Source organism: Rhinatrema bivittatum, unplaced genomic scaffold, assembly GCF_901001135.1.
Source record: "Rhinatrema bivittatum unplaced genomic scaffold, aRhiBiv1.1, whole genome shotgun sequence".
Taxonomy (NCBI): domain Eukaryota; kingdom Metazoa; phylum Chordata; class Amphibia; order Gymnophiona; family Rhinatrematidae; genus Rhinatrema; species Rhinatrema bivittatum.
This window is the reverse complement of record NW_021821078.1, coordinates 9,117-81,205: the sequence shown is the minus strand read 5'-3', so window position 1 is coordinate 81,205 and position 72,089 is coordinate 9,117. Positions and strand designations below refer to the sequence as shown.

The following is a 72,089-nucleotide window of genomic DNA, read 5'->3' as shown; positions in this document are numbered from 1 at the left end:
GCATAAAACATTTGGGTACCACTGTGCTGATCAAAGTCTCACACAACAGCATTACAAGATATTTATTTACAGCCTAAGTGTGATTTACAGCATGTGTAAATAAATGTACTGTATTTATATAGCGCTTTTCCATCTGCATCAGGCGCTCAATAATAATAATCCCTCACATTCACCCCGATGTGAGGGTGCTGCCATACAACGTACTCACTACACACCCGGAGCAACTAGGGGACTAAAGACCTTGCCCAAGAGCCTCTGGTCTCAAGCCCAACGTTTAACCACTAGACCAGCACCTCCCCTACCTGATATGTGTAGTATTTAGAAAGCCAGATCTCTCCTCTTCCATTTAGGATGTCTCACATTTACCATCTGGAAACCGAGGGAAGGCCTCCATCATCAAAACCGACATTACTGCTGTTACAGAAGCGGTTTTGTCTTCATTGGATATAATACAACATGCGAGGTCTATTAGAAAAGTATCCAACCTTATTTAAAAAAAAAAACATATGGATTTGAATCACGTGTGCTTGCGTGAGCCAACCTTGAACCTTCATGCACATGCGTGATTTTTTTCATGCCTGTCGGTTGCGTCATTCGCCTGTGAGCAGCCTTTGAGTGAGGAGTGGTCCAGCCCTCTCGGCGATGTTTCATTGTCAGGGAATGGCTGAGAGACTGCTAGCCCTTTGCTTGATCAAATTTTTTTTAGAAACTGTGAGGCACATCCATGTGGACACCATTTGAGAAATTCAGGTGGTTTTTGGTGAAAATTTTATGGGCTTCAAAGACATTAAGGGATGTTACTGTCGCCTTTAAGGACGGCCCACAGCAGCGTGGGGCGCGCCGCGCTCCAGCTGCCATCGACAGGCTGAGTGACCATTTCATTTCTAAACGGATCGCTCTGTGGATCCGTGACCATCGTGTACAATTTCTCTGGTTATCACAAGAGCTGGACATCAACTATTTTCCTGCAGATTTCACTTTTAACAAGAGATTTTGTCAATGTCATTTTGTCATGTCAAATCATCCATGACAACATGGATGATTTGTCTTATTGATGGATGCTCACTCCAATCATAATGAAGTGCTTTGAAAGGACACACTTAACTTAAAATGTCTGAATGTTTTTGTTTCCAAAGGTTTGTGGACGAGAAGTGGCAGCCCACTGGTATCGCCGAACTCCTGGAAGTCATGGAAGAGTATGGAGTGCTATTTTCAGAAACAAAAATGAAATATGTTAATGATTTTTTTAAATGTAATTATTATATCAGATTCAGTGATTCGCTGTAATTTTGCTGTTACATCTATTTATCCTTTGATCAACACACAGAGGAACAAATGAAGCTCACAGCTCATGGCTCTAATTGCTTCCCAGCCATTTATTCAAGCTAAACATGTTTTTTTAAAAATCAGACACCCTGATTTGTTTTTTTTTTTTTTTGTTTTTTTTTTGTATCCCACAGGATCATAAAGGACGTTGCGCCTCCACTGATTGAAGAAGACCTGGTTTTCTTCTGGAGAGTTTTTGTGCCCCTCCACAAACCAAACACACTCCATCTGTACCATGAACAGGTAATATGTACAGAAACTGTCCACCATCTCTCTGCTCCCCTGAAGCTTTACCTTCATGTTTGCATGTAAATTCAAATGGTTTGACACTCAGTGTTCCTCTTTCTGCACTTTGCAGCTGGTCAGGTGTATTGTCCAATTTTTGGTGATGGAAGCAACTCTAACTGGGCCGGTATGTCAAATAATTTACAGCAGAATAGATTATGTTCTTAAGGATGCACCAGTCAGATTTCATTTAGAGAATGTCTTCTGTTTTCTACACATTGAAAAAGATGCTCATGAATTAACATGGTTGTCTTACTTTTCTGTCCCAACAGCTGGTGCTCTATCTGTTGAAGCACTGGCCAAAGACGTGCACTTGTAAAGAGCTGCTGTTCATCAACGAGCTGGAGGAAATTCTTCAGTACATCTATACCTCTGAATGCAAGTTGGTTCAGGAGCCTCTCTTCAAGCAGCTGGGCCGATGCATCTCCGGCTCAAATCATGTGGTAACTGATGACAGATCATCAACTTTGCCTTTGGAACTTATGACTGTTCCCTATCAGGGAGCTCTTTCAGTTTTAGTGTCAGTGTATGTGTTGTCTTGACTGAGACATCTGTTCTTTTTAGGTGGCAAAGGCAGCGCTGCAGTTCTGCATAAAGAAGCATATCACACGTTTTATCAGTGACAATGCAGAGGAGATCCTGCCCATTGTGCTGCCTGCCCTGTACCAGTGTTCAAACAGCCAGCTATATGAGTAAGATACTGGACTGAAGCCGTGCAAATATCCTGACATTTAATTTTCTCATATTTACTCAAATAATTTTATTGATTTTTTAATGGATTCAAACAGTTCTACTCTATGGATTTCTTTACTCCTGTTTGATGCTGAGGTCAACTGACACTCACCTGTCTTTGTTATGGACTGAGTTTTATTTGTGTGGGTTCACAGGTCTGTCAAGCACATCCTGACTGATTATCTGCCACAGCTGCTCATGATGAATCCTGAGCTCTTTGCACACTGCATAGAGCAGATCCTGACTACAAGACGGAAGTATGTGTTCAATATCTGTAATTACATCATGCAATTTAGTTAAGTTTTAGGCAGCAGCTCAGTTTTTATTGCGGTGGTGCAGAACAAAACAGTGACGTCACATTTGACACCTTTTTTTCAACAGAGAGCAGCTGAGGTCCAAAGCAAGTGAAAAGATGTGGATGAAGATCGAGGCACTCGCTAAGTCCAAAACACAGGTGAGCAGTGTGTAAAATGACATAAATACATCTGAATGTAATATAATGTGTGCTGTGTGCATGTTTTTAACCGTGTATTCATAATGTTGCTTCTATGTTGAAAGGATGGAGGATGAAGACCATCCCCGAGGCTGTGATTCATCACATCCAGCACACAGAGCACAAAATAAAAGCAAAATAAATTAAATTTTGCACACCAACTTATTGTTTTTCATTATTTTGAAGATGTGTGTTCTCCAATCATTCTGCCCGAGAAAAAGAACAATTCAAATAAATTCCTGACGGCCCAATATTATCATGACATTCATGCATGTTCCTCAAATTCGGGTCCTTTACCAGAGGCCTGGGAGTTTGAGGGTTTGGTGCAGTATCTTAGCTGTTTCTACAACTGCACTCTTCTGGACACACACCTCTGATGTTGTACCTGAAATCTGTTGGAGCCACTCTTCCATTTTGGGGGTTACAGCTGCGAGTGTTCCTACGAGGTCTGTCCATAAAGTATCGTACCTTTTTATTTTTTTCAAAAACTATATGGATTTCATTCATATGTTTTTACGTCAGACATGCTTGAACCCTCGTGCGCATGCGTGAGTTTTTCCACTCCTGTCGGTGACGTCATTCGCCTGTGAGCACGCCTTGTGGAAGGAGTGGTCCCGCCCCCTCGTCGGATTTTCATTGTCTGGAAATGGCGGAATGAAAAGGACTTTTTTTCCATCAGAATTTTTTCAGAAGCTGTTAGTGACTGGCACCTGGAAACCATTCGAAAAATTTATCTGGCTTTCGGTGAAAATTTTACGGCACACAGAGACACACACACCGACAGCACCTTCTGTAAACTCCGCATTTTAAACAGCTTTGAAGAAGATGGTCACTGTTTTAATCGGCCGTTTTATCCAAATGCAGGATGGATCGCTCCTCAGTCTCCATGTTATTGTCCTGCCTTAAGACGAGAGCGAAACAGTGAGCGAGGCTGCAGCACAATGACGTCAGATTCTGAGTCGTTTTATGCTTTGTGAATAAAATAAATAATTCGCTGTAATCTCAAATATGAAAAATAATCACGAATATGAAAAATTACCGCGATTGGCGAATACTGTAATAATTATTTGTGACTGCCCTACTCATGTGAAGGCACATGCTGCCTGTGCCCCTCCTCCCGTAGCTGCTCTCTTTCTACGCGGGGGGAGCCACAGCCGCAACCGTAACTGGATGTTCGGGGAGCTGTGTGAAACAAACATGCATGAAAAAAAAAAGAACGGCTCCCGCGCAGCCTCGACTCGGCTCCCTTCGTTCATATTAAAGAGCCGTTCAAAAGAATCGGCTCGTTCGTGAACGTCACAACACTAGACAGAAACGTTGTACATCACCACAGAAACCAGCCTCCAAATCTGTTACGTGCCATTGTCTAGGGCACTGGCAACATAACTGACAGATACAAAAAAGGGGGGGGGGGAAAGGAGCGAGTGGAAGGTACTCAGAAAGTTATAACAACACTTTATTATTAACAAACATAACAAAAAGAAAGAAAAATACAACAAAAGGTTAATGACAGAAAAACACGCTGCAGCAGAAGAAACCCAGACGCTCTCAACCTTCTTCTTCTTCGTGTTTAACGGCAGCAACCAGCTTCTATGGAGCATTACCGCCACCAACTGGACAGCAGTGTTGGTCAGGAGGCTAACATCCCCAAAAACAAATAAAAAAAAAACAAAAACACAGCCGTCGACCCAAATCCTGTGTAGTAATCCTGTATTGCTCTCAACCTTGTGGCACGCTGGACTTTTATACTCCCAGCTGGGCGGATCTGAGAAGTGGAGGCAAGGTAAAATCAACATACGCAACACGGGAACTCACACAATTTAATTTACATGCAGTGTGATGCAAATTAAACTGAGTCCCTGTCTGTGATTGGCTGATGGTTTCACGTGCAGAAACAAAGCTGTGTGTTGTCATCGGACCTTTTCTGCATGAACGACACACTGAAATTGTCTCGTCTTTTCCAGCCCCGACGCTTTTCTTATGCGCACAGAATCGCGTATTTGACACACGTTCTGTGCATCTAAACACTGTTTTTTAGCTGTTCTTTGAGCTCAAAGCTGTGTAAAAAAAAAAACAACCAAAAAAAAAAAAAAAAAAAAACAGAAAACAATTTAACAATAACATAAAAAACAAAAAAACTGAATTTACTATTAACTCAGAACATTGAATCTGCTCAAAAAGGAGTGGGAGGAAGAAAACTTATTTAATCCCACCCCTTTATTCAAATTTAACATAAAGTGCATAGCTGCTTCCCGTCAATTAGATAGAAAATTAAGAAAATAATACATTTAAATACTTGTAAATTCCCACAATAGATACCAACAGCAGCAAGAAACAATACCAGTATAATAAACAAGCGACAAGCACATACCAACAACGGTAAGAAATCAACGATACCAGTTATGGCAAAGAAAACAAACATATGATGCTCATACCAACAATGGTAAGAAAACAACAATACCAATTACGGTAAGAAAGCAAACATATAAAAAACATACCAACAATGATAAGAGACAACAATACCAATTATGATGAAGAACCAAACATATGAAAGAAAGAAACATATAATGCACAAACCAACAATTGTGATACAGAGTCATGAGCCATGAATGTAAAATGGCTTTTATTGTTAAGTCTCAATCATTCTATACCGATCCCAGACCCTCTGTTTATAATGTGACTTGAATTCATGAATGCTTTGGCATTGCTTGAGTCTGACGTCCAAACCATTCCATAACTTTGCTCCACAGACAGACACACAAAAAATTTTCCGAGTGGTTCTAACTTTTAATAATGTGAATTTGGCAAAACCTCTAAGATTATGAACACACTCTTTAACTGAGAAGAACTTTAGAATGTTACTTGGCAGTGATTTGTTAAATACCTTAAATAAAATCTGTAATGTAGAATATTTTACAAGATCATGAAATTTAAGCAATTTTGATTGCATAAAAAGATTATTGCTATGTTCTAAAAATCCAACTTTATGTATGATCCTTATTGCTCGTTTTTGTAGTATAAATAGTGGTTGTGTTGAACATTGATAGTTGTTACCCCACACTTCAACACAATATGTTAAGTATGGGAGAACTAAAGAACAGTATAATGTACGGAGTGCATTATGATCAAGAAATTGCTTTACCTTATTCATAATAGAGAGGCTTTTTGAAATTTTCATTTTTATGTGTCTGATGTGGGCTTTCCATGTTAATTTACTGTCTATTATTACTCCTAAAAATTTGTTTTCAGCTGAGTTTTCAATTTGGACACTGTCTATACATATTTGTAATTTAGATTTAACCTTATAATTACCAAATATCATTGCTTTTGTTTTATTTAAATTTAATGATAATTTGTTACTGTCCATCCATTTTTTATTTTACTTAGTTCGTCATTTACAGTATTTATAAGTTCATTGTAATTATCACTACTGTAGAATATATTTGTATCATCAGCGAATAATATTAGTTTCAATGATCTAGATGCATTAAAATGTCATTAATATACATATTAAACAATTTGGGACCCAACACTGCCCCCTGGGGGACACCACAAGCAATGCCAAGACATTCAGATTTGTAATTTCCCATTTCCACGTATTGGACCCTATCTGTAAGATAACTTTTTATCCAATTTCCTGCAACTCCTCTGATACCATAATTCTCTAATTTGTTGATTAAAATTGAATGGTTAATTGTATCAAATGCTTTTTTAAGATCAATGAATATTCCAACAGCATATCTTTTTCTGTCCAATGCATTAGTAATTTCTTCTATTGCCTCAATAACAGCCATTGAAGTGGTTCTTTTCTTTCTAAAACCATATTGACCTTCGTTTATTAACTGATATTTTTCTATGAATTTTTCCAAACGAGAGTCAAACAATTTTTCTAGGATTTTTGAAAACTGTGGGAGTAAAGAAATTGGTCTATAATTGGTAAAAATATGTTTGTTGTCATTTTTGTACAGTGGTATAACTTTTGCAATTTTCATTTTTTCCGGAACACATCCAGTTTGGAATGACAAATTACAGATATAGGTCAGAGGTTTTGAAATGTTGTTGATGACTTTTTTGACTAATACCATGTCTATATCGTGACAGTCTGTAGACAGTTGTTTCTGCATTTATTAACAATGTCTTTTATTTCCTGTTCATTTGTTGCTGAAAGAAAAATTGAATTTATGTTTCTTTTTATAGTTTCATTAGACTGCTGAATTCCTGGATTTGGGATTTCAGCTGCCAAATCAGGGCCAACATGTACAAAAAATTTATTAAAACCATTCACTATATTATTCATGTTGTAATCATGAACATTTTTATCAATAAAATAATCTGGATATCTTGTATTGGAAGATCCTGGTTTAATTAGGTTGTTCAAAATGTTCCAAGTTTCTTTGATGTTGTTTTATTTTTTTGTAGAATTTCATCATAGTACAACTTTTTACTTATTCGGATGACTTCTGTTAATTTGTTTTTATATACTTTATATCTTATTTCAGCTTCTTTTGTTTTTGAATTAATAAATTTTTTATAAAGGCTGTTTTTTTTTTGCAGGCTTTTAATATTCCTTTAGTTAGCCAAGGACATTTATTGTATCTTTTATTTTTATAGTATTCTTTAAGGGGACAATTTTTTTATACAACGTGCAGAAAATATCTATAAAATTGCTATATGCACCATCTACATCTGACTCACTGTAGACTGTACTCCAGTCTTGTATACTTAAACTGCTGTTGAAGGCATTTATTGTTTCTTCTGTTCTTATTGTTTATGGACTACTTCTCTGTCATGATTAGTTTTTTTAAGGTCACAGTCATAAACAATAAAAACAGGTAAGTGATCAGTGATATCACATATGAACAGGCCACTTGTAACTTGATTTTCAATAATATTTGTAAAGATATTATCGATTATTGTGGCACTGTGAGATGTTATTCTACTTGGTTTTGTAATTGCTGGATAAAGGGACATACTATACATTGTGTCAGAAAAAGCATCTATTGATTTCAGTTTTTCAGGATTCAAAAGATCTATATTAAAATCCCCACAGACAAATATATTTTTAGTACTTATTTCCGAGAACATTTTTTCCATTTGTTCATTAAAAATGTCAATACTTGAACCAGGTGACCGATATACACAACTTACAATAATATTTTTCCTCTTTTTGTTGTCTATTTCGACTGTCAGACATTCCATTACTCCATCTATTGTTACTGACATACTTTCTACAACCGTAAACTGAATTGTTTTATGAATATATAATGCAACACCACCTCCTGTTTTGTATTTCCTGTTTACATAATGCAACTCATAATCTTCTAAATCAAAATCAATACCTTTTTCCTTTTGTAACCAGGATTCTGATATGGCAATAATACTAAATGGTGATATAAACTGTTGCAAATATTCCTTTATAGAGTTAAAATTAGTGTACAAACTTCGGCTGTTGAAATGTATGATTGACAATTTGTCGTCCGAAGTCGTAACATTTGTATACTGGTCTTATGTATAGTAATCACAGTTCATATTTATTGAAACAAGAAGGTTGTTGACCGGGTCAGTTTCATTTTCCTGATCTTGTGTGTTGTGCTCAGTATATTTAAATGTTTCCAGTTCCTTTTGTTTAAATTGTAAGATTCTCTGTAACAAATCTGTATCTTTGTTGTTCTTTGGTGTAAATATGTTTGTTGTAATGTTCATGGTGGTGTATAGAGTCTCACATTGTTACCTTTATCTTTCAGTTATATTTGTCAAGCTCTTCTATATTTCTCACCACCATAACTTTGCTTCTTCTGGTGTACCATTCAGTTTGATGAGAATCCTACAATTTGTTACCCACGTTTGCTGAATTCTTTGCTGTTTCTTTAGGTTTCTTGCTTTCTTGGCTATATCGGCATTCTTTTTGGTTAAGTGATCATTCATGAATACATTTGTTCCTTTTAGTTTGAATCTTTGCTTCAAGAGTGCCCTTTTGTTTCTTCTGTTGGCAAATCTTACGATGACGGTTGGCCTCTCTCCGGTTTGTCTCAGAGTGTGACACGCCTCAATGTGCTCCAGGTCCAACTCTATCCCTCTACTCTGGAGGTTAGGATGCCACCTGTTGCTCCACAGAGAGCGTCTCCTGCTCACTGGGCTCCTCACCACCACCAACAACCGCACGCGCGTACGAGCGCGGCTTAATTTGGATTCCTGAGATGACCACATCGTTCATACGAGAATGTTGCTCCAGTTCCTCCACTCGCTGCTCCAGCTCTGTGATGCGCCGGTTTTTCTCCTCATTCTGGAGGCGCAGCTGTTTAACCCTCCTCCAAAAGTTCCAAGAGCTGTGTCTGCTGCGTTTTGACAGCAGACACATCCTCAGCCAGAGAGTCAAGTGACTCTTTCAAGTCTCCGTAGTTCAATTTGGACGGCATCTTGTTAATAACTCCAACCTTACTTCAAGACAATTCCTCTTGTATTTCCTCACAGGTTTGGCATCCTGCTCAGTCCTGTCTCTGCCGGGGTTTTTATGGCTGTTAGTGCGCTTCAGTCACTTTTCCCAGCCGGTATTAACTTTGGACACTTGACTTGGCTAACTAGCGTGTAGCCCCGTTAGCTCTCAGTTAACCTCAGCTCCCACTCCTTCCTCTTAAACTTCAGTTATCTTTGTAATTTTATTACTGATAAATTTAGAATTAATTTAGATGAGATTTACTCATTATCCCAGAGGAATATATCGCAATTATCTGGGAACTACTTTTTGCGCAGAGGAATTCATCAAGCATGTCGGCTGCGGGCCAACTAACTAAGCTAAGCTAGTGGAGCTCGTGAGAGTGTGGTCAATAATGGCTGAGGGTGAGAGGAAGTCACGTACGGATGACAGTGCTGAAATAGGTAAATTTAAACTAACATACGAAAGTATTGATGTGGATTCTGATACAGAATTACTCAATGCAGTTGACGAGATGGAGAAATCTGTGTCTGCTCACAGAATTTCCAGTTTTGGCACGAAGATGTTATTGCTTCAGTTGATGGCTTACAATGGGCCTCGATGGTAAACCTAAAAGTAAACCGTGCAAGCGATGGAATTAGATTTGAATTGGAATAACTCCCTTGTGTCTGATGATGTGTGGACGTTCGTGCTGTTATGGGTTGCTGCGGAGCCACGTCACTTCCGGCAAGGTGGTGAATCTGATGGTGAGAATAAGCGACTTCTGCATTACTAGTACGCATGCGTGGCAGTTGGTGGCTATCGGGACAAACAAAGCCATGTGCACAGCTGTCAGTTCCGGAAGCCTATTGCATTTACAAGATAAAAAAAAAACAAAAAAACATTTGACCGCTGATCCCAATGTCGTAATTATGAGATCTTTTCTCATAATTACAAGATAAGGCTATTTTTATGTTTTTTTAATTTATTGTTGTGTGTGTGTGTGTGTGTGTGTGGGTGTGTGTGTGTGTGTGTGTGTTTGTGTGTGGGTGTGTGTAATCACTTCCATACAATGTGCTTCCATACTTCCAGTCCCTCTGTAAAGACAAGTTTTAGAATTCCCAACTCATAATCGAAAATCGGCCAATTGTAACCTTCGACACAGCACTGTGATTGACACCACGGCGCACTCAAGTGTGGATTTCCCCTTAAACTGTTCCTGGATGAATGAAAACTCCTCCAGCGAGGCGGGGCACTGGGCTGGGCATCAGCTGGCAGTTGCCGCTGATCCGCTGGGCGGATCTGAGAAGTGGAGGCAAGGCAAAAATCAACATTCGTAACACGGGGACTCACACAGTTTAATTTGCACGCAGTGTGGACTGCGCCACACTGCGTGCAAATTAAAACTGTGTGAGTCCCTGTCTGTGATTAGTTGATGGTTTCATGTGCAGAACAAAGCTGTGTGTTGTCATCGGACCTTTCTGCATGAACGGCACACTGAAAAATTTTCTCGTCTTTTCCAGCCCCGACGCTTGTCTCATGCGCACAGAATCGCGTATTTGACATGTTCTGTGCATCTAAACACTGTTTTTTTTACACAGCTTTGAGCAGGGTGAAATTATTAGACCGTTTCACACCTAATGTATTACTCCACATCTGGCTTTCCCCTTAAACTGTTGGGAAGGTGTCGTAGCACGGACCCACAACAGGGGGCGCAAATGAACGGACAATGAATAAGCCAAAAGTAACAATTTAATGTTGTGACAACACACAACTAAATACACAAAATTTGTAAAGTCAATTAACACCAGGTGACGTGTGGTCTGTGGAACCATCCTGGGTATAGACCCAATTCACCAGGCTTTTTTCAACTAAAACCCTGCTTGATCTTACAAATTTTGGCCTCTATGGAAAGCTCACAGTCTGGGTTTTTAATTTGGTGTCTTGTAAGGAGCTGAAGAAGACATGTGGAGGGGACAGGGCTGCAGATTTCAAACCCTTTGACCTGAGGACACCTGAAACAGTTTGAAAAATTGAGCACACATACTGGCTGATTTTAGGAACACTGTTTGTGCCACAATTACAAGCTTATTGTTGCTGGAAAGGGCAAAATGTAAGCTTTCATTTGACGTAAAATACTTGAATATTGACGCAGCTCTCGGGACCTGGGTCAGATTTGGACAAGCGCACATTTCATGGCCTGTGGAACCATCCTGGATATAGACCCATTAACCAGGCTTTTTTTCAACTAAAACCCTGCTTGATCTTACCATTTTTGGCCTCTATGGAAAGCTCACAGTCTGAGCTTTAATTGGTGTCTTGCAAGGAGCTGAAGAAGACATGTTGAGGGGACAGGGCTGCAGATTTCAAACCCTTTGACCTGAGACGCCTGAAACAGTTTGAAAATTGAGCCACATGTACTGGCTGCTTTTAGGAACACTGTTTGTGCCACCAATTACAAGCTTGTTGTTGCTGGAAAGGGCAGAATGTAAGCTTTCATTTGATGTAAAATACTTGAATATTGACGCAGCTTTCAGGGACCTGGTTCAGATTTGGACAAGCGCACATTTCATCGCCTGTGTATCCATCATGGCACTAGACCCATTTAACCCAGGCTTTTTTTTTCAACTAAAACCCTGCTTGATCTTACCATTCGTGGTGTCTATGTAAAGCCACAGTCTAGGTTTTAATTTGGTGTCTTCCAAGAGCTGAAGAAGACACTTGGAGGGGACAGGGCTGCCGAATTCAAATCCTTTGACCTACGACCTCTGAAATAGTTTGAAAATTGACCCACACTTACTGGCTGATTTTAGACACAGTGTTTGTGCCACAAATACAAGCTTATTGTTGCTGGAAAGGGCAGAATTTAAACTTTACATGTGATTTGTAAAATACTTGAATATTGAAGCAGCTTTAAGGGACCTGGGTCAGATTTGGACAAGTGCACATTTCATGGCCGTGGAACCATCCTGGAAATAGACCCATTTAACCAGGCTTTTTTTCAACTAAAACCTGCTTGATCTTACCAGTTTTGGCCTCTATGGAAAGCTCACAGTCTGGGCTTTATTTGGTGTCTTGCAAGGAGCTGAAGAGACATGTTGAGGGGACAGGGCTGCGATTTCAAACCCTTTGACCTGAGACGCCTGAAACAGTTTGAAAATTGATCACACTTACTGGCTGATTTTAGGAACACTGTTTGCGCTACAATTCCAAGCTTATTGTTGCTGGAAAGTGTTATGTGTCGACACTGGGTTGAGGAGCGGACCTGCGTCAGACGGAACCCAGCGCTAAAAATAACCAGAAAGCGGTTCCAATAACAAAACAATTGAATTTATTTTCACCCGCTGGTGCACAACAAGTGTAAAACTGAAATAGCGTCCTTCTGGTGGAGTGAAGCTGGCACGCTCTCCCAGCGCCCAAAAGGATCGAAGCCCGGCGCTCCTGGACCCACTAACACCGCCAAACACCCCCCAGGTGGACACGACAAACCTGACTCTCTTGAAGCATAGAAGAGGTGAGGTAAGTCAGCAGTTAAACCTAATATCCTTCAAAGACACACACTATCAGCAACACATTCAGGTCTGTATTTTTAACTTTATGCAAATGAGCAGCTTCTCACAACAGGTGGAGGATCACTGTCCGCACGCCACAGCAGTGAGAAGCAAGCTGCACAATTCTCATCACAATTCAAGTATACTGCGTAACAAAATACCAAGTACTATCAACAATTAGTCAAACACTTAATCACCTTTGATGTGTGCTGACAGCATGTGTCCCTCACCCTTCCTTGCTTCACGGGCTCGATGTGTCAAACCCAGGCGCGGTCCTCAGCGTCTCACAAACGAACATCACAAGGTCGAGTTCCCGGCAGTTCTGCTTGAATCACACATGACTTAAATTGCAGAACGCCATCCAATTATCTGCTTCAGCTGAAAGTCTTTAAGGTTGCATGTGAGCACCATTCACAGGTGCTGCACATGAATGTTGATGAGGGTGAAGGATTCTTCAGCCAGCACCTTCTCCACAGACAAATCAGTTCTCATGCCACCTGGAGAGCAAAGAAAAGAAAAGAACACCAAAATATCCAGCCACACCCCCAACACACAACAGGAAAGGGCAGAATTTACGTTTTCATGTGACGTAAAATACTTGAAATTTCAATTTTTTCAATTTCAATTTATTTTCATTTATATAGCGCCAAATCACAACAGAGTTGCCTCAAAGCGCTTCACACAGGTAAGGTCTAACCTTACCAACCCCCAGAGCAACAGTGGTAAGGAAAAACTCCCTCTGAGGAAGAAACCTCAAGCAGACCAGACTCAAAGGGGTGACCCTCTGCTTGGGCCATGCTACAAACATAAATTACAGAACAATTCACAGAACAATTCACGGACGAATATACAAGAAATGCTATTGGCGCACAGGACAGGAGGATCGCCAACACGAATACAACTCCCATCTCTGGATGGAGCTGCACCTTAAACAGAGAGAAAAAACAGAATCAGGCATCAGAAAGACAAAAAATACTGTATAATTTGCCAGCATTAAACAACAAGAAAAACAGAGAAATACTAAGGTGATCGCCGGCCACTAGCCCTAAACTTCACTAAAAGACCCAGAATTTAGGTAAAGTTGAGGCCGCAGCCCGCTCCAATTACTAATAAATGAATTAAAAGAGTAAAAAGCGTAAAACAAAACTGTACCAGTATGCTAGCCATATGAAAGGGAAAATAAGTGCGTCTTAAGTCTGGACTTGAAAATCTCCACAGAATCTGACTGTTTTATTGATGCAGGGAGATCATTCCACAGAACAGGGGCACGATAAGAGAAAGCTCTGTGACCCGCAGACTTCTTATTCACCTTAGGGACACAAAGTAGTCCTGCACCCTGAGAACGTAAAGCCCGGGCCGGTACGTAAGGTTTAATTAGGTCAGCTAGGTAGGGAGGTGCCAGTCCATGAATAATTTTATAGGTTAGTAGCAGAACCTTAAAATCTGATCTCACTGGGACAGGAAGCCAGTGAAGGGATGCCAAAATGGGTGTAATGTGGTCGAACTTTCTGCTTCGTGTCAAAAGTCTGGCTGCAGCATTTTGAACCAATTGGAGACCCCTAATGCTAGATTACAAGCTTATTGTTGTTGGAAAGGGCAGAATTTATGCTTTCATGTGACGTAAAATACTTGAATATTGACACAGCTTTATGGGACCTGGGTCAGCTTTGGCAAGCACACATTTCATGGCCTGTGGAACCATCCTGGATATAGACCCATTTAACCAGGCTTTTTTTCATCTAAAACCCTGCTTGATCTTACCATTTTTGGCCTCTATGGAAAGGTCACAGTCAGGGTTTTAATTTGGTGTCTTCCAAAGTGCTGAAGAAGACACGTGGAGGGGACAGGGCTGCAGAATTCAAGCCCTTTGGCCTGAGACGCCTGAAATAGTTTGAAAATTGACCACACTTACTGGCTGATTTTAAGCATAGCGTTTGTGCCACCATTCCAAGCTTATTGTTGCAGGAAAGGGCAGAATTTAAGGTTTCATTTGATGTAAAATACTTGAATATTGACACAGCTACCAGGTTTATTAAAACAGCAGAGCAGATCAGTCATCAAAACTCATTCATTTGTTGCACAAAAATGGTTCAGAATGCATACACATCTTTAATAACGCCACAAAACCGATACCCACAGCAATGTGCAGCAAAAATGAACAATCTTCTTTTCAAAAACAGACTTTTTAAGCTTACAGTCCAGATATCTGTCCGGGCGGGGCTTCCAGTCCCACACGTCCTCAGTCTGAGCACAAACATGTAATAATGTAACTCCATGGTAGAAATGAAGTCCTAAAGCAGGTATTGTTGTTAATCCTTAATCATCCAATGTTGTGATGGAAACTGCTCTGATAATCACCCTGGGTGCAGAGGTTTGCAAGCACATACACTCCCACTTTGCCTTTTTGGCAAAGTGTATCTAATAATTAATGTACATCAGCTGTTAAAGAATCACTCTCTTCTTGTTACTTTCAGCTTCATATGACAACAGGTCCACGAGTTCAGTTCAGTTCAGAGTGATGTTATTGTATTTCTCCAGACACTTTCAAGATTGGCTTCTGATAAGAAACAACCCAGTCATTGTTTTCCCTCTGGAAGCAAAATTCTTTCACACAGTCAAAGTATGAGATCACTCACATTTTACAGAATACAGAAGCAGCAATTAATTTAGAAGAGTACAATCATTCAACTGTACATTACTGATCAGCATAGTTCAAACATAAATGTACAAACCCTTTGATTATAAACAGAGGCAACAACAATATTATTTGCATTACACATCTTGACCTCATGACCTTTAAACATATCATGAAACATCATGTCAGGCAGGCATTAGTCATGACTTTATTAACCCTCTGGGGTCTGAGGGCATTTTTTGGACAGTTCACTTGCCTGGCATAAATGTTTTATTATTGCTGTTAACAGCTCTCCCTGCATCCCACAATCAAGTTTTATGTCTCTTTTTTTTCAGGACAACCTGTGCTTTCAGAATATATATGTTTTTTGTTGTTTTATAAGAGTAATAAAGGTTTACATCAAAAATTGGCAAGGAACAAATAAAGCAAAAAATAATTTTCCACATACATTTATTCAAAACACACAGCAAACTATAATAAACAACTGTTTTGACACTTTATAAAGGTAATTTGAGGTCTTGTGTGAAAGGCTGTACAACAAAAGGTTCAAACGATAAACACAAATGCACATTTTAAACAATATATACAAAATGGCCTTTGCGCTTTGTTGTCCATTGATATGGTAAACAAGTGCTTTACGCAGAGAAAGCAACAGAGTTATCCAGTAACATCCACATGCAAACTAGTGGAGCAATCCTGATAGTTACACACTCTTTGTTTGAGCACGTGAGATTGTCATCAGAGGCTCTCTGTGTGCTCCTGCTTTCACTGATCGCTGTGCGTAATGGCGCAGGGCACACTGAGTATGTACTAATAGTATGTACTCATTGGAGCACCCAGAGGGCTATTCAAACGGGCCAACGAGTAACATATCACTCACTCCGATGGCTGACTCAAAAGTATGTGGAGTTAACTTTTCTGCAAAAAAAATGTAAGTTACTATCTCGTATCATTCAAGTGTCTGACATGTTTTAAACCAACATGTTACACCCTACTTAAGCATATGTTATTTCTGAAAATGTTAAACCAGAACACTTTTCTGATTTGAGAGTCAACACACCTGTCAGAAGTTCCGCATGTTCAATACAATTCACCATAAGCACATATTTCAATCATTAATCAAACCGTATAAAAGTGTATCATTTTAAAACCATCATAAATCAATGGAACACCAATCAACGCATAGGCATACACATTTTCATTCATTTGACATCATGATAAAACCCTTAAACACATTATGACACAAGTATACACTATATTCAGCTTCATTTATTCAATACAATACCTAGTTCATTTAAACCTGCATGGTGTACATACTTCTAAACATTTGTTACTTTTTGAAAATAAGGAAGACAAAAACTTTTATACGGTTTGGTACGTTTTAGCATTATTAGCATGCAAAGCTAATTATGAGTAAAATAGAATATATTTTCATTTATTCTTTACACTGCACGAAATTAAAAGTGAAGCGGGGGGTCGGGTGGTTATGGTTAGGGTTGGGGGTAGGAGTAGGGTTAGACCTTAAACAGGCAACATGCACCAGGAGATACACACTCTAACATCCTGTAGGAGGTGTGCTGGGAGGTTTTCATGAATAAAGTTAGCATTTGTCAAAAGTCTTGTCTGATATTAGCATGTAGATCACGTGATTTGGTTCAGGCTATCTTTCATCGTTTTGTCAGCCTGATCAGAAAAAAATCATGGCCACCAGTGGTGGAGAACCTGCTTCTTTTGGGGTAAGTAATCATGTATTGTTCATACTTATTTTCAATAAAACAACAATATAAATTCCAAAAATGAATTAGGACATTTGTCTAAACATTCCGATGAAGAAAAAATGTTCCAACTGTGTTTGTGGTGTTACTTAGCAGCTTTTGAAATGTATGTATCCCCTAAGATACGTTGCCAGATTAGGGGTAGAAATTTGAGAGTGAGAACAAGTTCTCAATAGATGAAATGATGGTCCCTTACAAAAGGAACAAAGGCCGGATCTCTGCGACAGTATCTCCCAAGCAAACTTCACCATTGGGGCTTCAAGATATTCATTCAAGCAGGTGTGTCTGGGATAGTGTATGACTTCCTGACATACACTGGAAAGAGCACATTTTGCACAAGACAGGGTCCAGCTAAAGAACATGGAATTGAAGCGAATGTTTTCATTCAACTCCGTAAGACCATCAAGAATCCATGGGAGTGTCTACTTTGACAATTTTTCACCTCTGTTCCACTCATTGTGCATCGGAAGGAGTCCCTTGGTTTGTGATGTCTGGGAACCATCCACAAGAAAACCTTAAAGGATGAACACGAGGATGACCGTGCTCTGCTGAGGCAAGGAAGGGGCAGCTATGACTACAGGATGGATAATGAGGCAGAAGTGACTGTTATAAAATGGTCTGACAACAAAGTTGTCACCTTAGCTAGCTCTTGTGCTGCAATCAGTCCTCTCAAGGAAGTCAGGTGTTTTTCCAGAGAGGAAAGAAGAGTTGGTGTTCCCTGTCCAAACATTGTGTCACAGTACAATGTTCACATGGTAGGAGTTGACCTTGCTGACATGATGGTGGCCTTGTACCGCACCCCTTCAAAGTCTCACCGGTGGTACCTGTGCCTCTTTTGGCAAATGGCGGATATAGCCAGCAATAATGGATGGCTGCTGTATCGCCGAGATGCCAGAAGCGTTGGTGTGCAAAAGCACAAAAAGCTCAAGGAATTCAGGCTGGAGATTGCAGATGCCCTTATTTGCAATAAAAAAACGACGAGAGGGGTGGACCAGTGCTCACACAAAGCCTGCCTCACAGGCGAATGACTGCAACCGAACAGGCGTGAAAAACTCACGCATGCGCACGAGGTTCAAGCTTGGCTGATGCAATCACACGTGATTCAAATCCATATGGTTTTTGAAAAAAATAAAAAAGGTCTGATACTTTTCTAACAGACCTCGTACATTCATTTAGGGGTTAAAAATGTATTCCACTGTGTGTTTTTACACTTATAATTTATTTAGTGAAATAATTAATAAAACTTAAAGTATTTTCTAGTAACTGAAGACTCTTCTACCTATTTTTGTTGAGATTACAAGAATTTATTCCCATGTTGTGTCAGTAAAATGAGCAACTATCTGCAGCAAAGTCTAAAACAGAGTGAGCATTTGAACGCGGTCAGTCTGCTGAAAGGAGGAAGAGAAGGGGCAGGAGACAGACCCATGTGAAATTTTCCAGCTTGTAGAATTGGCTGTGAGGCACATATTGACTAATGGGAGGGTCCATTATAAAGCTGACAGTTTGTAGTTTCAGAGAGTGGTGGAATGAAGTCTGTGACATTTTGTTGCTGATCGATTAAAAGGAACATGATGAAAAATAGATTCAGATGCATTCATGAGTCCATCGACCTCAGAGGTTTCAAGCCTACAAAAGTCACCTGTGTGAACAAACCGCGCCTTTTGACAATCAACTAGTATCATGACCATGTACCATTGCCATGAAAATGACCGTGAAGATGCACAAGCATGTGCTTTAAGCTGGGCTTACACTGTGCGAGTTTTGGCCCTTTTCAGCCGATTTTTCACTCTTGCGAGAATTTTTTGGATCGCTCCGAGTTTCAGCTTAATCGCGTGTCCTGCATCGTGTAGTATACAAGGAGTAACGAGCTGTGTGTAACCTCTCACGACCACCTCCCGATCAGCAATCGTATGGTCGTGTGAAAATCAAACCTGTTTGATATTCTGGTCGGCCGTCGTGATGGTATCCCGCTGCTGAAGCGCTACAAGCGCCTCTCGCACTGTGCATGCGCAAACATCGGAGAAAGCATAAACAGTGATCACTTCTTTGGGAGAGCAGCTTCTGTTTCTTTTTTCCCCTTTCAACTTATGTAAAGTCTTATGTTGTGGTTGTTGTTTTTTTTAAACTTTGATGTCTCCCGTCAAGAGTTTTTTTTTTAAAAGTAAGAAAAGTAAATGAAGTTTGAAAAAAAAAAGGAAAAAGCTTCTGTTTACGTTTTGCTTCTGGAAACACGAGTCTGACGTGTGGTTTTTGAACGTACAATGTGAGTAGTGAGATCACATCAGAGCATCGGGCCATATAGTGTGAGAGCATAAATCATGTGCTCTGAACTTTTACATCCTGTGGTTTTGTCGCACAGTTTGAGCTGGAGCTGAGTACAACGATTGAAAATATCATACAGTGTCTGCCCAGCTTAACCTTGACAGCCAATCAGAGCAGAGCGGCACTGTGATGTCAGTGGCTGGTCTAGCTAGCTACAAACTCCATTTCGTTTGTGTGTAAATTTAACCTCTTTGTCATATATTATGTAAAAGCTAACTTCTGCTCTTGTCAAAAGTAGAGGTGGGCGATACCAGGAATTTTGGTATTGATCCGATACCAAGTAAATACAGGCCCAGTATCGCCGATATCGATACAGATACCGATACGTTTTCATATTTAAGCTTCATAGATCCAAAGCATCCAAAGACCAAGGTTAGAATTTCACCATTGTACGTGACAACAAAATACTCTATTATCGCAATCAACATTTTCGTTTAAAAATTATCACTCAACACAAAACAAATCTCCTGAGGTAGAGGGCTGACAAACCACAATACAAGGGTGCGCTGCTCTGTGTTGTGTGACACAGCGCAGCGCTGCTCTTACAGACAGAGAGTAGACTTTGATGAATCTGTGTGCGCAGCAGTCAGTGTGTGCAGGAGAGAAAAAAGCTTGAGTATCGATCTTTTTACATGAGGATCGTTCAATATCAATACCAGCATTGGTATCGATATTATCAATATAAGGATCGATCCGCCCACCTCTAGTCAAAAGCTCATGAATGCACATATGCATGCCCTCCTGCAGACAACGTTAAAACGTAAATATTGTTTATGATTGATTGATTGATAAGGGGACTTTATTAAACATGTACAAATTGTACAGTGTATATATAATTAATATACATTTATTGTTATTTACTTTAATTATAAAGATCCTATTTATTGTCTTACGTACAATTTGTACATGTTCTACACACAACACACACCACACACACACACACACACACATAGATATTTCTTCAACTCATTTAAAGTCTTGTATTTTTTTTTTTTTGTTTTTTGTTAAAACTTTGATGTCTCCCATCGAGAGTTTTTGTAAAAATAAGAAATGTAGATAAAGTTTGAGAAAAAAGAAACAAAGCTTCTGTTTACGTTTTGCTTCTGGAAACATGAGTCTGACGTGTGGTTTTTGAACGTACAATGTGAGCAGTCAGATCACATCAGTGCATCGGGCCGTATAGTGTGAGATAAATCGTGCGCTCTGAACTTTTACATCCTGTGGTTTTGTCGCACAGTTTGAGCTGGAGCCGAGTACAACGATTTAAAATATCGTACAGTGTCTGCCCAGCCTTAGATCATGCTGGGATTTATCAACAGCTGATACTTAATGATCGGCACACGCCTGTTCAATAAAGAAGTATTTTTTGTACTTACACACTTGCTAAATTTCGTTTGCACCACAGCATTTACAACCTTTCCTACATGCACTTTGATAAATGAGTCCCTGAGGTGTAAATTGGGATTAAAAAATAACATCTCAGTCTATGTGTTTGCCAGTGCTTGAGTTCAAAGCAAAGGCTTAATGTAATTCTCAAACACATCAGGATTTGTATTCGACCTACAAGGGTCAGTAAGGTTAAGCACCACTAAGTAGTAGTATTTAAATCCTTCCTAATCTTTACCACCACAATATAACGCCCCCACACAACTCTGGACTTATTTCACCTCAGGGTCTGGTCAGGACAACGGGAAAAACAACATTTGTGGAGTGTGCACGTGCAAATCACTGTTTCCAAAGGATTTTCCCGTGAGTCACATGACACAGGTCCCTTATGTAATGATCTCACCAAGCTTGTTTCATAGAGATGCAGCATTTATTATTTTAAAACATATACACTATACTGAGCTCCTAAATGTTTTTTTTTTATACAAAATAAAAATCCAGTTTAGTGTATTTATATAGTGGCAGATCATAACATGTCACCTCAAAGCATAATACACAAGTACTGTAATGTTCAAGACATTAAGGTCTGGGGTCTAGAGTTCATTTCCAGAGGTACCACCTTGGCCTAGTTCTCAAGTTTTAAGCAGTTTTTTTTTTTTAATAACATATAAATCACACCCTGTTAGTTAGTACATCAATGTGATGGTTTTAGGGTGTAAGCATTCAGTCTTTCAAAAATGGTGTGCTAAAACTATCAAACCATTGCTGTTTCTTTATAGTGTTAAGATACTTATTGTACGTGTTGATTATGTTATTTTTAATTTTACTGTTTCATGTTCTGTATTTTATTGACTTAGAATAATTAATGCCACAAGTCTGCACACTGTGACAGAGTAGGTGGTATGCACCTTTAAAACTGGTTTGTGATCTGCCAATAAACTAAATAAATATTTTTTTTCTCACAACTGTAAGTTGTGCATGTCAAGAAAAGTTGCTGTCCTTTCATCTATTCTTCCATCCGTCTCTGTGGTAAAACCTAAACCTAAACTCAGTGGTAGGCACAGTTTTGCTAATCCACTAACTGCTAATTATCAAAGCTAACATTTTCATTAGCGAATTAGCTTTCCAGATAACTTTGAAAACCATCAGCAGACCAATTAGCTTCAGATAAATTTAGTTCCGACAACTTTTAGACCGCTAACATGTTATTGTGGGCACAATGAATGAAGCTTAACAGTAAGAAACATTTGTAAAGTCTGAACTCAAAGATTTTAGTGCCTGTCCGTTACATGTTTTATAGCAGACAGACAGCCATGAATGGTAGAGCTCTATCCTCTGCAGAGAGCTGACTACCAGACCGAAATTAAGAGGGAGGGAAGGGAAAAAACAAAAGATAATTTCTTTTCACACCATACAGACCTGCCGGTCATTTCACTGGAGTCTTGCACAGGCAGAGAGTTTTGACTTATGGTTATAATTTTAAACAAACTAATTCCGGATAAGTTATTGAAATTAACATCACGTCTGTTGTTTTACAAAGTGAAAATATCAGCTATATATTTTAGTTTTAAAGTAATGCACTAATTTTGAAGGTTTTAGCATTTAGACATGCATGCCGCATTGCATTATGGGTACATTAGTTTCTTGACATCAGTAGTTGGCTGGTCATTATAACACACAGTTACTGAAACATGTGGTGGGTTTTACAAATAAATCTGTTTTTGTAAATATGTCATTTTTTATTTGTAAAAAAAAGCAATTTGAAAACTGAAAATTCTGTATGTTAAGTCCTTCATCACTTTTAGCCAATGTGTGGCTGCTCACACTGCCATGAACACTGCCAGGACTTAAACAGAATTTTCTGTTTTCAAATTGCCTTTTTTCCCCACATTAGCAGTGCGATGTGGTACCACAGGTACCAGCTGTTTATATACGCGGCACAATGTGCCGCAGCTGGCACTGTGTGTTCCTGCCCGAAAGACACCTGCGCGTGCACAAACTCTAGCACTGGTTTGTGCACACCTGCCCGTTGGTGCGATGTTTCATGGTGCACTTACATGCACACCCCACACAGAAGTGAATCTGGCACCTTCTCTCTGTGAAGCAACAGTGCTAAGTCACCATCCTGCCCGAGACAAGCACCACGTAGACAGTTTTTCCAAAATTCTCTCAACATTTGCAGCAAGTGCTTGAAAATTAGTCCACTGATTAGGGGTCAGATTTATCATCTTGTGTTTCTCTTCTGTTGTGCCCTATTTCATGTACATTCATGCCCTTACAAGGGCATGAAATAGTAAAAGCTGTACGATATCCCATACACCATGTACACATGTGATTTATGAACACTCTTCAGTCATAGGTTTCATGTAGAAGTATGCCAAACTTCAAACATCATTGTCATTAATCCAAATAATGTGTCCAAAACTATTTCAAAATAGATACTTTATAAGGTGTACAATCCCATTTGTCCAAACACTTCACTTTTCTGTTGTTGTGAATGGAGCATAACTAAAGAAATGTGTTAATCTACACGGCATAGACATGCTGCAAAAGTTACAATTCAACAAAGCATTATAATGAACAAAGCATGATCTAACTGCTTTGAATTTATGAGAATTTATGCCACCTGGATTTCTTTAAAACATTACAAGTCCTCAGACAGCGCTGTCATGGCCACATTTCAAACTATCAGGCATGTCGAGAAATGCTGCACAAATCTTGAACCAATGGGGTTCACTAACAATAAAATATTGAGATTTATTGCCATAAAATTAGCCATATTCCTTAATGTTGGCATATGGATGGAAATTTAGCCACTCCTGACCTTGACAATTAACTGATCCAACCAATACCAAATTACTCATTTTCATTCACAGGTCCACTTGCAACCTTGGAGCTATAGCTTCTGTAGCTGTGACTGTAGAAACTGTACAGAGTGCAACCTTTGACTGGTGCATCACAGTTTATACAGCTGTAGGGTGAAGTGGCTTTTGAGAAGGATTTTCTTGAATAAAAAGGGATCAAAGGAATTTTCAGATGTAATTTCCCAGAAGACACATGGGAGATTGGAGCTTAGATTTGATCTATTTCCTTGCGTTAAAATTCTGCCCCTGTCACTCCACCCAGAACGTTGTGCCTTGTGATCAACAGGCAAAAGTTTCACATCCCATTTTGTCCATTCACAGCTACAGAACCTAGGGATGTAATCTGCACTGAACTGGCATGCCATCTGGGGAAAGTCATAGACTTGTCGTGGCGTGCTGTCCAAATACTTATGGACCTCACTATACATAGTTAAATAATGACGCCGTTCCTCCAGTTTTGTTAGCACAATAACTCAAAAACAGTACTCTATCATCTTGTAAAAGTAAGTCCCCTCGGCTGCTTCCTTGTTTTCACTCAGGGTCGCCACAGCAAATCCAAGGCGGATCACGGATCCCCTTCTGACGCAACTCCACATAACATAGAGAAATATGGCAGGGTGGGGTTTGAACCAGGAACCTTCTGCACTGAAACCAGTGCGCTAACCACCTGGCTGCCACCCCTCCACACATGCTATCATCTTGTAACTCATCAAATAAAGAGCATAATGACGATAATGGTGCACAGTTGGATTAGTGGTTAGCAATGTTGCCTCACAGCAAGAAGGCTGTGGGGTTTTTTCCACCTGCTGCCTTTCTGTGTGGAGTTTGAATGTTCTCCCTGTGTTGGCGTGGGTTCCCTCTGAGTACTCTGCCTTCATGAATTAACTAGGTGTGAGTGCTGTGTAAATGTTTGTATGTCCATACGTGGCCCTGTGATAGACTGGCGTCTTGTCCAGGGTGTACCCCGCCTCAAGCCTATGTCTGCTGGGTTAGACTCCAGCCCCCCCCCCGGGACCCTTAATTGAGTAAGCAGTGAATGAATGAATGAATGATAAATGACAAAACAATGGTTAACTTTGATGCACCAGCTTGACCCCCCCCCCCCCCCAAAAAAAAAATAAATAAAAAAATCAGTTTTCTGCCACCTGCAGGACAAGTCTGGGATTGTTGCAGGGAAAAACTCTCCACATGCATGATTAAAATTAGGAGCAGGTGTAACTGAAGTTACATGTAGCTTGAAATTATTTCCATGTGTAGATCTGGTGGCCTCCAATTACGACTGTCACCGCTGGTTAAATATTGAGACACATTAAATGTGCCGCAAATCTTTGCACAATATAACCAACCCAGTCTCACAAGTTTTTTTTCTCTTGCTTCCATCATGAAATTAGCCACATTTTTTGACAGAGTTAACGTTTCCACAACAGTGGGAGAAGAAGAACTAGCAGAGAGGGCGATATTGAGATGGTTTGGACATGTGCAGAGGAGGGACCCAGGGTACAGTAGTGTTCAGAATAATAGTGCTATGGGACTAAAAAGATGAATCCAGGTTTTGAGTATATTTCTTATTGTTACATGGGAACAAGGTACCAGTAGATTCAGTAAGATTCTCACAATCCAACAAGACCAAGCATTCATGATATGCACACTCTTAGGCTATGACATTGGGCTATTAGTAAAAAAAATAGAAAGGGGTTCACAATAAGTAGTGTGGCATTCAGTCAGTGAGTTTGTCAAGTTGTTCAGAGGCATTCATGTTGTGTGGGCCGCTGAAGAGGAGGTACTGCTGGCCCACCACCACCAGAGGGCGCCCTGCTTGGAGTGCGGGCTCCAAGCACGAGAGGGCGCCAGACCCAGAAGGAGTGACAGCCGTCAATCATCCTCAACACCAGCTGTCACTCATCATCTCATCATCACCATCACCATAAAGGCCGGTGGCGACTCCACCTCCTCCCGAGAAATCTCCTACGATACAAGGTAATCTCTCTGCTGACTTATACGTCAAATATAATCTGATCTGTTTTGCAGCTGTTTTTTCCTGGTGGTATTTCCTTGACTGGATTTTCGGAGCTGCACGTGTGTATGATTGGAGGTGGAGGCTCTCCCTCCACAAGAATCAATAATCAAGGTTGCTGGGTGTGAGGATTCACACTCACTACCTTCTGTTTTTTCTGCCAGCAGTACCAGGGCCGACAACGGAGGACAGAGACCACCTGGGGACTCGGGCTTGGCGGCTTCGGTGTTCTTCAGGCCGTTGGTGGTAGAAGCGGTGTGGGTCCCGGCTCTTCGTTCATCTGAGGTCTCCTATCTTCGAGCCTGCCCGCAATCCTCTGTGTGATTGGCATACCTTTGTTTATTTTTCGTTGTGTATTATCACAACATTAAATTGTTACCTTTTGGCTTATTCATTGTCCGTTCATTTGCGCCCCCTGTTGTGGGTCCGTGCTACGACACCTTCCCAACAGGATTTCTCGGCCATCGTCATGGATTCCGAGGGGCGTCAACCCGAGCTTGAACGGCCAATGGAAGAGCCAGGAGCGCAGGCGTCAGCGGGAGGCGTGTTGAGTGAGCTGCAGCAGATCTTAACCGCCTTCACGGCTCGGTTAGATTTAGTGACCGAGCAGAATGTCCTCCTTAATCGGAGGGTGGAGGCTCTCACCGCCAGGGTGGAAGCGCGCGATCAGGGCGCTGCTGCAGCCACTCCTCTGGCTGGTCCTGGGCCTGTATCAGACGTTCCACTGGTCGTTCAACGAACCCCCCCACCGTCCCCTGAAGCATACATAAGCCCTCCGGAACCGTACGGGGGCTGTGTCGAGACGTGCGCAGGACTTCCTCATGCAGTGTTCGCTCGTCTTTTCACAGCGCCCTGTCATGTACGCATCAGACGCTAGCCGGGTGGCTTATGTTATTAATCTGCTTCGAGGAGAGGCACGCGCATGGGCTACGGCGCTTTGGGAGCAGAATTCACGGCTCCTAACGTCTTATACTGGGTTTGTACGGGAGTTCAAACAAGTGTTTGATCATCCCAACAGAGGCGAGACCGCTTCGAACGTGCTGCTGTCGATGAGACAGGGGCGCCGTAGCGCAGCCGAGTATGCAGTCGACTTCCGCATCGCGGCAGCGAGGTCCGGCTGGAATAACGTTGCGCTCCGCGCCGCCTTTGTAAATGGACTGTCCCCGGTCCTTAAGGAGCACCTACTGGCTAAGGAGGAACCGCGGGATTTTGACGGGCTTGTCGATTTGGTTATACGCTTAGACAACCGTTTAACTGAGCATCGTCGGGAGCAGGCCGGGGGGCGTGACCGGGCACGAGCCGTCCCTCCCCCTTCCGGTTCCGACAAGGTGACGTCGTCCCCACGCTTCACTGCCAGAGAGCTCCGTGTGGCTACAGCTCCCCCTGCTGAGGAGGCTATGGACACGAGCAGGGCCAAAGTAAAATCAAACATCAGACAAAGGAGGCTGGCCCGCGGGGAGTGTTTTGTCTGCGGCTCTTGTGAGCACATGCAGAAGGACTGCCCTAAACGGTCAAACTACAACGCCCGTCCTTAGAAACTGGGCTAAGGGTGGGCCATAACACGCACGCGGGAAAACCCCGCAAATCTGCACGAATCCCAGTAACAATCCTTTGTGGGGATTTAACCCTTCACGCCCCAGCACTGGTAGACACGGGGTCTGAAGGGAATCTGCTGGACAGCAGATGGGCAAAGGAAGTAGGGCTCCCTCTGGTGGCTCTGCCGGCACCATTGCAGGTGCGAGCACTAGATGGCACCCTGCTTCCATTAATCACACATCAGACACAACCAGTGACTTTGGTTGTGTCTGGGAATCACAGGGAGGAGATAGTGTTCCATGTAACACCTTCTACCTCCCGAGTGATTTTGGGCTTTCCATGGATGGTGAAGCACAATCCCCGGATAGATTGGCCGTCCGGGGTTGTGACGCAGTGGAGCGAAACCTGCCACCGGGAGTGTTTAGGATCCTCGGTTCCTCCCGGCACTACGGCTAATGAGGAGGTCAAAGTCCCCCCCAATCTATCGGCGGTGCCAAAGGAGTACCACGATCTTGCTGACGTTTTCAGCAAAGATCTGGCGCTCACTCTTCCCCCGCACCGACCGTACTGATTGTGCCATCGATTTGGTCCCGGGCGCTGAGTACCCGTCCAGTAGGTTGTACAACCTCTCACGTCCGGAACGCGAATCAATGGAGACCTACATCCGGGACTCCTTAGCTGCCGGGCTGATCCGGAACTCCACCTCCCCGATGGGTGCTGGTTTCTTTTTTGTGGGCAAAAAGGACGGCGGACTCCGTCCATGCATTGATTACAGAGGGCTGAACGAGATCACGGTTCGCAACCGATACCCGTTACCTCTGTTGGATTCAGTGTTCACGCCCCTGCATGGAGCCCAAATTTTCACTAAATTGGATCTTAGAAACGCGTACCACCTGGTTCGGATCCGGAAGGGAGACGAATGGAAGACGGCATTCAACACCCCGTTAGGTCACTTTGAGTACCTGGTCATGCCGTTCGGCCTCACTAACGCCCCCGCGACGTTCCAAGCTTTGGTAAATGACGTCTTGCGGGACTTCCTGCATCGGTTCGTCTTCGTATATCTGGACGATATACTCATCTTTTCCCCGGACCCTGAGACCCATGTCCAGCATGTACGTCAGGTCCTACAGCGGTTGTTGGAGAACCGGCTGTTTGTGAAGGGCGAGAAGTGCGAGTTCCACCGCACTTCTTTGTCCTTCCTGGGGTTCATCATCTCCTCCAACTCCGTCGCCCCTGATCCGGCTAAGGTTGCGGCGGTGAGAGATTGGCCCCAACCAACAAGCCGCAGGAAACTACAGCAGTTCCTCGGCTTTGCAAATTTCTACAGGAGGTTCATTAAAGGTTACAGTCAGGTAGTTAGCCCCCTGACTGCCCTGACCTCCACCAAGGTCCCCTTCGCCTGGTCGGATCGGTGCGAAGCCGCGTTCCAGGAGTTGAAACGCCGGTTCTCGACTGCACCAGTTCTGGTGCAGCCTGATCCTGATCGCCAGTACATAGTAGAAGTGGACGCCTCTGACTCAGGGATAGGAGCCGTGCTGTCCCAGAGCGTGGAGGCTGATAAGGTTCTCCATCCTTGTGCCTTTTATTCCCGCAGGTTGACCCCAGCTGAACGGAACTATGACGTCGGCAATCGGGAACTTCTTGCGGTGAAGGAGGCTCTTGAAGAGTGGAGACACCTGCTGGAGGGGGCATCGTTGCCCTTCACGGTTTTCACGGACCATCGGAACCTGGAGTACATCCGGACCGCCAAGCGGCTGAACCCCAGGCAAGCCCGCTGGTCTCTGTTCTTCGGGCGCTTTGACTTCCAGATCACGTATCGCCCCGGGACCAAGAACCAAAAATCAGATGCATTGTCCCGGGTGCACGAAGAAGAAGCCAAAGCGGGGCTGTCGAACCCCACCGAGACCATCATCCCCGAGTCCACTGTCGTGGCCACCCTCACCTGGGACGTGGAGAAGACCGTCCGGGAGGCCCTGACAAGGAGCCCGGACCCGGGGACTGGCCCCAAGAACAGACTGTACGTCCCACCAGAGGCAAGAGCTGCCGTATTGGACTTCTGTCACGGGTCCAAGCTCTCCTGTCATCCCGGAGTGCGTAGGACCGTGGCAGTAGTCCAGCAGCGCTTCTGGTGGGCGTCCCTGGAAACCGACGTCCGGGACTACGTCCAGGCCTGTACCATCTGCGCCAGGGGCAAGGCAGACCATCGGAGGACGACGGGACTCCTCCAACCCCTGCCAGTGCCTCATCGCCCCTGGTCTCACATCGGCCTGGATTTCATCACGGGCCTCCCGCCGTCCCAGGGCAACACCGTATTCTCACGATAGTGGACCGGTTCTCCAAGGCGGCCCACTTCGTGGCCCTCCCGAAGCTCCCGACGGCCCAGGAGACGGCAGACCTCCTGGTCCACCACGTCATGCGGCTGCATGGGATACCATCGGACATTGTATCAGATCGTGGTCCCCAGTTCTCTTCGCAGGTGTGGAAGAGTTTCTGTAAGGAGCTGGGGGCCACCGTGAGTCTCTCGTCCGGGTACCACCCCCAGACCAACGGCCAGGCAGAGCGGGCTAACCAGGAGTTGGAGCAGGCCCTTCGCTGCGTCACCTCCGCGCATCCCGGCGGCCTGGAGTCACCATCTGGCCTGGATCGAGTATGCCCATAACAGCCAAGTTCGTCTGCTACCGGCCTCTCCCCTTTTGAGGCATGTTTGGGGTACCAGCCCCCATTGTTCCCGCTGGTGGAGGGAGAGGTCGGTGTGCCCTCGGTCCAGGCCCACCTCAGGAGGTGCCGCCGGGTGTGGCGCTACCGCCCGCTTCTGCCCTGTTGAAGGCCCGGACGAGGGCCAAGGACCCATGCAGACCGCCGGCGGTCCCCGGCCCTGCTAACAGCCCGGGCAGGAGGTGTGGTCTCACCAAGGACATCCCTCTCAGGTGGAACTCCCACAACTGAAAGACAGTTCATCGGACCTTCCCATCCTCAAGATCCTCAGTCCGGCCGCAGTGAACTGAGCTCCCGCTTCACTGCGGATCCTCCCTGTTTTCATGTCCGTATAACCACACACACCTCACCACCTCTGTCACCCGGACCCGCCGCCTCCTGCCCGGATCATCGACGGGGAGCCGGCCTGGACCGTTCGCGGCTCCTGGACGTCCGTCGAAAGGGCCGGGGTTCCATATTGGTGGACTGGGAGGGGTATGGACCCGAAGAACGCTCCTGGGTGAAGAGGAGCTTCATCCTGGACCCGGCCCTCCTGGCCGACTTTCTACCGCCGACACCCGGACAAGCCTGGTCGGGCGCCAGGAGGCGCCCTTGAGGGGGGGGTCCTGTTGTGTGGGCCGCCATGAAGAGGAGGTACTGCTGTGCCCACCACCACCAGAGGGCGCCCAGCCTGGAGTGCGGGCTCAAGCACGAGAGGGCGTCGGCGCGACCGGGAGTGACAGCTGTCATCTCCACCAGCTGTCACCAATCACCACCACCATAAAGGCGGACTGCAACTCCACCTCCTCGCCGAGAAATCAATACCATCAGGTAACTTCTCTGCGATATACTTGTAATAATTGAATTCTGTTGCAGCCGTTTTCCTGTGGTGTTTGCTTATCTGTGGGATTGCGTTTTGTGATACAGCGACGCTTCGCCTCACACTCCATCCAGATAAGTGACCAGAGCTGCACGAGTGTTGATTGGAGGTGGAGGTTCTCCCCTAACGTACAGACTGTGGATTACTGAGTGTGCGAACTCACACTCACAAACTGTCTTCTGTTCTCTGCCAGCAGTACCGGTCGACAGCGGACGCGGCCACCTGGGGCTCGGGACTTGGCGGCTCCGGTGTTCTTAGGCCGTTGGTGGTGGAAGCGGTGTGGGTCCCGGCTCTTCGTTCATCTGAGGTCTCCTATCTTCGAGCCTGCCCGCAATCCTCTTGTGTGTGATTGGCAGTACCTTTGTTTATTTTACGTTGTGTTTCTTGTGCAACATTAAATTGTTACTCCTTCCCTTATCCATTGTCCGTTCATTAGCGCCCCCCTGTTGTGGGTCCGTGTTACGACACCCTTCCCAACAGAACAAACAGGTGTGAATCAGGTGTCCCCTATTTAAGGATGAAGCCAGCACCTGTTGAACATGCTTTTCTCTTTGAAAGCCTGAGGAAAATGGGACGTTCAAGACATTGTTCAGAAGAACAGCGTAGTTTGATTAAAAAGTTGATTGGAGAGGGGAAAACTTATACGCAGGTGCAAAAAATTATAGGCTGTTCATCTACAATGATCTCCAATGCTTTAAAATGGACAAAAAAAACAGAGACGCGTGGAAGAAAACTGGAAAACAACCATCAAAATGGATAGAAGAATAACCAGAATGGCAAAGGCTCACCCATTGATCAGCTCCAGGATGATCAAAGACAGTCTGGAGTTACCTGTAAGTGCTGTGACAGTTAGAAGACGCCTGTGTGAAGCTAATTTATTTGCAAGAATCCCCCGCAAAGTCCCTCTGTTAAATAAAAGACATGTGCAGAAGAGGTTACAATTTGCCAAAGAACACATCAACTGGCCTAAAGAGAAATGGAGGAATATTTTGTGGACTGATGAGAGTAAAATTGTTCTTTTGGGTCCAAGGGCCGCAGACAGTTTGTGAGACGACCCCCAAACTCTGAATTCAAGCCACAGTTCACAGTGAAGACAGTGAAGCATGGTGGTGCAAGCATCATGATATGGGCATGTTTCTCCTACTATGGTGTTGGGCCTATATATCGCATACCAGGTATCATGGATCAGTTTGGATATGTCAAAATACTTGAAGAGGTCATGTTGCCTTATGCTGAAGAGGACATGCCCTTGAAATGGGTGTTTCAACAAGACAATGACCCCAAGCACACTAGTAAACGAGCAAAATCTTGGTTCCAAACCAACAAAATTAATGCCTCGCAGATGTGAAGAAATCATGAAAAACTGTGGTTATACAACTAAATACTAGTTTAGTGATTCACAGGATTGCTAAAAAAGCAGTTTGAACATAATAGTTTTGAGTTTGTAGCATCAACAGCAGATGCTACTATTATTGTGAACACCCCCTTTTCTACTTTTTTTACTAATAGCCCAATTTCATAGCCTTAAGAGTGTGCATATCATGAATGCTTGGTCTTGTTGGATTTGTGAGAATCTACTGAATCTACTGGTACCTTGTTTCCCATGTAACAATAAGAAATATACTCAAAACCTGGATTAATCTTTTTAGTCACATAGCACTACTATTATTCTGATTACATAGGGAAAAGGATGCTGACGATGGAGCCACCAGGCAGGAGGCCAAAGAGGAGGTTTATGGATGTGCTGAGGGAGGACATGCAGGTGGTTGGTGTGACAAAGGAAGATACAGAGGACAGGATGAGATGGAAACGATTTATCTGCTGTGGCGACCCCTAACGGGAACAGTGAAAGACAAAGATCTTACTATTACTACCCTCCCCCTCCCTACCATAACCTCCCAGACCCCCTCCTCACTTTTCATTTCATGCTCCTCCCATCACAGAATGTATTCAAATTAATTCATGCTCCTGTTATGAAAATATGGCACTTTTCATGACACTATCATGAACCAAAACTAATGTATATTTCGTGGTGCTGAATCACGACATGCCGTGAGAGATGGTAGAGTAGAATACATTTTTGTCTTGCACAGTCCTTCAAATCAAGGAGGAAAAGCAGTCAGTGTGTTCCAAGTAGGTTAGAAGTAAAGGAATCATTTTATTCCAAGACAGCGCGACAATATAGGATTACCCCCAGTAGGAGACAGTTTAAAGACATTCTCTCCACTAATCTGAATCCTCCACATAAAGCTTAATTTCACTCAGATGAGATGAAAAGAGAACCAGCCATGAGTAAACCCATCAACAACTGAGCCATGCTTTCCTGCACAGACAACAGGCCACGGCTATCAGCTTGTTTGCATTCCACGCTGAGGATAATGCGATGGTCACCATCACTGGGAAATGAGGAATCAACTCTGTTCCCCTTTGAGACAGTTTGTCAGAGTCACGGAAACATCTGATGAGGATTATCTCACTTCAGGCTGTGATTATCATCCCTTCATTCACCTCAACTGCCCTCTCCTCCTCACTCAGCTTCCCTTCATCTGTGCAGAGTAACAGCTCCCCCTGTGGATCTGGAGCAGAATTTCCACATTAAAGCCTCGCAGGTGTCTGAGGTCACACTACTTTATTTGAGTGAATTAATTCTTAATTTCCCTTCAAGCCACAGGAGGAATAAAATCATTCAGATTTAAGCTGGAGGTTAAGAAATCATGAGCTTGGATGTTTTATTCCAACATTTTGCTTTTTTTCTCTCTTGTGAAAACTTCAGATATGTGAATTTAAGATTTAAATTAAAAAAGCCAAATGCAGCTTCCACAGAGATCAGCAATTTTTAAAAATGCTGGTACAGACTGACTGAATGAGGAGACGCTAATTAGTTTTGAAACTTATGAAGAGAGCCAGAATTAGAACTAATCAGAAAGAATAAAATGTGTGAAATGAAACTTGCTTACAGATTGAATTTATTAAATTTCAGAGCCAGGCAAATGTGTGAAGAATTCCCTCATTGCAGATTTATTATTGTCACCGTTCTCATAATTTGGCACTAATGAAATGAACTTTGCTTTATAAATCTCTAGTTGAAACCTTGAGTTATCTTTTCATTGCTTTTTATCTGTCTGTTAGTAATGCTGCCAGCAGGACATCTCAAGAAGAACATTCATAACTTTCAGTGAAATTTGGTGGAGAGGCTGTTCTGTGTTTTGGGCTCCTTTGATCCCACACAAGGGGCAGAAAGTGCCTTTCCTTTCATCATCTTTGAGCTTTAATCCTGGTTTATAATTCATCCGGAAAGTATTCACATCGCTTCATCAACGTCACTTTTTCCACATTTTTCCACATTTGTTATGTTACAACCCACCAGCCTTATCCCAAAATGGATGACTTTAATTTTCCTTCAGAATTCTGCACACAATAACGCATAATGGCAACATGAGAGAATTTTTTTTTTTTTTTTTGAATTTTTGCAAATTTATTAAAAATAAAAAACTAAGAAATCACATGTACATAAGTATTCACACCCTTTGCTTAATACTTTGTTGATGCACCTTTGGCAGTAATTACAGCCTCAAGTCTTCTTAAATATGATGCCACAAGTTTGGTGCACTTATCTTTGGGCAGTTTTGCCCATTCCTCTTTGCAGCACCTCTCAAGCTTCATCAAGTTAGATGGGGAGCGTCGGTGCACAGCCATTTTCAGATCTTTCCAGAGATGTTCAATCGGAATTTCAGGTCTGGGCTCTGGCTGGGCCACTCAAGGACATTCACAGAGTTGTCCTGAAGCCACTCCTTTGATATCTTGGCTGTGTGCTTAGGGTCATTGTCCTGCTGAAAGATGAACTGTCACCCCAGTCTGAGGTCCAGAGCGCTTCTGGAGCAGGTTTTCATCCAGGATGTCTCTGTACATTGTTGCATTCATCTTTCCCTCAATCCTGACTAGTCTCTCAGTTCCTGCCACTGAAAAACATCCCCACAGCTGATGCTGCACCATCTGCTCACTGTAGGGATGGTGCCTGGTTTCCTCCCAAACATGATACCTGGCATTCACGCCAAGAGTTTCAATCTTTGTCTCATCAGACCAGAGAATTTGTTTCTCATGGTCTGAAGAGTCTTTCAGGTGCCCTTTGGCAAAACTCCAGGTGGGCTGCCATGTCCTTTTACTAAGGAGTGGCTTCCGTCTGGCCACTCTACCATACAGGCCTGATTGGTGGATTGCTGCAGAGATGGTTGTCTTCTGGAAGGTTCTCCTCTCTCTCCACAGAGGAATGCTGGAGCTCTGACAGAGTGACCACATGGGTTCTTGGTCACCTCCTGACTAAGGCCCTTCTCCCCGATCGCTCGTTTATACAGGGCGGCCAGCTCTAGGAAGAGTCCTGGTGGATCAAACTTCTTCCATTTATAGATGATGGAGGCCAGCTGTGCTCATTGGGACCTCAAAGCAGCAGAAATGTTTTGTACCCTTCTCCAGATTTGGTGCCTCAGACAATCCTGTCTCAGGAGGGTCTACAGACAATTCCAGTTGACTTCATGCTTGGTTTGTGGCTTGACAATCTTTGCCTCATCAGATCAGTTGGTTCTCAAGACCAGGCACCTAAGTGGCTCTACTCTACTCTTTTCTACTCTCCTATTTTACTTTTCCTTTTTAGATATTTAGATATACCTTTGTATACTAGCATAGTTCCACCTTAGAATTGGAATATAATATATAAGATATACCTTACTGAATTTTCATGCACTGTCAACTGTGGGACCTTATATGTAGACAGGTGTGTGCCCTTCCAAATAATGAAAATTCAGTTGGACTCCAATTAAGCTGTACAAATATCAAACAAAGGATGATCAGTGGAAACAGGATGCAGCGAGGTCGTTTTAAACAGAAATAAGGTAAAATTCTGTGACGTTTTGAAATGTCCAACACACAGTGAATGCATCAGCTAGCAGCTCGTTTAGCTGTGGTGCTCTGATCGCTTCTGCTGCCTTTTATGATGAAATAATGCTGAATTTATGTGGAAATGATTGTTGTACAAAAGGTTCAGATATCTGTCGCTGAGGTAGATGATGTCTGGTGTGCAGTTTAAAGCAGAAACGAGGTGTTAATCTGTGAACCGCCTCATCATGGGGGACCGATTTTTCGGCCCTCCTGTCAACGACACCAGATTTGATACAAATTTTTACTTTGAACTGTTATACTGAATCTGTTGGCCCTGAAAGCAATCAGGTTTTAAGCTCATCGATAAGAATCAATGTTCAGCATCATCTCCTTGATCCCAATACCTTGAATACTTATTACAGGATCAAAGCAAGAGAGACACACAAACAGTGTAAAAGCTCAGTCCTTCCTTGGTGAGGTTCAAAGATCACTAATCAGGGTCAAAGGTCAGCAATAAGGATCAAAGCTGGTTTGCCAGAATTAAAGGTCAGTGACAACAATAAAGATCAGCAATCAAAGATGAGTGATCAGGATCAAAGCTGGCCTACCAGGTTCAAAAGTCAACAACCAGAATCCATGGTCAATGTCAAAGATCTACCATGAAAGATGTGTGATCAGGATAGAAAGGCCAGCAATGAGGATTAAAGGTCAGGATCAAAGATCACAAGTGAAAGAGGTCAACCAGGATCAAAGGTAAACAATTGGGATCAATGCTGGGTTATCTGGATAAAAGGTCATGATCAACAATCAGCAATCAAAGATGAGTGGTCAGGATCAAAGATCAGAAGTCAAGGCAAATAATCAAAGGTAAACAATCAGGCTCAAAATTGGGTTATCTGTATCAAATGTCAGGGTTAATGATCAGCAATCAAAGATGAGTGATCAGGAACAAAGATCTGCATCAGGATCAAATGTTAGCAATCAGGATCAACGAATGTTAGAGAAGTAAAGAAAACTAGTTATGTCACAATGAAGGAAAGAAAAATGTCAACAGAAACGTGAAGAAAGGACTGTTGGACCTTGGTGGACGTGTGCATTCTCTGCGTGCCTTCCTGGTTTAATATTATTTTCATTGTGTGCATGATGAGACAGCGTGTTTGGGCTCTCTGACGCGGTATCCTCTCCAGTGAGTGCTCTTGTAGTTTAGTGTTTGCTCTCTGTCCAACTCTAGAGAAGCTAAAAATGCTTTTGTTTATCACAGCAGTCCACATGGAGCAGCGGGGGAACGTAATGATTTATTTGTCTGCACGAGCTGTAGGCGCTGTTCCAGATGGCAGCGGGATTCCCTTCCAGCCGTCTGTCAACCTTGGCTCTGAGCCAGGAGTCAGGTAGGTCAGGTGAGGACAACTTGGCAGCGACTGACTATGAAACTGGCCCAGGACACGCTTTGGGATTTGAGAAAGCCTGCTTGATTGCTGACCTGGAACAGCAAGAATTAATGTCTGTTATTTTTCAGACACATGCGCAGCAAAAACTGTTAGTGGAAAGTAAAATTCCCCAAAGACATCGACAAGAACACACAAACTGAGATCTGTGTTTCTGACTGCTTCTCATAGCAGTTTGTTTTATCATGTGGCACTGGTTTGCCAGATGAAATTAATTTCACTGCAAACGATAAGGAACCGTCAAGACAGAAAGCAAAAAAGAATATGAATGAATTGAGGTTCTCGTTGGGATTCGTTCACATTTTTCAACAATTTGAAAATTCTGACGAAGCAACAGCTGCAGGAGCAAAGCTGGACGATGGTTAAACGATGCGTCCGAAAGTCAATGTTAGTCTAGATTTCTTGTTTCCTTTGGGCTTTGTTGTCCGTCGTTAGTGCTGTGTGACTGGGGCGTTACATCCCACAAATCTTGGGTCTATGACGATATGTTTTTGAGTAATGGTGGAGAAAAGGCCTATTTTTATGCACTGACCCAGAGTTGACGCAGAAAGTGTCATTCAAGATCGGTGCCCTCTGAATCCATGTGGGAGAGTTGTGAAATTGATTGCATTACTTACCTTAATTTGTATACTAATAACTCGAGATTAATACATCAGACACTTTCTATAGCTAGTCCTTAAGAAGAAGAAGACAAGCTACTTATGCTTTTCTCAAGCCCTGTGCTTAAATTTGCATATAAATGAAGGAAAGTTGATTTTATGGGAGCCATTATCATGGCAGTAGTGATTGGTGGAAAATTCACGTTTATACCATGGGTACTTTATTTGGAGCATGTATTTTACTTTTATGCTAATAAGGATTATTGAATTTGTGAGGTCCAACTCTACAACTGCAAAGTTCATACTTAAATCATGGCTACTTCATTTGGAGTAGATGGTGCGTTACAGCCTGAATGTGTTGATGATTATCTTTAAACACTTCCACGATTATCTTCCATGCTGTAATACTTTGGCACAACCTACCACATTTACCAACCATAATTTCAGCGTTCTTTTGTCAAGAATCAGATAAAATGTTTAATTCAGCGGAACAACATCTTGGGTTTTTTGTTTGTTTGTTTTTTATTTTTTGGAAAGGTTGACACTGAGGGGGGAATATAGTTTTCTAATCTCTTTTATGTCTTCAGCTGCTGTCATGGTTCTTCACATCCGCCTACAAACGGCCTCCAGATGTTACCTTGAATGAAGACCTGCCTTTGCTTGCTCGGTTCTCTTCCAGAAGTGGGCATTTCTACACATCTGGTTCTTGTGTGTAAACAAAGATTCCCGAAAATGATTTCAGCCAACAGGCTATCAAAGTTTCCACCCCCGGGTTAGGCACAGCGATTCAAACACCCCCATGTTTGCTTACGGAAAGTAAAAGCTGAACATAACACTTAAGTCTTCAAGGGTCGGGTTTGCGGAAGGACACACTTCAGCTCAAAGAGACAGAACTACCTGCATTGGAAATCATGGCTGTATATACGCTACACCCATCCATCCACTATACCTGCTTACTCCAATTAAGCAGTCGCAGGGTGTGAGGCTGAGTACACCCTAGACAGGACGCCACTCTATCGTAGGGCCATATGTAGATGGACAAACACATTCACACATGCACGCACACCTATGGACAATTTAAACTTTCCAGTCCACCTAACCTGCATGTCTTTAGATGTGGGAGGAAGCCGGAGCACCCGGAGGGAACCCACGTGAACATGGAGAAAACATGCAAACTGCACAGAAAAAGCCCCCAGGTGGGACGCAAACCCACGACCTTGTTGCTGTGAGGCAACAGTGCTAACCACAGTAGGACGAAGTAAAGTGATCTAATAGAACACAAATACAAACAATACCTAGGCATGGAAAATCAAGATAATGCAAAATAGAGAAATACTAAGTTTCTGCCTCCTACATGATTATTTCAATAACAAGCAAGATAATCACATGAATCCCATATCTGTTAAAGCTTGGAATATTCTCTATCAGTGTCAGTACTTTTCCACATAGTCATCTTCCCTTTCCACACATTTGTACCAATGCCGGACATGTTTTTGCATCCCTTCGTTAAAGAAACCTGGTGTCTTCTCTTGGCACCAGTGGTGCCCATCTGCTTGCACGTCTGGATCATTACTGTAACAGTGTCCCTTCAGGTTTTCTTTCAGCTTGGGAAAAAGGAAAAAGTCAGAGGGTGCAAGATCCAGACTGTATAGGAGGGGTGAATTTGAACCTCTGCAACGAATCCTGTTTGTCCACTCATGTGCAGATGGGCACTGTCACACTGAAGAATTGCATCTTTAAGAGTGTGTGGAGCTTTTTGCAAAGTGTCCGTATATCGGTTGGCATTGACAGTGTTGCCTTATTTCAAAAATTCTGTAAGGACTATGCAGTCGGTCTCGCATGTGATGCTGTGCATCTGTGGCTGTTATGGGACGCCCCCTACAGGCCTGGTTATGTATAGTCAGTTATAGTTCATCAATCAATGTACTTGAGTGCACAACGCTCCGACAAGAGGAATTCAATAATTATAAAGTACATCTATAGACGTTGACATTATTTACAGACTACTTGTTGTATGGCTGGGGGGCCTGGCTGCCTTTTTGTTTCTGTCTTTTGTTTTTTCCTTCCAGGTGGCTTGCATTTGGGACTGAGTGGCTGTGTTGCTGAGGTTATCAGGACCTCACCCTGATCACCTGCGGCTCGTCAGGACTCACAGCTGTGGTGCATCTATATGGATTGGAACATGGTGGCATTTAAGACTGGAGTATACAGTGTGTATTTGCCAGAGACTCGACCTTGTGACCAGACGGGTGAGATCGTCGTCTCGGGAGCCATCTCATCATCAGTGGATGCAGAGAACGTCCAGGGTTTGATGCACGGTCTGTGAAAGAGGAGGGGGTGAGGTCTCACGCTCGTCAGCACACTTCCTGAGGTACGTTAGATTTTGTGACTAACATTTATACAGTCAGTAAATGTGGTGTCCCTCACACCTTTATTATATTGAGCTGTATGTTAGTCATGTATCGCTTCCACTGCAGTGGAGTTTTGTGAACTGGATGTTCCATGCCTGCAGGTTGGGAAGCTGATTAGTAATCAAGCCAGGAAGTGTTTGCTGTTTGTACACCTTTAAGTGTTCTCTCTGTGTGTAGAGTGTGGACTCACATAATGGTTCCTTCTTTCACAGACTCGGTTTGTTGCGGCCACCTGGGGGGTGTCGGCGGGGTCCTTGGGTCCGAACAGCTTCTGGCTCCGGACCGTTAGCGCTGCTGGGAGCGCACCACGCCAGACCGCACTTTTGTTATTTTTGTATCACTGTTATGTATTAAATTCAGTTAGCCTTTGTACCGTGCTCTGCTTATTTCATACTGGGTCCTTCAAACGCTGGTCGGTTCTCCGAGCTGCGTCCGACACATAACACTACTAATTTGCATGTGTTACGCCAAAGTCAATTCTATGCATGCACCGCTTGGTGTGGAAATAGTCAGTAAGTAAATGATTACTCTTGTACCAGTTTCACTTCATTAGCCTGATTGTATTCATATAATTACATTGGAGGCAGAACTTTTCAGCTGACCCTCATATTTTATTATTGTAACAGGCCTGTCACACCTTGATGATTTAGCCAACATATGCCGACTTATGAAAAATGCTGCCAATACACCATTTTACGGTAGCTGACACGTTCAGTAAGTTCTGTGGTCATCTGGAACACGTATACATAAGTCAATATTCCATTGGAGACAAGTTTGATATAAGTTAAACATCATTTCAAAGCAAGTAACTTATATGTTAGAAATATGTTTTGGGTACACTTGACATTATCTTGATGTATTTCGACTTAAGAGTAATGTTAGATAATATCTGTACTAATTCTTTGTTTTATGTTAGCTATTAAGTATTGTGTTATTTGTTTGGAAGTTCTGAGAAATAGGTTAAGTTTTACTCTATCATCTGTCCAAGTTTCAGATACAGGGAGAGCTCCCCTGTTGGTGAGAGCCAGTAACATTAGAAATATAGACTAAACCACACCATGTTAAGCACCCATAAGGTATAAAAAGTGTTGTATGACTCATTTAGGGGGCCTTTCACAAGATGTACACTGTCTGTGGGGGTCCCAGGCCTGTTTCTAATGTGACCTTAATAAACTCAAATGAGGAATACAATGGTTTGGTTTTTGGTAAGGGGCAGAATTTAACATAAAAAGAACCAGGTAGAAATAACAGTAACTTACAAGTAACATCTGTCAACATTCGCATAACTTACCTACAACTTATGCTCCACATATGCGGGACGTATGAGCCATATGCTGGCATGTGTCAAAAATATTGTGCATGCAAAAGATTTTTTGACAACCTCGCCGTACTACAATATATCCCATACATATGCTGTATATGCTTCAACATGCTCTTAACTTAATACAAAACGTACCAATAACTTATTAGACGTATGCCAGTGTATTCTGCGTATTTTAATATGTCGGCATATTGCAGGCTAAACCATCAAGGTGTGACAAAAATATAGTATATGCAGTGGGTAGGGTGAGTCCACTTTTGTCGTGGACTAAAACAGATTTATCAAACAGTTTGTTGACCTGGGATATACACATTAAACTACATACTTTGCAGGTTTCTGTACTGGTTTTAATTTTCAGCACTGGGGCTTGGCGATTGCTTAGAATACAAACACTCTCACAGGCTAAACAGCTCCATAATGTAACTGTACGGGGCAGATGATCCCTACGGAGATAAATGCCTTTGTGTTTACCTCACTAAGTAAGTCCCTTCAGTTCTTCTCCCTATTCTCACTTGGGGTCGCCACAGCAGATCTGATATGGATCTGCATGTTGATTTGGCACAAGCTTTACTCCAGACACCCTTCCTGTCACAACTCTACATTACATGGAGAATGGACAGGTGTGGTCTTGAACTGGAAACCTTTTGCTCTACAAACACCTGCACTAACCACTCCAAATAATCTGAAAACCTTGTTCAATGAGTGATTACAGAGTGGAGTCACTTACCTTAATCTCTTGCCGTTCTTGTCTGAGTCATTACAAGGCAATTTTTGATTAGGGGAAGATTCCTGTTGTGAGCACAAGAATGAGGAATAGGACATTTGTGCATTTAGAAACCTACACATTGCATTGTTTTTATTTAGGCCGTTGTTAATGATATCAACCACGAATTACGACTACTGTGGCACCCATTGTTATTTCAACTACCCAAAGTCACAGTTCATGCCCAACCCTAAACCTAAGCATAGGTTTTGAGCTTGAAAATGGGTTATGCCTCCGGTATAGCTTTGACACCATGATGTTCCTCTTTAGCTCACGATAATGGTTTGTGATTGGATGCTGCACGAGGTAGCGGAATACTAGTACCGTATAAATAGCCACTTCATTTTATTAATCATGCTAATGCAGACAGGTTTATACAGATTGAGTATAAAATGATATACAGAATGATTATAACCACTAAGTTAAAAGATAATTCCAGTCCTTCCTTATCTTACTTTATTTAAAAAAGAAGTGACTGGTTTCTACCAGGCAGGGAAAATTCCAGTGTTATTTCCCACTGTGTCAGCAAAACAATGTTGCAGGAATGTCTGAGGAAAATTCTGGTTACCCTCAAATCAACCCATCAACCTCAAAACCCGCTGATTCAACCTCTTTGATCCAGTTGCACGTGTGAGATCATTAATGACGTCATTGTGGGGGGGTCCACTTTGACAACTGGAAAAAAGGGCTGCGTGCTCATCCCTGCAGTGTTGGAGTGAATATGTATGAATGAACACAATGGGTAATGATCACATTTTGAGGACGGTCTATAGTTTTACTTTATTGCAAAACAATGACACTGTTCAGTCTGACCTAGAAAACAATGTGATTTGATGCTGGTTGGGAATCTGTCAACAAATTCAGATTTTCTTCTTTGCCAAATTATATCACTTTCTTCTTCTTTCTTCTTCTTTGGCCACAGCAGGTTAGCTTGTTTCCATCTCCACTCTGTCCTCTGGATGTTCCTCTGTCATACCAACCCACATGCATGTCCTCCCTCAGCACATCCATAAACCTCCTATTTGGGCCTTCCTCTGCACATGAACAAACTATCTCACCTCTCTAACTCTCTTGCAGCATCTTCAGTTCTGTCACCCTCCAGCTCTGCCTCCTGTCTTTTGTTCACACAATTGTCTCTAAGCCGTACACATAGCTGGCCTCATTACTGTTTTGCAAACTTTCCGCTTCACCCCTGCAGATATTCATCGGTCACAGATCACTCCTGCCTCCTTTCTCCCACCCACTCCACCCTGCCTGCATGCTCTTCTTCACCTCTCTACCACACTCTCCATTACTTTGGACAGTTGACCCCAAGTATCTAAACTCATCTACTTTCACCACCTCGACTCCTTGTACCTGCACTGTTCAACCTGGTCTCGTGGCAACTTGTGATTCAGCAGCATGAAAATATACATTAACCCTCTGGGGTCCGAGGGCATTTTTTGGACAGTTCACATCGCCTGGCATAAATGTTTTTATTGTTGCTCTTAACAGCTCACCCTGCATCCCACAATCAAGTGTTATGTCCTCTTTTTTTTCAGGACAACCTGTACTTATTTATATGGTATAGTGGTGTTTTATAAGTGTAATAAAGGTTTACAATCAGAAATAAGAAAGGAAAAAAAATAAAGCAGAAATTTTTTCACACACATTTATTCAAAACACACAGCAAACTATAATAAACAACTATTTTTTACACTTATAAGGTAATTTGGAGTCTTGCACAAAAGACAATATAAATGTTCTAACAATAAACACAAATGCACATTTTGAACAATATGTACAAAATGGTCTATACGTTTTGTTTGAGAAGACTGATGTACAAGTTCATATGTAGACTGCAGGGGTCCCAGAATAATCTTATTATTCAGTTGACCAATCCCAGGTACAGTTCTGTCAGATACCAATCCCATATGTGGAATACTGTTATATGTGCCTTTTATAGAATGTGTATGCACTTTTTTAAAAAGCATCCTTTATTGCTCCTATTTCTTAGATGTGTTTTATTGAATTTGCACAAATTTATACTTCTATGAAGATGACTGTGTTTGTTCTCTCCCTGAAAGCACTTTTCACACTTCCAGGCTTATTTACACTCTGAGGAGCAGCCCCTCCCCATCACTCCATTGATATGGTAAATGGTGCTTTAACGCGGAGGGAGAGAGCTGGCCACAGACTGATCCAGTAGCATTCACAGCCAAGCTAGTGGAGTAATACCTGATACTTAGACACTCTTTGTTTGAGCATGTGAGATTGTATGAGAGGCCCTCTGTCTGCTCCGTCTGCTCACTTTCAGTGATCGCTGTGCGTAATGGCGCAGGGCGCGTTGGAGAGAGCAGCCAGGGGGCTACTCAAACGGCATTTACAGGCAAACTAGTAAGACATCTGTGAAAAAAAAAATCTTTGGTTTAGCACGTGAGGTAAATCTGCCGTACGATTGGATTTTGGAAAACCATGTGACGGTGAACCAATTCCGATTGGACACTCACTTTCCGCACGTCATCACACAGCTTCTATGGGGAGTACCAAGATGGCGGATGCTGGCTCGAAAGTCCGCGGAGTTAACTTTTCAGCAAAAAAAAAAAAAAAAAAAAGAGTTTCTATCTTTTATCATTAAAAAGTTATTTCGAATTTAGTAAGCTTGGTCCCAGCCGTCGTATACAACGGCGTCGGCCCCAGAGGGTTAATCTATTGGTTTGTGATGTTGTGACGAAAAGCGCCTCATTTTCGTCACGGCAGCACCAATTCATTCTAATTCATTCCGTGATGGCTGCACGAAATTAAAAGTGAAGCGGGGGGGGGGGGGGTCGGGGTAGTTATGGTTAGGGTGAGGGGAAAGAGTAAGATTAGGTTATGGTTAAGGTTAGGGTCGGGGTAGGAGTAGGGTTAGGAATTGTGAGTTAAAAAAAAACCCTGTCACGAAAATTTGACTCATTTCGTCAGGGGAGGACGAAAAAAAAAAAGTGAAACTGGGCTGCACTATTCCACCAGGCTCCTGCTCATTCACACACATGTACTCAGTCTTACTTCAACTGACTTTCATTCCCCTTCTCCTCCAGAGCGTATCACCACATCTCCAGGCTAGACTCAACCTGCATTCTACTCTCACTACAGATCAAAATGTAACCTGCAAACACCATAGTCCATGGAAACTCCTATCAGATCTTATCTAGGGTCACCACACATCCTGTTTTCCCAGAACATGTCCTGGTTTCTCTTAGAAGCCTATCTAAATTTGTGTCTTTGGTTATTGATAGTATTATATTATACTTATATAGTGCCAAAGCACAACAAAGGTGCCTCAAGATGCTTCACACAAGTAAGGTGCACAGACATACCCAATACTAATGTTGTTAGATTAAAATTACAACTTTTAACCATGTAGAACCCAAATTTGGAACTCCACAAGCCATTCCTCAACTCCAGCAGCATTACTTCAGCATGTTAAGTATGCTGGCTGCCAATATGAAGACTCAGGTTTGCAACATCACAGTCCAACTAGCTGTGATGGACTGGCATTCCATTCAAGGAGAGTTATAGACTCTCATCTGCTTCATGCCACGATATACAGGGATTACCACTAGCCCAGTGAGCCCCAGGGCATGTATAGGACTTACTCGTTCATAAGCCCACTTTTGGAAACAAAGATCATCCAAATTGGGCCACGGGGTGGAGTCTATGTATTTCAATATGCCAGAATTGCACATGCCATTTTACTTTTTGCTTCCTTTCTTTTTTTAATCTTGAAAATTTGAGTGGTCAATGGGCTTTGTCTATTTCACAAAAGTAATGTCTAAGGAGTATTTAAACACACACACACACAACAACACACCACACACACACAACACACACACCACACACACACACACACACACACACACAACACACACACACACACACACACAACACACACAACTTGTTGTTTATACCACTATTGAAAGATTATTTCAGGTACTTGCTGCACTAAGCAGCTGGAGAAGGTCAGTGGAATGCCTACATTTCACCTGGCTGCAGGAGACAGATGGTTAGGTTCAAGAGGTAGGAAAGGACCGATTGTCTACCTGCATAGTTAAGATACAAGACCCAAAGTGGTGCTGTATTGCTGTAGTGGTGGTGGATGTGGTGACACAGTATGAACACATGCTCCCTGGCCTAACTTGATATCTATTTGTATATTTGCACAAAAGCCACAATTAATGAACAGGAAAGACCACTTAAACTGCTCAGATATCCACCAATGACAACTGTCCACTTTCTATGACATGCATTTGCAGCCTGATTTGTTGCAGTGACTGAATAGGAACATCCACAGATGAGAATTTATACCCTGGATGTGAGCTTTTGTCTGGATCTCCACTAAATCTACACATTATTGTTGCTACAACTATGTGTAATGTTTTTTCTTAAAGGTCTTACAGATTTTGCACAATCCAGATGACAGAGAAACTAACTAACCAAACTAACAGGGCTTAAAACTTTGCCTCCTTGGTGAACAATGAACCACAATAAATATGTCTTGTTTCAGGATGTCCCAGTCCAGTATCAAAGGTCGGATGAAATCTGTTTGAAGCATACTTTGACTGAATAGAATCTATATTATTGTATTGTATTATTGTATCAGCATGCCCGCCATCTTGGATTGATCCCTATTGCGCCCCCAGTGCATTTATTTGTATTGCGGAAGGTGTATCCCCAACTACAATAATCCATAACTCCCCACATTTTTACCCGATTTTCCCACGGTTTGGTTTGTTAGAAACAGCAGAGATAGTTACGATACAGGATGCCGTCACACATTAGAAATACATACTTTCATGATGAGAGACTTTGTCTTGTGCTCTTTAACAAAGACATATGGTGTGGCATATAGATAAATGTATAAATTAATACATTTTATAATTTAGTAAAGAAACAAGACTGGATTGTTCATTTGAATTTATTTCCTCTCTCTCTCTCTCTCCGCTCTCTCTCTCCCTCCTCTCTCTCACACACACACACACACACACACACACACACACACACACACACACACACACACCACACACACACACACACACACACACACAGGGGACATCACTTTAACTTTCCTCTGCTTTGCTCACCAGGTTTTGTTACAAAAATGAACATTTTTTCAAGGCCAGGAAAACAAATTCCAGGTCATTCTAGGGTCTTAAACTACCTTGTTAGGCTGCAACTGGGGCTGGAGAGCTAAAACCCTTGAAAAAGAACTATTTTACACAGCTTCTTGCGTGTGATAGCAGTCTGTAACTCCAGTGTAGTTAATTTTGCGATGTGGTGCAACATTACTTTGTGAAATACAGACACTAGAGGTGGGCGATACCGGGAATTTTGGTATTGATCTGATACCAAGTAAATACAGGCCCAGTATCACCGATATCAATACTGATACCGATACTTTTTCATATTTAAGCTCCAAAGGATCCAAAAGACCTCACCAAACATTGTACATGACAACAAAATACTTTATTTGCCTCTACTGGTGGTTGGCTCTCACTGCGGTATTGTATCACTTCCTGTTCCGGAGCACAGCGGTGTTTTGCTGTATCTGTTAGCTGTTTAATCTGCGCAGTTAGATTGATCTAGTTAACTAGATAACGATTTGTTTCACAGTGTAATCTTCACGTGCCTTAACTAAAGCACTCCCTCTGCTGAATCACCTCTAAATTATTTACACATTATTCACTTTGTGTGTTTTTAGGAATCCGCTAGCTTAGCGCAGCTACTAGCTCTTAGCCGGTTTAGCATGGCGGCTTCTCCTGTCTCTCCCGCACTTTTCTGCTCTGGGTGTGAAATGTTTAGTTATTCCTCGGCCTCCTTTAGCAGTAATGGTACTTGTAATAAGTGTAGCTTATTCGTAGCTTTGGAGGCCAGGCTGGGCGAATTGGAGACTCGGCTCCGCACCGTGGAAAATTCTACAGCTAGCCAGGCCCCTGTAGTCGGTGCGGACCAAGGTAGCTTAGCCGCCGTTAGTTCCCTCCAGGCAGATCCCGAGCAGCCGGGAAAGCAGGCCGACTGGGTGACTGTGAGGAGGAAGCGTAGTCCTAAACAGAAGCCCCGTGTACACCGCCAACCCGTTCACATTTCTAACCGTTTTTCCCCACTCGGCGACACACCCGCCGAGGATCAAACTCTGGTTATTGGCGACTCTGTTTTGAGAAATGTGAAGTTAGCGACACCAGCAACCATAGTCAATTGTCTTCCGGGGGCCAGAGCAGGCGACATTGAAGGAAATTTGAAACTGCTGGCTAAGGCTAAGCGTAAATTTGGTAAGATTGTAATTCACGTCGGCAGTAATGACACCCGGTTACGCCAATCGGAGGTCACTAAAATTAACATTGAATCGGTGTGTAACTTTGCAAAAACAATGTCGGACTCTGTAGTTTTCTCTGGGCCCCTCCCCAATCGGACCGGGAGTGACATGTTTAGCCGCATGTTCTCCTTGAATTGCTGGCTGTCTGAGTGGTGTCCAAAAAATGAGGTGGGCTTCATAGATAATTGGCAAAGCTTCTGGGGAAAACCTGGTCTTGTTAGGAGAGACGGCATCCATCCCACTTTGGATGGAGCAGCTCTCATTTCTAGAAATCTGGCCAATTTTCTTAAATCCTCCAAACCGTGACTATCCAGGGTTGGGACCAGGAAGCAGAGTTGTAGTCTTACACACCTCTCTGCAGCTTCTCTCCCCCTGCCATCCCCTCATTACCCCATCCCCGTAGAGACGGTGCCTGCTCCCAGACCACCAATAACCAGCAAAAATCTATTTAAGCATAAAAATTCAAAAAGAAAAAATAATATAGCACCTTCAACTGCACCACAGACTAAAACAGTTAAATGTGGTCTATTAAACATTAGGTCTCTCTCTTCTAAGTCCCTGTTAGTAAATGATATAATAATTGATCAACATATTGATTTATTCTGCCTTACAGAAACCTGGTTACAGCAGGATGAATATGTTAGTTTAAATGAGTCAACACCCCCGAGTCACACTAACTGCCAGAATGCTCGTAGCACGGGCCGAGGCGGAGGATTAGCAGCAATCTTCCATTCCAGCTTATTAATTAATCAAAAACCCAGACAGAGCTTTAATTCATTTGAAAGCTTGACTCTTAGTCTTGTCCATCCAAATTGGAAGTCCCAAAAACCAGTTTTATTTGTTATTATCTATCGTCCACCTGGTCGTTACTGTGAGTTTCTCTGTGAATTTTCAGACCTTTTGTCTGACTTAGTGCTTAGCTCAGATAAGATAATTATAGTGGGCGATTTTAACATCCACACAGATGCTGAGAATGACAGCCTCAACACTGCATTTAATCTATTATTAGACTCAATTGGCTTTGCTCAAAATGTAAATGAGTCCACCCACCACTTTAATCATATCTTAGATCTTGTTCTGACTTATGGTATGGAAATTGAAGACTTAACAGTATTCCCTGAAAACTCCCTTCTGTCTGATCATTTCTTAATAACATTTACATTTACTCTGATGGACTACCCAGCAGTGGGGAATAAGTTTCATTACACTAGAAGTCTTTCAGAAAGCGCTGTAACTAGGTTTAAGGATATGATTCCTTCTTTATGTTCTCTAATGCCATATACCAACACAGTGCAGAGTAGCTACCTAAACTCTGTGAGTGAGATAGATTATCTCGTCAATAGTTTTACATCCTCATTGAAGACAACTTTGGATGCTGTAGCTCCTCTGAAAAAGAGAGCCTTAAATCAGAAGTGCCTGACTCCGTGGTATAACTCACAAACTCGCAGCTTAAAGCAGATAACCCGTAAGTTGGAGAGGAAATGGCGTCTCACTAATTTAGAAGATCTTCACTTAGCCTGGAAAAAGAGTCTGTTGCTCTATAAAAAAGCCCTCCGTAAAGCTAGGACATCTTACTACTCATCACTAATTGAAGAAAATAAGAACAACCCCAGGTTTCTTTTCAGCACTGTAGCCAGGCTGACAAAGAGTCAGAGCTCTATTGAGCCGAGTATTCCTTTAACTTTAACTAGTAATGACTTCATGACTTTCTTTGCTAATAAAATTTTAACTATTAGAGAAAAAATTACTCATAACCATCCCAAAGACATATCGTTATCTTTGGCTGCTTTCAGTGATGCCGGTATTTGGTTAGACTCTTTCTCTCCGATTGTTCTGTCTGAGTTATTTTCATTAGTTACTTCCTCCAAACCATCAACATGTCTATTAGACCCCATTCCTACCAGGCTGCTCAAGGAAGCCCTACCATTAATTAATGCTTCGATCTTAAATATGATCAATCTATCTTTATTAGTTGGCTATGTACCACAGGCTTTTAAGGTGGCAGTAATTAAACCATTACTTAAAAAGCCATCACTTGACCCAGCTATCTTAGCTAATTATAGGCCAATCTCCAACCTTCCTTTTCTCTCAAAAATTCTTGAAAGGGTAGTTGTAAAACAGCTAACTGATCATCTGCAGAGGAATGGTCTATTTGAAGAGTTTCAGTCAGGTTTTAGAATTCATCATAGTACAGAAACAGCATTAGTGAAGGTTACAAATGATCTTCTTATGGCCTCAGACAGTGGACTCATCTCTGTGCTTGTTCTGTTAGACCTCAGTGCTGCTTTTGATACTGTTGACCATAAAATTTTATTACAGAGATTAGAGCATGCCATAGGTATTAAAGGCACTGCGCTGCGGTGGTTTGAATCATATTTATCTAATAGATTACAATTTGTTCATGTAAATGGGGAATCTTCTTCACAGACTAAGGTTAATTATGGAGTTCCACAAGGTTCTGTGCTAGGACCAATTTTATTCACTTTATACATGCTTCCCTTAGGCAGTATTATTAGACAGCATTGCTTAAATTTTCATTGTTACGCAGATGATACCCAGCTTTATCTATCCATGAAGCCAGAGGACACACACCAATTAGCTAAACTGCAGGATTGTCTTACAGACATAAAGACATGGATGACCTCTAATTTCTGCTTTTAAACTCAGATAAAACTGAAGTTATTGTACTTGGCCCCACAAATCTTAGAAACATGGTGTCTAACCAGATCCTTACTCTGGATGGCATTACCCTGACCTCTAGTAATACTGTGAGAAATCTTGGAGTCATTTTGATCAGGATATGTCATTCAATGCTGAAAAACTAATTCATGCATTTATTTCCTCTAGGCTGGACTATTGTAATTCATTATTATCAGGTTGTCCTAAAAGTTCCCTGAAAAAGCCTTCAGTTAATTCAAAATGCTGCAGCTAGAGTACTGACGGGGACTAGAAGGAGAGAGCATATCTCACCCATATTGGCCTCTCTTCATTGGCTTCCTGTTAATTCTAGAATAGAATTTAAAATTCTTCTTCTTACTTATAAGGTTTTGAATAATCAGGTCCCATCTTATCTTAGGGACCTCATAGTACCATATCACCCCAATAGAGCGCTTCGCTCTCAGACTGCAGGCTTACTTGTAGTTCCTAGGGTTTGTAAGAGTAGAATGGGAGGCAGAGCCTTCAGCTTTCAGGCTCCTCTCCTGTGGAACCAGCTCCCAATTCAGATCAGGGAGACAGACACCCTCTCTACTTTTAAGATTAGGCTTAAAACTTTCCTTTTTGCTAAAGCTTATAGTTAGGGCTGGATCAGGTGACCCTGAACCATCCCTTAGTTATGCTGCTATGTTGTGTGGGCCGCTGAAGAGGAGGTACTGCTGGCCCACCACCACCAGAGGGCACCCTGCCTGGAGTGCGGGCTCCAGGCACCAGAGGGCGCTGCCGCCTCACAGGAGCAGCCGGGGTGACAGCTGACACTCATCACCTGTGACAGCTGTCACCACTCATCTGATCTGCATCGGTATATCAGCAAGACGTCATCTCCACCTCTTTGCCGAGATATCGTTCTACCTGAAAGGTAATATCCTCAGCCTGACTGCTTGATAGAAAGCCCTTTTTGTGATTTTTGTGAGTGATAACAGACTTTTTCTCCAACGAGAGGTGGAGGTAGCTTCCCTGCCGTGCAGATTGCTGGGTGCAGACGCACCCACGTTTAATTGTGTTTTTTGTTCCTCGCCAGCAGTACCAGGTCCGACACGCGGAGGCAGTGGCCACCTGGGAGTTTGGGACTTGGCGGCTCCAGTATTCCCGGGGTCTGGTGGCGGAGGAAATCGTGTGGTTCCGGTTCTGCTTTGGACAGGTGTCTCCTATCTTCGAGCCTGCCCACACGACACCTTGTAATTTGACCTTTGATCTATTGTGTAATCTGTTGTGTTTGTTGTGCACGTTCGCAACAGTAAAGTGTTGTTATTTGACCTATTCCATTGTCCGTTCATTTGCGCCCCCTGTTGTGGGTCCGTGTACTTACACTTTCCCAACACTGCTATAGACTTAGACTGCTGGGGGGTTCCCATGATGCACTGAGTGTTTCTTTCTCTTTTTGCTGTATATGCACCACTCTGCATTTAATCATTAGTGATTGATCTCTGCTCCCCTCCACATGCATGTCTTTTTCCTGGTTCTCTCCCTCAGCCCCAACCAGTCACAGCAGAAGACTGCCCCTCCCTGAGCCTGGTTCTGCTGGAGGTTTCTTCCTGTTAAAAGGGAGTTTTTCCTTCCCACTGTCACCAAGTGCTTGCTCACAGGGGGTCGTTTTGACCGTTGGGCTTTTTCCGTAATTATTGTATGGCTTTGCCTTACAATATAAAGCACCTTGGGGCAACTGTTGTTGTGATTTGGCGCTATATAAATAAAATTGATTTGATTTGATTTATCACAATCAAAATTTTTGTTTAAAAAATATCACTCAGCACAACTTAAAACAAAATCTCCTGAGGTAGAGGGCTGACAAACCACAATACAAGGGTGCGCTGCTCTGTGTTGTGTGACACAGCGCAGTGCTGCTCTTACAGAGAGTAGACTGATGAATCTACGTGCACAGCAGTCAGTGCGTGTGGGAGAGAAAAAAAGCTTGAGTATTGACCTTTTTACATGAGGATCATTCAATATCAATACCAGCGTTGGTATCGATATTATCAATATTAGAATCGATCCGCCCACCTCTAACAGACACCACAAATGACTGAAGCATGAAATGATGGTTCTCAATTCCAAATTGGGAATTGTGAAGCAAAAGCACATAACAATTGGATGGAAATGCACTCTTTCCTTTTGCCACATTAACAAAAATCCACTTAAGAGTTGCGATACTAGCTGGATGGAAACACAGCTAATGAGAGAGAGTACCAGTTCCTGCTGTAATAACGTTACACGTAAGTACCATTTGCTACGTGGACATAATATTACAAATGGTAAAATAACCAAAATTATTGTTCAATCTTATTTGTGGGAGGTAATCTGGTTTCTATACTGTGCCGGTTATTGCAACCGTAAGCAGCACAAAATACTGGCAATTTGCTCACTCTCCATCGACTGGTGCGAGCCTATTCTGAAGAGACCAATCCAATATGGCGGTGACGCTGGATTACGTTACAGGAAGTTATGAGGCATCTACTTACATGACATTATGTAAGTAGACGCCATGCTCAGAGTGCCGCTCTCATTGGACCAACATCTCTGCTATTATGGAACTGTGGGATATCTCGCGCCCACAGGCTGAGCTCCCCGGACTACTTTCCCACCCTGCTCAGCGTGCCGCTCTCGCTGGAACGACAACACACAAAATGTGTCTCTTCCCAGACAGATCTCTTTCAGTGCACCTTCTTGTTCTGACTTTAACACAAAGTTAACAACCCAAGTCTTTCATCACCAGCTGTAAATGGTAATCAAAAACATTCCAATCGTATCTTTCTGAACTCTTCCACACCAAACTGCATCGTGTCAATGTTTACAATGTGCTTGAGCGATAACAGGTGAAGTTGGTCCTAAACTTTAAGTTTCTTAAATATTTGTTATGGCCACTCTTAACACTTGAGTTATCTTTATAATTTTATTACTGGTAATTTTTTAGAATTAATTTAGATGAGATATACTCATTATCTCAAAGGAACTACTTTTTGAGCAGGAATTCATTGGGCGCGTACTAACACAGAATACTCAAAAACTGCCTACAAGTTCGGCCAAATCGAGAGCGTCCACTTTAGCTTGCCATAAGCTAAGCTAGTGGCGCTCGTGAGAGTGTAAGTTGGTTCCACTCCTCCAGCCAATGCAAAGGAGTCGGTATCGGGTTAATTGGTCACGTGACTTTTAGTCAGGATTCTGACATTTTGCTGATTGGCTGAGACACGCCGGTCTCTAATTGGCTGCAGCCTTTGTTTACAACGTAGCACTGGTACCACAGTCTCTGGAGGAGTGGAACCAACTTATATTTTCAGCAGTTACGCCACAGCCAATCACAGAGCGTGGCGTGATAGCCAGTAGCGGCCAACGTATCAGATGGACCAATCACAGCCCATGTTTTCAAAAACACGCTACCAGTCTCTTTGTATAAGATACTGTGGTACCAGTGATAGTGAGAGTGTGACATAATATCTATGATCCAATCAGCTGACGTTTCTTCTTCTTCCTACAAAGTTTACCAATTGATAAACCGTTAGCGCATTACTGCCACTAACTGAACAGGAGTGAGTACTGCAACATTTTCTTCCATCTTGCCCACACAATGATTAAACAATACTGACTGAAAATTGAGGCAAAAATGAAGTGTTATCGTTTGCTTTGAAATAAATATTCTACTGACGTTTGGACCAGAGATTATAAATTCTGTTCTATGATGGAATATCAATTCTGCTGATTTTATTTATGTAGCCAAATCACAACAAAGCTGCTTCAAGGCATTTCACATGGGTAAGACCAACCTTACCAACCCTTTACTGATTTAATGTTGCTTGTTTAACTCGTGATTTAACCATAATATCAATCATTTGAGGTTGAAATATTTGGACATCAAAGAACTACAGAATATCACTGCCAGAAAACACAGTAAGAATGAGGTTTATAATGTAAACTTGTACGAGATGGATAGTGACTGCAAAACTTTCCACAGCAGTCATGGAAGCTTCCACAGAGCAGAAAACTGACCCACACATTGTACTGCTACAGCTCTCTGGCTCCCCATGTGGGAAACACTATCATAACTCAGATTGAGGAAAAAAGTTATATGAAAGTTCAAGGAAAAGGTGACTTTTACATCAGTTATATTAACACACTGTTAGCAATCAAGACTCTCTGTGCACCTTTGACAATTGTGCCGTACAAACTGCTAAAAAATAAATACATGGTTGTTTGAGACAGCTCCAATGTGCTATACATAAACTCAGTGGGGTTTTTGCCTTAAAATTGCATTTTCTAGTTATTAACCGGTTCTTCTTTTATATAATTACTAAATTATTTTTGTAATCACTTGCAACATATATTTTCTGATGATTTTATTACATTTCTACACTGATGACAGGGTTGTCCACTTGTCTGACAAAATTAGAGACTATGGAGACAAATTGATGCTTTGTATCAGTTGTAATCCCAAACAAGTGCTAAATCATATTTACATTGGGCCGACATTATGATGACAGGGGACTTACCAGACTAACAAAGTTTTCTTTCTTTCTTCTTTTTAAGTGCTAAATGAATTAATCCCAATTCAGTCTCGTGAGCGCTGCAGCTGTTGCATGTTTTAAAAGCCCAGTAACACTCTGCTTTGGTTTAAATATGCAAAAAGTCCATTTTCCACACAGATAATCAACAATGTGCAACATTCTTTGTTTCATAGCACAGTGGTGATGCAGCGATAACAAGCCTGGATGGTCTAGTGGTAAAACATTGGGCTTCAGACCATGTGGCTCATCGGTTCAAAACCCAGCCAGACAGAAAAATCGATAAAGGTCCTTAAGACCCTAGTTGCACCTGGTGTGTATGTGTATTCACCTGGTGAATGTGAGGCGTATTTATAAAGCACTTTGAACTTCTGGGGCAGATGGAAAAACGGTGTATAAATGCAGTCCATTTACCACAAATATATTATGCCTTCTTCAAATACACACTGAATCTGTTTCTAACAGACTGTGTGTGTATATATTCAGTTAATCTCTTTATAATTATAGTTTTACACCACTGAAGGCAGTGAGAAGAGCACATAAATATAGTGAATATGAACCATAACCAACATAAAACTACATTTTAAAAAATGTTAGACAAAGGTTTGGAGATGACAACCAGGAAAATGTGTCTTTTTTAAAGTTAGTTTATTTAATGGCTAATTGATGGTCTTTAAGGTGAAGGTGATGACGTCTTCATGTTTTGTGATATCTGATGCCTGCAACTTCTTTCATTCCTTCATTTCCTGTTCCTGCCTTCATCCAGTCAAGGGTTGGGGGGGCAGACTGGAGCAGTCACAGGACATTGGGGGGGGTTACACCCCGGACAGGACGCCATTCTGTTGCAGTGCAAATTCTTCACTTCTATGTTCCACGATGTTGACGTTCTGTTGAAATTTATACAGAAGTTTGTTACACTTAGTTATTCTATTATAACCCATCTTGTAAGTTTATGAATTCAAAACAAAAACTTTGAAATTTATGAGGCACACCTCAAAATGTATCAACAGAGCACAACATTTTTATCAAAATTTGTAAAACTTGTTTTGTTACAATGGGGCCAAAAAGTATTTAGTCAGCCCCTGATTGAAGACATACAAGACCATTGATAATCTCCCTCGATCTGGGGCTCCACGCAAGATATCATCCTGTGGGGTCAAAATGATCATGAGAACGGTGAACAAAAATCCCAGAACTACACGGAGGGACCTGATGAATGACCTGCAGAGAGCTGGGACCAAAGTAACAAAGGCTACACACTACGCAGAGAGGGACTCAAATCCTGCAGTGTCAGGCTGTGCCCCCTGCTTAAGCCAGTACATGTCCAGGCCTGTCTGAAGTTTGCCAGAGAGCATATGGATGATCCAGAAGAGGATTGGGAGAATATCATGTGGTCAGATGAAACCAAAATAGAACATTTTGGTAAAAACTCAACTCGTCGTGTTTGGAGGAAGAAGAATGCTGAGTTGCATTCCAAGAACACCATATCTACTGTGAAGCATGGGGGTGGAAACATCATGCTTTGGGGCTGTTTTTCTGCAAAGGGGACAGGACGACTGATCCGTGTTAAGGGAAGAATGAACAGTGGCCATGTATCGTGAGATTTTAAGCCAAAACCTCCTTCCATCAGTGAGAGCATTGAAGATGCAACGTGGCTGGGTCTTCCAGCATGACAATGATCCCAAACACACCACTCAGGCAACGAAGGAGTGGCTCCGTAAAAAGCATTTCAAGGTCCTGGAGTGGCCAAGCCAGTCTCCAGACCTCAACCCCATAGAAAATTTGTTGAGGGAGTTGAAAGTCCATGTTGCCCAGCGACAGCCCCAAAACATCACTGCTCTAGAGGAGATCTGCATGGAGGAATGGGCCAAAATACCAGCTACAGTGTGTGCAAACCTGGTGAAGACTTACAGGAAACGTTTGACCTCTGTCATTGCCAACAAAGATTATGTTACAAAGTACTGAGTTGAACTTTTGTTATTGACCAAATACTTATTTTCCACCATAATTTACAAATAAATTCTTAAAAATCCTACAATGTGATTTCCTGGATTTTTTTTCTCATTTTGTCTCTCACAGTTGAAGTGTACCTATGATGAAAATTACAGACCTCTCTCATCTTTCTAAGTAGGAGAACTTGCACAATCAGGAGCTGACTAAATACTTTTTTACCCCACTGTATGTTAAGAAGCAGACATGGAAAAAACAAAGGTAATGATGTTAGTGGTGATAAATAAAAGAATACATACTTGCTTTGACCAGCCAAGCACTACGGCTCCATGTCCATCAGACGTTGTACAAGACAGAAGGTCTATTTCTGATACGCCTGTAAAACCACACAAGTAAAAATCAAAACTCAAAAGTGGCATTTTTGTGAACAAAGACATTTGACTGCCAGATAAGTGAAACAGCTACAATGATCACTTCTGCTTTTATAACTGTATGATTGTTTAGTCTATAAACTTCAATCATAAATTAACAAAACCAAACTAATAATATGATTGAGACATTAAAAATAAATGACTTTAAGATTCATAGTTTCTTACATGCATGTGAAAAAAACTATGTATGTACGTCCTTTGTTGGCACCGTTCCTGTTGTTTTTGCTGGTATGTCTTACCATCACTGTTTGATTAATGCTACTGCTGTGTATCACCCCCCTTAATTCATCAGGGGGAAGAGAGGGAGCAGCAATTTCAACTGCAATATTAAATTTTGGACATATTTGCGATGGTGTCTGCCAGCTGCAATTCATGCTGGAGTCGTGTTTTTCTAGGTGTTTGTGTTGACTTGCTGTGACGTGCAGTGTGTGTGTGTCAGGATATTTGCACAGCTACAGTCAGGTATCTTACTCTTTCCAGTGCGTCTGTGCACTGTTCTTTAGTACAGGCAACAAAATTGGAATGATGGTTCTTGCGTTGTCGCTGATCAAAATCATGACATCTTCATTGTCGAAAAACAAAAGGGTTCGTTCAGCCACCTACAGAGGACAGATATATCAATCAAGTCAAAGCACAACTGAAAGACCCCCTGATAGAAAACGATTATGACCCATGAAGGCAACATTGCTGATCTCTCATCACCTACCTTCTGGCTCAGGCTGGATGCACACTTGGCCAAACGTTTAAAGACAGGTGTTTGTACTTTGATGAAGACAGATTGATCGATGATAGGCAAAATGTCTTCCAGCGCATCCAAGAACATCAGTTCTTTTTTAATGTTGCTCTTTGGCCAGTATTTCAGGAGGGCCATCACAACCTGTTGTGATGGTAAAGGAAGAGAACAATCACGTTAATAAAGTATGTTTCAGAAAAAGAGGTGGCATCTTTTCAGGTTTCAAATATATAGATGGGCCCTATCTTGATGGTCTGTAGGGCATGGACTATAATAGGTGTTGGAAATGATTTTGGGGTGTCTCGAAAGTGCTTTCTGTTTTTAAACTGTGTCAAATCTGAGCAGAAAACAAGGTGCTGGGCACGAAGCGGCTGGATTAAGTTGCCTAAATAGTCATGGGTATGTTGTGGGCATAACATAATATCAGCCAATCAGAATTGCGCCTGTAACCATTACACACATGTGCACCAAATGCTTAATCTTGAGATGGTGTCTTCAGAAGCAAGAGGTTTTCTGGAGAGGATACAAATCAGCATGCATATAACATGCGCATTACACTGGAGGTGTCGTGATTATTGTGGCAGTTGCATTAACACCTGTTGCCTCCACTACCATTTTAGAAAATTGTGTATTGACCATCATGTGTGCATGGTGCACCTAAGTTTGGTCTTCACATACAAATTTCTGAATGAACAAAGTCTGCAGATCCACAATGAGACCTGTCATCTGCAGCCCATTTTAAGGGTAGGTTAAATACTGTTCATTCTAACTGTAACTGTTGTGTACTTTTTCTTTATGCTGTAATGTAGATGGAGTGAGTGAACTTTCTTATTCTGTGACAGCTGGAATGGATGATTAGTAATTTGTAATCTGCTTTTGTATCGAAGAATAGTTGTTGGCAGATAACTGTATTTTTTTGTTGTTTTATCCACTGCTGTAAATTACATAGACAATATTGCATCACAAGTTATTTGACGTACCGGTTCAGTTACCATCTCATCCTTCTCCAAAAACCGGGCAACACATCTGACCAACTGCAATCACATAAAGAGAAACACTTAGTGTCAGAGGATTGAAATTTAAATACAAAAATGAGGACAAAAGTTCAGGTGAGTAGAAATGGTGACTGCTCAGATGATGAGAGAAACAGAATTTCCTGCACGCATTACCTCTGGATGATAGTCACCAAGTGACTCCGCTGTGTGCAGAGGCATCAAAACTTTCAAGAGGAAATTCCTGTCGTCTTGACGTAGTGGCTCCTCAAGATCTTTGATTAAACTGTGGGTACAAAAACCTGTAAGTGCACCTGAAAAACCTTGTTAGCTTGTAGAAATGACTGGGAAGGAATTAAATAGGCATCATTATGGTACAGCTTCATTTGCTCCTCTCTGTGGTTATCAAAGGAAAAGTAAATGCAAGAACACCTAAAAGATGTGTCAGATTTGTTTGTGAAATCAGCAGTTCCATACCTTCTAATTAAGTCCAGGAGTTCAGCAATACCACTGTGGTGACCCGTCTCATAAATAAACCTTTGAAAAGAAACAAAAGTTAATACAAACATTTTACAAGTACCAACACCACAAATAGAAATGGTATCAAGAGTTTAATAATACTACTGCTTCTGCTGATACTGCTTATCAATCCGGTATTTATATGGGATTCCTATTGTTTTTTTTTTATCATTATTATTATTATTTGAGTATAAAGGAAACGAAGAACAGACTCAACAATGGCTTGGGCATCTTTAAAAGGGAGTGGTGCAGCAGGGGAACATCACTGACCTGCAGAAATGTGACTGATCTCTTTGAAGATGAACTTTCTCAATCCAGCAAATGTTTCAATGATCCCGTAGAGCACTACTTTGAGAATTTTTCTCTCCATGGGATCTGTACTCTCAAAAAGTTGAAGAAGCTGCAATAGAAGAAAGGTTATTCACTATTTGAAACGTATTACTAAAACCAGTCGTAAGAACAGTTTTTCCATACAAATTGTAACACACAACGTTGTTATAATGTGTAGTTCTTACCTGCATGACAAATTTCTTGTCAATGTACTTCTCTCCAATCTTTGGGTCAAACGTAGGATGGGTTAAAACTTAGATAAGCACTGAAGGGCCAGCTGCATGAGAAACAAAGATAAAGCAATGAATTCTGGGATTAAATCAATGATATTTGTGTCAGAGTGTTCAAAGACGAGGTACAGTAGGGGAAACTGGGTCACGGTGAATCAAGGGACACAGTGCATCAGTAGCTATATCTGCAAAACTACATATATATTTGCAGCAGTTATGCCATATTTTTATGCATAAAGACACCCCCCTTATAAATTACTTTTTTGTTGGATACATTAAGGATAAAACTAAGTGGTAAGTGAACTCAGTTTTTTTTCCACCCAGGATCCACAAGCTTTCATCATGTGGGGGATGCACTGGGGCACATTCCAAAACCTGACCTGTATCTTGGTTAAACTATTACAAATGGATCACAATACTCAACCTGGGGGAGTGGCAATGGAACGTCAAGTGTGTACTCATTATCGTCTGCTTCATTTAGACTGGACAACGGAGGCAACGTCCTGAAGATGATCGCTTCACACTGGAAGAAAGAAGATCAAAGGTCAATTTTCAGCTGACATACATGAAAATTCAGTAAGGTATGTCTTTTATAATACATTCCAATTAGTATAAGGTAGAACTACACTAGTGTATACTAAGATATATCTAAATATCTAAAAAAAAGTAGAATAGAAGAGTAGAAATAGAGTAGAGCCACTTAGGTACCTGGTCTTGAGAACCAGGGATGGTAGGTTGAAAAGCTTATTTATCCATGTATATGTATAAACGTGTATATGTATGACATGTATATGTACAACAGACAGGATATTTGGTTTTGTAAATATTCTCTGCTATCAAAGGCAACTTTTCTTTTTGGCGTGGTCTCAGAGTGCATGAAACATCATCATTTTCTAAAACCTCTGAAAATGTAATAAAGGGTGAATATAGAAATTGTTCTCCCAGAATTCTCTCTTTTTCCGCAGTCATGTCAATTCTGGGAGCCTTCACTCATGCCACGCTTCACCACATCCATGGCACCACCTGGGTACTAGAAGGCATTCATCCAAACATACAACCGACCTATCGCACCTTTCAAAAGTCACCGTCTATCTGCCACAGACAATTGTCTTTCCTCAGCCACCGATGCCTTCAACACTGCAGCACCTGTGCACTGGATCATGCACTGCAAGGCCAAAATATCATAGTTGCAAGTAAAACACCTCATCTGAATCTCTGTAAGTAACTGATCATTGAACAAAAACTCCATCCAGAGGTACCAAGGATCCTCAGAAGAAACCTAGTACCAAACACACCCAGTCATCACCACAGGTCACTGGTTATTCCAAGTCTCACAACCGCACAGTTCGACAGGAAGCATCAGGATACTAAAGACTTGGATATCACGGAACAGTCTAGGCTCACACCCAAGTCATCACATTTTAACGCAAATGACATCAAAAAGTCAATCTGTGTCCACTCAGGGACTCCTGTTGTGTCATTGTGGGACATATGAGGAAATGTTAATGCGAACCTCAACTAGACCAACTTTTACATACTCTATCTGTCGCTCTGTTTTCTATTCACACTTAACACCAGAAACACAATATTAACAGAGAAAATGTAGCTGAAAAAAGTGTAAACGCAGCAATATTCTCAGCCCAGGTTTCACCCTCATCTTTATCTTTAGTTTAACCCACAAAACTATAATCCTCAGGTGTACTGACCATGTTCACCATCTCTGGATACATGGGCTCAGTGATGGTGTTTGTTTCGTTCTTGAAGTAGTACAACACTCGTTTCAGTGCCATCTGCTTCTGTTCTTTCTTCTCGAGGTCACAATTTGTGTCCGAGTGAAAGTCACAAACCACAGAGCACTGCTGCAGGTCCTGGATGAGATTTATTTCCCTATCTGAGGAGGCAGAGAGGTAAATAGTGAGGCAGGTAAATGGAAGACAAATGAAAAAATTAAAATGAAAATTTAAAAAATAAAATACAATCACATCAGTCCAATCTGATTTACTATCATAATGATTAAAAAAAATCACCAATATAAAACTGTCATTTTAAATGATAACAGCACAATATACTCAAGGTGCATAACAGCAGATGTGTCTGTGTTAAATAACCACTTGAAATGGATTTTTGTTGTCAAATTAGCTCATATTTATACTGAGATCAAAAGATCACACCTCTTTTAAAGTCATGTCAGAATCAAAATCAAAGACCAGTTTTGTTTTTCACACCTCTTCATGTAGTCTCCCTTGAAGTCTGTGTGAGAAACTTACAGGCAAGTTTGTTCAGGCAATTTAATAAACTTTTCCACAATTACATTTTGTCACATTGAGTTTTTGCTACATAATGTATATAGAGTTCCCATACATATGGGTCTAACCATTTGTACATTATCGTGCTTGTCACAGAATTTTAACATAATAATCATATGTGAATTCACTCTGACACAGATTTCAAATGTATCTTTCCTGCTCTAGACAGACTTTGTGTTTTTTGCCTGTAAAAACCTATTTTTGCCAGGATGTTTTTGTCAAGTTTTAACAGGGTTTTCACCATGATGCATCTAAAATGTCCCAACTTGCTTTTTGTATATATGTATTTATATACTGAAAGCTGTGCACATATGTGTCTCACTACATATACTCAACAAAAATATAAACGCAACACTTTTGGTTTTGCTCCCATTTTGTATGAGATGAACTCAAAGATCTAAAACGTTTTCCACATACACAATATCACCATTTCCCTCAAATATTGTTCACAAACCAGTCTAAATCTGTGATAGTGAGCACTTCTCCTTTGCTGAGATAATCCATCCCACCTCACAGGTGTGCCATATCAAGATGCTGATTAGACACCATGATTAGTGCACAGGTGTGCCTTAGACTGCCCACAATAAAAGGCCACTCTGAAAGGTGCAGTTTTGTTTTATTGGGGGGGGATACCAGTCAGTATCTGGTGTGACCACCATTTGCCTCATGCAGTGCAACACATCTCCTTCGCATCATCCGTGAAGAGAACACCTCTCCAACGTGCCAAACGCCAGCGAATGTGAGCATTTGCCCACTCAAGTCGGTTACGACGACGAACTGGAGTCAGGTCGAGACCCCGATGAGGACGACGAGCATGCAGATGAGCTTCCCTGAGACGGTTTCTGACAGTTTGTGCAGAAATTCTTTGGTTATGCAAACCGATTGTTTCAGCAGCTGTCCGAGTGGCTGGTCTCAGACGATCTTGGAGGTGAACATGCTGGATGTGGAGGTCCTGGGCTGGTGTGGTTACACGTGGTCTGCGGTTGTGAGGCTGGTTGGATGTACTGCCAAATTCTCTGAAACGCCTTTGGAGACGGCTTATGGTAGAGAAATGAACATTCAATACACGAGCAACAGCTCTGGTTGACATTCCTGCTGTCAGCATGCCAATTGCACGCTCCCTCAAATCTTGCGACATCTGTGGCATTGTGCTGTGTGATAAAACTGCACCTTTCAGAGTGGCCTTTTATTGTGGGCAGTCTAAGGCACACCTGTGCACTAATCATGGTGTCTAATCAGCATCTTGATATGGCACACCTGTGAGGTGGGATGGATTATCTCAGCAAAGGAGAAGTGCTCACTATCACAGATTTAGACTGGTTTGTGAACAATATTTGAGGGAAATGGTGATATTGTGTATGTGGAAAAGTTTTAGATCTTTGAGTTCATCTCATACAAAATGGGAGCAAACCAAAAGTGTTGCGTTTATATTTTTGTTGAGTTATATGTTGTTACCTTTTGTGTCCAAACGGCAGCCGGTGTTTTTTTCGAGAACTGTGCTGCTTATCTGGTGCTGAGGAGGGAACTGGGATTCTTGACGTATTCTGTGTGCTGATTTTTTTTTAACATCTTTCCCATTTGTCATCTTAGTATTTTTTGCATCAGCACACTATATGGAGATTTTGAAAAAGAGAGGAGAAAAAAATGGCCACAGATTAATTCACTCATTTATGATTGACTTTTCAGTGTTTTTAGTAATGATAATAATAATAATAATAATAATAATAATAATAATAATAATAATAATAATATATGAATACTAATAATTATAGTTAGGGGTAGGGTTATTAATAGTGAGTTTTAAAAACCCTGTCACAAAAATTCGAATCATTTCATGATGGGAGGACAAAAAAAAAAACAAAAAACAAAAAAAACAAAACATGAGACTGGGCTGGAATATTACACACTTCACAAATATCACCCATGAAAAAAACACAAAAGAAACCTTATTGTGCAAAAAAATAAATAAATATTAAAATATAAATTCTACCGAATTCAGAGCCTGATCTTGATCAACATTTTAGCTGTGATACTAATGAGGTGTTAAAACACTTTCGTGGAGGAAATTTATTGGAGAAAATTTAAACAGGATGAAATCAAAACAAAGTGAACTCACCACTTCCATTGGAGGTTTCATTGTTGGAACAGCAGATGCATTGACTTTACTGTAGGGAGTAAAAACAATGTCAGAATTAAAAAAGTGTTTCACATGAGAATCATGAGAATGCAAAAAAGGGTTTCTTCATCTTTTTTTTTTTTGGCTTTACCGTTCATTCGTGCTGTTCTTGACGGATGGTTGACTTTGTTGACCGTATGCAGCAGGTTTAAACTTTCCCTTTCCAACGGCAACATAACTCGCCCCGTTCTTGATCCCCATTGGAACTTTAATGGGATGCCCATCGAGTGTGTAAAGACTGTGAATTCAAGGAAGAGATAAGCAGAAACATGATTGCTTTGTTCCAATTTCATGTTTGAGAATCTAATTCCAGTTCCTACTGCAATTACAAGTATTTAAAAATGATTCAATCTGATTCAGTTCCATTAATGACCAGTGGAATGTATGTTTACATTTATAATATAATTTAAGACAACTCTGCCCTATAAATGTACAAACAGTTGATTAAACACACAATAATCTGCAGTACATTTTAAGACAATACTGGAAACTCTTTAATGAAATTGTTTCATTTACTTTGTGGCTAGCATGCCACTCCAAGCTAGCTTAGCTAGTTAGCATGTAGCTCTCTTGGAAATGAGCTTGTTGTTCTCATTTGTGAATAAATACTGTAAATGACATTAATCAGGTAACATCAGGCTGCTTAAATATATGCTAAATAAATGGACTACATTTATATAGCGCTTTTCCATCTGCATCAGATGCTCAAAGCACTTTACAAATAATGCCTCACATTCGCCCCAATGTCAGGGTGCTGCCATACAAGGCGCTCACTACACACCGGGAGCAATAGGGGATTAAGGGATGATGGTGTTTTGTGCCACTGTGCAAAAGTTTAACATTACAGAATTTACATGGGAAAGTTAATTGTTGTTCTACTAGGTTTCATAACAGAAAATAATAATAATAGTGACAGCACTGTTGATAATTCAGATTACTTTTACAAGGCTGTCTTTTCTTTAAATTAGTTTTGGGTTAATTGCATTCAGTATATTAAAGTATAAATGTTGAATGTAATAGTTTTGCTTGGCTCACAGTACACATGATATCCACAGTACCTGTTCACCATCCACCGGGAAGGTGCATTTTGAGCGCCACCGTGGTGATTACACTCTCCATCCTCTGTAATGTACTCTTTGGTATTCTTATTTGTACAGGAGGGATGAGTGGTTGTCCATTAGCATAAACCCTATAGAATGATGAAATCAAAGACATGCATCATCATTCAGAGACAAATCATATTCAGGATACGTATATAATTATCCACCTGAAAGTCTGTACTTACTTTATGAGGCAAAAATCAGGTTTTCTATTTTTTGGGACAGTTGGCTTAACATTGGTGATGCCAGCAGGCTTAATCTGTAAATAAAACAGTAATAACTGCAATTATGAAGCTGACAAAACAATAGGCAGCATGGTGATTGATAATGATTGAATGAAATCAAACACATATTTGCTGCCTGTTATAGGCCAAATGTGTATGTATATTGTTAGAAATGTTCAGTTTGTTGGATTAAAGCTATTTCTCACCTCTGGTTTTGTCTTCTGTTGTGATGTTGTCTTCTCACCATATCTGAAAGTACAAAAAATAAATCATATGAGTGTGACAGTAACACAGGGCCACTGACCAAAAGTCACTTACACAACTGTTTAATAATACAATTACTACCTAGATAATACAGTCTTTTATATTAAGTGACCCTTAACTGGAATAAGTGGACATAGGTAACCAATCAATCAGTCAATCAATGGCATAGCAACATTTGGGTCAAAAACAGCTGGTTTCACAACTGATTGATGTGATGTGAATTGTGGTCACCAATACGCCAAAGCTGTAAAGTTTTTCATCTTCTTATCCCGTGTGCAGTTTGATTGATTGATCATGATCAGTTACTATATAAATTATTTGGGGTGGGCAGGATTTATATGACTTCATGTGAGAAGTAATTACCAGAAATCCTGATTATTTTGACACTTTAGATGGCACATACATGTGCCATCTAAAGTGTGCATTCTACATACATGTATGCATTCATAATGTTATCCATCCATCCATCCATTTTCTTCCGCTTTATCCGGAGTCGGGTCGCGGGGGCAGCAGCTCAAGCAAAGCCGCCCAGACCTCCCGATCCACACACACCTCCCCCAGCTCCTCCGGGGGAACCCCAAGGCGTTCCCAAGCCAGCCGAGAGATGTAGTCCCTCCAGCGTGTCCTGGGTCTTCCCCGGGGCCTCCTCCCAGTGGGACGTGCCCGGAACACCTCTCCAGCGAGGCGTCCAGGGGGCATCCGGAAAAGATGCCCGAGCCACCTCAACTGACTCCTTTCGACGTGGAGGAGCAGCGGCTCGACTCCGAGCTCCTCCCGAGTGACCGAGCTCCTCACCCTATCTCTAAGGGAGCGCCCAGCCACCCTGCGGAGGAAACTCATCTCGGCCGCTTGTACTCGCGATCTCGTTCTTTCGGTCATGAGCCAAATCTCATGACCATAGGTGAGGATCGGAACGTAGATCGATCGGTAAATCGAGAGCTTTGCCCCCCTACTCAGCTCTCTCTTCACCACGACGGTCCGATACAGCGACCGCATCACTGCAGATGCTGCACCGATCCGTCTATCGATCTCACGCTCCATCCGTCCCTCACTCGTGAACAAGACCCCGAGATACTTAAACTCCTCCACTTGAGGCAAGGACACTCCACCGACCTGAAGAGGGCAAAGCACCTTTTTCCGGTCGAGAACCATGGCCTCGGATTTGGAGGTGCTGATTTTCATCCCGGACGCTTCACACTCGGCTGCAAACCGCCCCAGTGCACGCTGAAGGTCCTGATTTGACGAAGCCAACAGAACCACATCGTCCGCAAACAGCAGAGACGAGATTCTGTGGTTCCCAAACCAGACCCCCTCTACACCCTGGCTGCGCCTAGAAATTCTGTCCATAAAAATAATGAACAGAACCGGTGACAAAGGGCAGCCCTGGCGGAGGCCAACGTGCACTGGAAACAGGTTTGACTTACTACCGGCAATGCGAACCAAGCTCCTGCTGCGGTCGTACAGGGACCGGATAGCCCTTAGCAAAGGACCCCGGACCCCGTACTCCCGGAGCACTCCCCACAGGGTGCCCCGAGGGACACGGTCGAACGCCTTCTCCAGATCCACAAAACACATGTGGACTGGTTGGGCGAACTCCCATGAACCCTCGAGCACCCGATGGAGCGTGTAGAGCTGGTCCAGTGTGCCGCGACCAGGACGAAAACCACACTGCTCCTCCTGAATCCGAGGTTCGACCATCGGTCGAATTCTCCTCTCCAGTACTCTGGAATAGACCTTACCGGGGAGGCTGAGGAGTGTGATCCCCCTATAGTTGGAACACACCCTCCGGTCCCCCTTCTTAAACAGAGGGACCACCACCCCGGTCTGCCAATCCAGAGGCACTGTCCCCGATCGCCACGCGATGTTGCAGAGGCGTGTCAGCCAAGACAGCCCCACAACATCCAGAGACTTAAGGTACTCAGGACGGATTTCATCCACCCCAGGAGCCTTGCCACCGAGGAGCTTTCTAACCACCTCGGTGACTTCGGCCTGGGTAATGGATGAGTCCGCCTCTGAGTCCCCAGTCTCTGCTTCCTCTTCGGAAGACGTGACGATGGGATTGAGGAGATCCTCGAAGTACTCCTTCCACCGCCCGACAACATCCCCAGTCAGGGTCAACAGCTCCCCACCCGCACCGTAAACAGTGCTGGTGGAGAGCTGCTTCCGCCTCCTGAGGCGTCGGACGGTTTGCCAGAATCTCTTCGAGGCCGACCGATAGTCCTCCTCCATAGCCTCCCCGAACTCCTCCCAGACCCGAGTTTTTGCCTCTGCGACCGCACGGGCTGCGGCACGCTTGGCCTGCCGGTACCTGTCAGCTGCCTCTGGGGTCCCACCTACCAACAAAGATAAGTAGGACTCCTTCTTCAGCTTGACGGCATCCCTTACTTCCGGTGTCCACCACCGGGTTCGGGGATTGCCGCCGCGACAGGCACCAGAGACCTTGCGACCACAGCTACGAGCAGCCGCATCGACAATGGAGGTGGAGAACATGGTCCACTCGGACTCCATGTCTCCAACCTCCCCCGGGATCTGGGAGAAGCTCTCCCGGAGGTGGGAGTTGAAGACCTCGCTGACAGAGGGTTCCGCCAGTCGTTCCCAGCAGACCCTCACGATACGTTTGGGCCTGCCAGGTCTGACCGGCTTCCTACCCTCCCAGCGGATCCAACTCACCACCAGGTGGTGATCAGTCGACAGCTCTGCCCCTCTCTTCACTCGAGTGTCCGAGACACGTGGCCGAAGGTCAGATGATACGACTACAAAGTCGATCATCGACCTCCGGCTCAGGGTGTCCTGGTGCCACGTGCACTTATGGACACCCTTGTGCTCGAACATGGTGTTCGTGATGGACAAACTGTGACTAGCACAGAAGTCCAACAACTGAACACCACTCGGGTTCAGATCGGGGAGGCCGTGCTTCCCGATCACCCCCCTCCAGGTCTCACTGTCGCCGCCCACGTGGGCGTTGAAATCCCCCAGGAGAACAATGGAGTCCCCAGTCGGAGCGCTATCTAGTACCCCTCCCAGGGACTCCAGGAAGGTCGGGTACTCTGCACTGCTGCTCGGCCCGTAGGCCGAGACAACGGTGAGAGACCTGTCCCCGACCCGAAGGCGTAGGGACGCGACCCTCTCGTTCACCGGAGTGAACTCCAACACTTGGCGACTGAGCTGGGGAGCAATAAGCAATGCGACCCCAGCTCTCCGCCTCTCCCCGTGGGCGACGCCAGAAAAATGAAGCGTCCAGCCCCTCTCCAGGAGTTGGGTACCAGAGCCCAAGCTGTGCGTGGAGGTGAGCCCGACTATCTCTAGTCGGTATCTCTCAACCTCCCGCACAAGCTCAGGCTCCTTCCCCCCTAGCGAGGTGACATTCCACGTCCCAACAGCCAGGGGCTGTGAGCATGGACCGGGCCGCCGGGCCACCCGCCCTCGACCGCCACCCAATCCTCTCTGCACCCGACCCCCATGGCCCCCTCTGCAGGTGGTGAACCCACAGGAGGGCGGGCCCACGTCAGCTCTTTCGGGCTGAGCCCGGCCGGGCCCCATGGGCTAAGGCCCGACCACCAGGCGCTCGCGCGCGAGCCCCAACCCCAGGCCTGGCTCCAGGGTGGGACCCCGGCTCCGCCATACCGGGCGACGTCTCGGTCCTTGATCTTTTACTGGTCATGGAGGTTCTGAACTGCCCTTAGTCTGACCCGTCACCTAGGACCTGTTTGCCTTGGGAGACCCTACAGGGAGCACAAAGCCCCCGACAACATAGCTCCTAGGATCATCCGGGTACGCAAACTCCCCCACCACGATAAGGTGGCAGCTAGAGGGGGAGTCATAATGTGTGCATTCTACATATATGTAGAATGCACAAATTTTGTGAGTTTTACTTTCTGTAAAATGATCAGGAATTACAGCAGGTTATATAAATATTATGTGAACACAATCATCTGTGTAAAAGAAGGAACTTTAACTTGTTGGTGTCCTGGTGTGGAGGCACATAATGTAAAGATGCATTTGATCTAAACATCTGGTTTTGGATGTATGACCCTCTCTTCTGTGAATCATTTTCCAAACAGTGCATTTCCTTTTACAAATGACAGTGAGCTGAAAAAGCAGTGAGACAGACAGAGATCAGTGTTTCTGTGCATGATACTTACTGTAACTTCTTAAAAGGTTCCTTTCCAGCTGCAACATAAGCCTCTCCATGTCGAAGTTCATCCAGTCCACAAACTTTGATTCCGTTAACTGTGTACAGATTGTGAATGGTACCGAATCTACCATTAATCTTCGATGACAAAGTGTCCAAAAGTCTTTGAAATATGGGTATTTGTTGCTTATTGACACTGATCTTAATTCCTGGCAGAAAGGCGTCACCATTTCTGTACACAATAATAGTTTTTGTAGTAGATGAGGTTTGGGGGACTTTTTGCGCCATAATTAATACCCTTTGTGGGGCAAAGTTTCAACGCAGCTCCTCCTCTGAGTGCAAAATTCAATGCCAGTTAAACAACAAAGCCTCAAGGTAAACAAACACACTAAAACCAACAAACCACCAGACCAGTGTGACTTAGAAAACTCTGTAAGGTAAGTTAAAGATTAAAGCTGAATGCTTTGTTGTATTTATCTTCTGTAAGGTAATAAGATTAAAGAAGATTAAAGATGAATGCTTGTTATATTTATCTTGTAAGACACTGTAGGTAATAAGATTAAAGATGAATGTTTTTTAATTTATCTTCTACAAAAGCTTTATGATTTCACAGACTAAAGATGAAGCCTTTGCTTTATGACATTACAGATTCACTGTACTTTATGCCCCTACAGTAAAAGTTTGAAAAAAAAATCACCATGGCAATTATGTAAATGAAGAAATCAAATGGGGAAACCATGAAGATCTGGACCACCAACATAATTGAAATCTTCTCTGTTGTCTGCTTACATGTGTCAGCCTTGTGATTGACTGTCTAGGATGCACCCCGCCTCTCGCCTAATGCCTG

General features: G+C 42.6%; 1 protein-coding gene across 1 annotated transcript; it reads left to right on the top strand.

Moving 5' to 3' along the window:
• The first annotated feature begins 48,080 nt into the window (after nt 1-48,080).
• On the top strand, nt 48,081-48,953 carry LOC115082436. The gene has a single exon (XM_029586666.1). The coding sequence runs from the start codon at nt 48,081-48,083 to the stop codon at nt 48,951-48,953; it is 873 nt and encodes a 290-aa protein (XP_029442526.1).
• Nucleotides 48,954-72,089: the final 23,136 nt, after the last annotated feature.

Bases quoted from the DNA above. Each gene is read 5' to 3' on its own strand.
- LOC115082436 (XM_029586666.1), top strand. From the start codon at position 48,081: ATGGCGGCTTCTCCTGTCTCTCCCGCACTTTTCTGCTCTGGGTGTGAA.